Raw genomic sequence first — 72,089 nt, forward strand, 5'->3', positions numbered from 1 at the left:
GTGACTACCATTCGGAATTCACAGGGAGAACGCAGGTTCGAATCTCGTTGAAACACCCAATTAAGAAAAACATTTTTCTAATAGCGGTCGCCCCTCGGCAGGCAATGGCAAACCTCCGAGTGTATTTCTGCCATGAAAAAGCTCCTCATAAAAAAAATCTGCCGTTCGGAGTCGGCTTAAAACTGTCCCTCCATTTGTGGAACAACATCAAGACGCACACCACAAATAGGAGGAGGAGCTCGGCAAAACACCCAAAAAGGGTGTACGCGCCAATTATATATATATATACTTTCTATGTGAATACAAGTTTCAAAAATTTTTCGAAAAAATAATTTTTTCGAAACAAAAATAGTGGAAAATTCGCCCCAAAGTTCATTTTTTTTTTTTTTGAAGCATTTTATTCCGCGATTTTTTTTTTCATTTTTGGTTTTTTGTATTCAGGTCACTGACTCCGATGCTACAATGCCCGCGGATTAAGAAGTCCCGCTGTGACTTTCCTGGAAGAATTGAGTGTACATCCACCATTTGAAATGATTAAAATAAAAACAAAAAAATGTTATATTATTTTAATGTATAAATAAACTGTATGCCAATTTAGAAAAAAATATATTGACTTCTTCATTTTAAATAATTTTAATGAAAGTCAGTGAAAATATGGCCGTTTACAGGTATCTGCTCTCTTAAAAAAAAAATAGGAAATAACTTGTCCAAACTACTTTTCGGCCTTTTACTTCGATTTTGATAGCAAAATGAGTTAAAAAAGCACTCTCACTGCCACGTCTGGCCGCACCTTAAAATGGGGTTCTTTCTGCATATCAACTTACATCTTAAGAATGTTTCTTTTCTTTCATGGCATCCACTTACAACAATCAATCAGTTTCGCTATCTTAGTTTACATGTGTATATATGTACATATGTATGTATGCATGCAACTGGCGAAACTGTAAAACCCTGTTATTGATTTCGACTCTTCTTCACCACACAATCCCCGTGTATGCAGGTCATACAGTACCACCACAAGCTCAACGATGTATTTATAGAACTTTGGAAATATTTACGGACATAAAATATATATTAGATACATACATATATATTTATGTTTTATGTTTATTAGAGCGGGTCGATTTAAAAATCCATCATTGCTCTGTGAAAATCATATTATTGGGATCAAAATAAGAAACTTTGGCGAAGGAACCATACCTCTAAAACGAATTCTGATGTCCCTCAATTTGGGTCGAACGAAAAATCCCACTTTTACCCATTTAGAGTGCTCCAATCGAGTCCAAATGTATGACCGACCCCCACTAACTTTGGACGGCCGATCCCCCATGCCAGTGGCACACCCCCTGGAACTCCCCTGGGGGGTTCCCCATATAATCATTTCAAAATATCACCATTTTTGGCCTTTACATGAGAAAAGAAACTAAAAAGTTCGACCCAAATTGGGGGACATCAGAATTCGTTTTAGCGGTATGGTTCCTTCGGCAAAGTTTCTTATTTTGATCCCTATAATATGATTTTCATAGAGCAATGGGCGATTTTTTTGCCTCCCCACAAATCGACCCGGCCTAATGCTTATAGTTAAAATAGTCACTCCGAAAATACTGCTAAGACCTCAAATCACTTGAGGCTAGAGACCTGAGATCATCTTAACACTTCCTTCAATAAATCAATGGTTCAGGGAGCAGTTTGACATGAGGCATCGTCCTATTGAAATAAAAATACCAGATTATGTGAATGCACTTTTCGGAACACACATTTTTGGATAGCAATTGATATTGATAATTCAACCTAATTTCATTTTATACGAATATTGTAGAGAAACTCCAAGGTTGGGATATTGCCTCAAATTCTATACAAAACCTTTTTTTATATAAGAATGTATGTATGTATGCTTGCCTCATTTTTCAGAACAGCAGACTTACATACATACATATGTACATAAGTGTGTAAGTAATATTGTTGGAGAAGTTTGAGTGATTCTTGCATACATTTCATTTTAATCGTCGTAAACGACCAGCTTGGTTTTTGGAACGAATTCGAGTATTGGAATGTAAAAGGGCATATTTTTTGCCTACATAGAACAGAGCACAAAAAACTGCGAGTATGTTTCTAACTTTGTCTGGCATACGCATTTTCTACTATTTTTAAACAGAATTTTCTGCAAATTTCACTGAAAACGTCATGAAATATTTTTTTTTTCAATGAAATTAAAATTAAAATTTTTTAATCAGATTTTTCCGAAAATTTTATTGAAGTCTTCATAATTTAATTTTTTATATAAAATTAAATGCATTTATTTATGAAAAATCCAAAAATGTTTACCAAAATTTTAAATTTGTTTTCAGCATTTACTGAAAATTTCACAGAAGTCTTCATAAAAACAAATTGTTTTTACTTAAATGAAATGAATTTATTTACAAAAACTAAAAGACTTTGATCAAAATTATAAATTTTTTAAACAGAATTTTCGGAGAATTTCACTGAAGTCTTCATGAGTTTTTCCAATGAAATCAATAAATCATTTTTTTTCAAAATTTTTAATTTTTTTTTTAAACTTTAATTTCTTTTCACGAAATAGTAGATGAGATAGCAACAAGTGCAAAACCGCTAAGCACAATATACAACGAAATGGACGACCACATGAAAAGGCAAGTGGAAACTAGGTGGACTAACCTGACCACATGCAAAACAGCAAAAGTCATGTGTAGAACTAACGACAAAAAACTGACTCAATTCGTACTTACGCTCTCGCGAAAGGAATGCAGAACTATCATAGATATGCTAACAGGTCATAATCTATTGGCTGCACATGCGTAGAAGATAGGGATTGCTAACACGGGCAAATGCAGAAAATGCAGAGAGGATGTTGAGGAGACTTTAGAACACCTTCTGTGCGTGTGTCCGGCATTATTAGAAACGCGACTAAGATGCCTGGGAGCCCCACTGTTTGAGGGTCTGGAAGGCGTCTCAAAAGCGAAGCTCCCAGCCCTACTTAGATTCGCCAAAAGCGCTGACATCCAACATGATGTCTACTTTAGATATTCATAGAGGTCGGTCTCCATCTGGTATCGCTAGGGACCAAAAGGTCTATGCGTGGCTAATTGCCAATCATGCTAACCTAACCTAATTTCTTTTCATTAGTTTCTGAAAATTTCACTGAAATCTTCATAAATAATTATTTTGGTTTTAATAATATGAAATACATTTATTTTAAAATAATTAAAAATATTATCACATTTTTAAATAGAATTTTGTGAAAATTTCACTCAAGTCTTTAAATTATTATTTTTTAAATGATAATTTTTAATTACACTATTTATTATGAAATAGAATGCATTTATTTATAAAAAAGCAAAACATTAATAAACAAATTAATTAAAACAAATAATCCAGCACAATTTGGGCTCGGTGCGATGGCACGATATCATCATGCAAAATCCAAGAATTGTTTGCCCACTTTTCCGGCCGTTTGCGACGTACAGGCGGTACAGCATCTCTCGAACGCTTCAAACGCTTCACGTACTCATGGTGCACTACGCCTTGGCAATCTAGGAAAACAGTCAACAACAACTTCCCAGTACTTTTTGATCATAGGGTCCAAAAAGCCATTTCAGCCCTCGCTCAAGTTACTTCGCTGCCGTGTCCAAAAGAACTGATTGGATGAGTGTGTTACCGAGTCCCAAACTTGGTAGCCTATCACCCTTGCTTCAAAGTTATTATTTTTGTCGTGTTATCAACATCGCCACTGTTCGTACAACTTTAGCGAAATACTGCGCTTGTTACGGATTGCCAAAGGTTTGCGCGAATTTGCTCACTCCGTCAATCATAGCGGTATAAGTACATGTAAGTGTGTGCAAAAAATGCTCGTAAGTAGAGCAAAAACATAAAAGAAAATAAATTATTTCAACAAAGTGAAATAGTACCCTAGAGCCGATTTAAACGATGCTTGTAAATTTCCTTAAAAGATTCTAATAGAAATATTCCATATCTTAGTTTCCACGTTCTAAGGCATTCTAAAGGGCTCCTCATAGTTCGAGTTTTCTTTGCCAACATCTGCAAAATAAATGCCAAAGTAAAGAAAAAATATATTTTTGCCAAAAGTACGCAGCTGTGAATGTATTTATAAGTAGACAACTTTGCATTCTCACAATTAGAAGTTACATAAGTATTTCAATACACTTATACATATAAAATTTTAAAGAATGTGTTTGTAAAATTCCAGAGAAAAAAGTCAGCTCCTCCCAAGAGTATTCACCGGAACCGCCACCACATTCCCATACGTACATGCATATGTAGATTTGTTTGAATGCTTGTGCGTTCTACTTGTCATGGTTAAAATATATATAAAAAAGAGAGTACATGTGGTTTATAATTTCACATTAGTTGTTTTACTTTGAAAATTTAATATACTCGTAAATCACCGGATACGCCTTCAAGTCTGTGGAGAGGGTTGCTAAATGTAGAAAATATGTACGTACAGTATTTGTACAACGAATTACGAACGATAAGAAAATATTACCAACTCTAACTATGATGAGCAATAAAAGCGAAAGTATCAATTGTTTGTTGAAAAAAGTTAAATTTTATTTATTGTTTACTCAATTGACCCTCGGCAGGCAATGGCAAATCTCCGAGTGTATTTCTGCCATGAAAAAGCTCCTCATAAAAAATGTCTGCCGATCGGAGGGTGTAAGCGCCAATTATGCTAAATATGTATATAAGTATATATATACTCATATTTACATATATGAATTTAAAATATTTTTATTAGACCACTTTCGTTCCTGCCTGTTAGGCACAAATTTTGGCGTAGATTTTAACAAAGTTGTTAATAGACTCGATTTTAGAAATAGTCAGTTCAGCTAAGGTTTGAAGTTCACGCAATGGATGCATTCATAGCATAATTGAAATTGTTCCAATGCACATGAATTTTATCCGATAGACTAGACGCAGAAGTCAGATCAAGGAGAGGCCTGCCCGAAAATCAATTCTGACTTAGAAATGGGAAGTTAACGTTGCATGCAGTCTCTTCAGCAATGCAGCTCAAAACGAATGCAATCGGCGTTACCAGTTGGATAAATGGGACCAATGAGTACTGCCTGATTATCACCCTAGACGTCAGAAATGCATTTATCTCCTAAACACTCTAGAGCGAATTGGAATCTCCACTTACCTGAGTAGAATAATGCGCAATTACTTTGATGGCAGAATTCTGTGGTACAGTACATCAAAGGGGCAAAAAGAGGTCGAAATAACAGCCATTGGTTCTCGGGCCATTGCTGTGGAATATAATGTACGACGGTGTTCTCCGTGTTAGGATTCCAGAGGAACAAAGATAATTACGGCGGTGGTGACGGCTAAAAATTTAGCCGAGATCAGCAACAGCGCGATCCATGCAGTTCTGACCGTGGAATCTTAGCTAGCAATAAACAAATTAGAAATAGCGCCACAAAGGACCAAAGCCGTCCTTATATCTAGCCGAAAAAAGCTAGAGCAGGTCGAATTGGGAACTTCAATATATCAAGAGTTTCCGCAATCAAATGCCTGGGAATAATAATAGATAAAAGGCTGTTTTTCAAGGCACACCTCGAGTACGCCTACAAGATCACATCCACAACTGTCACAGCGCTATCGAGCCTGATGTTAAACGTACGAGAACCAAAACAAAATGGCAACCAGGTTCTGGCTAATGTCGTGAAAAGCCATATTTTGTATGGTGCACCTAATTGGGCGAACAATACCCAGTATGTATTATATTTTCGAGGACTACAATCTACCTCCCGGTTGTGCCCATTCATTGTGCATTCAAAATGTTGTCCGGCATGTACCCGCTAGACATACTAGCAATGGACGCTGCCCAAATAGCGAGAACACAGAGGCCTATCCGCTCGTCTTCTCGTGTAGTGTTACGAGAAAACTGCATCTATGAGTGGCAAACGCGGTGGGATGACACCAAAATAGGGGTTGGATGCATAAATGTATTCCCAACCTTGAGGTTTGGCTAACCACAGGCTGGTCACATGAAAAAGTGAACTTCTACCTGACCCAGTTATTCAGTGGTCATGGCTGCTTCAAAGCATACTTATACAAATTCACCCGCGACAATAATCTACCACAAAGCATATGAAAAATAAAAAAGTGAAATATATCAAAATGGCGCAAGTTCCTACCAGGCATGTTGGGAGGTAATTTTCTCAAGATATCAGTACAAAAGGAACGCAGAAAAAGTGTTCTTCTACTGTGTAGTAATGTTAAATTCAAAAGCTGACATCGAGAATCGTGTTAAGTTCAGTTCAAATTTTATAAATTTTTTTTTGTTAGTGGCTTTGAATGGCCGCCTGATAAAAGCGGCATATTCTAAATGGGCCCTAAAAATGATTTGTACTCTCTCTGTAAACTGTACAACTTTTAGACGGTATAAGGTTCTGAGAAATGTGTTAATTACGCCGGACAAATGCTAGCACAGCGTAAGCATTCGAAATTAAGTAGTCTATATGGTTACTGAATATCAGTTTTGAGTCGAAAAATGCCCCTAGATCTTTAGTTTAGACTCCGAAATGTTGTGTGTGTAATTTATAATATTTGATTGTTTTGAAAAAACTACTTCAAAGCATTTGTCTGTATTCAAATATAAACGATTTTTCTCACTCCAAGAATAAACTCTGCCTATATGGAATTCCAATAAAACTGAATATTCAACATTCGATATATATGTATATATATACATAATTGGCGCGTACAACCTTTTTGGGTCCTTGGCCGAGGTCCTCCTATTTGTGGCGTGCGTATTGATGTTGTTCCACAAATGGAGGAACCTACAGTTTTAAGCCGACTCCGAACGGCAGATTGGAACCTGCGTTCTCTCTGTGGATTCCGAATGGTAGTCACGCACCAATCCATTCGGCTACGGAGGCCGCGTTTCGATATGGTGGAGTAAATTTGTAGATCATCAGCGAAAGCCAGAAATTGTGAAAAGTGAAAACATGACCTCATATCATTCAGAAAACTTAGAAAGAGAAGTGTGCCGAGAAGGAACGCCAGATGATACCTGGAAAGGACGGGAAGTTGCGTTTTTCAGTGTAACTGAGCATGTCCTACCAGATAAATATGATGCTATCCAAGTTGGGAAAGTGGAATGGAATCTAAAATACGCTAATTTAAATTTATTGACAAAACTCGCGTGACCACTGTCAAACTAAATACAATTTTTTTCAGTATTCATTTCATAATGGAAAGACTTACGCCTCAATAACGTTTACAAGTCGTGCAATTATATTAGGAAAATCGACGCTCTGTGAAAAGTGTCCATCGCGTGCTCAGGCCAACTTATGATGATGACCGACGAGGCCCATTTTTAGCCTAATGGCTACATTAATAGAGCTGAAGAGCAACCCGAAGTTATTCAAGAACAACCTCTACATTCATTGAAAACAACCGTTTAGTGCGGCCTATAGGCACCTCCTCCTATGGGCTGGAGGAATCATCGGCCCATATTTCTTAAAAGACGAGGCTGGCGTCAATGTAACAGTGAATGGCGAACGCTATCGTGCCATGATAAACGACTTTTTGATGCCGGAAACTGAAGCCCGTGATCTCCACAACATTTGTTTTCAACAACAGAGTGCGCCTTCCGAATTCGTTGTGATATCAAGCTCCGAGAATTTACACACAAAGGAAGGGGACTAACTTGCTTCTGAAGAGGAAGGAAGGAAGGCGAAAGCAATAGAAAAAAACGTTCCCACGGCAGTTGGTACTACATTACCGGATCAACCCGGATTTACATCCGGACAAGGACTACCACTTCAGCAGCATTCCCCGTACATATAGAGATAATGTTTATGCAGCTACAACAACAAAAAACGAAAAATTATACGTGGACACACACTTTCTCGCCACGGCATCATCCACATAAAAACACAAAAACTGCATTTCGAGGCTTTATATTCATTTGTGCTTTCACTATTTAACACGCAGCATTTCGTTTTTATTAGTTTGTAATGATAATTTCACAGTTCTTGGAAGGTGCAGTTGCTTCGACTTGCGCTAAATTAATCACCCTTTCGGAGGATTTATAATATTTTCAAATGGCGTCGTACGTCAATTATATTTGACACTTTTGAATTAAACAGCTGCAGTATACAAACAGACAGCAATGGTGGGCGTAAAGATCCAAATAAAGATTTCCATCACTCAAAATCATTTTTTTTTTATTCCGTGAAAACAAAATTGTATTTGGTTCGAAATTTCTGCGTAAACAGCGCGGAATAAGCTGGTGCCTTGTATTGTTGAAAAACTTGTGACTAGTCGATTCACAGTTCGTCTCGTTTTTTCATTCTACATCGTAGCTTTGACTGCCATTCGGTTAGTCACGGCCCGAAGCTCACTATGAATATGAAATATCAATTGATGATAAAACAGTTTTGTTTTCAAATAAGAATCAGCGCTCGACGAGCAATGGCACATCTACGACTACATTGTTGCCTTAAAAATTTTTCTCATACAAATCATCTGCTGTTCACAGACGTCATAAAACTTTAGGTCCCTCTATTAAGTAGGACAACCCTGCAGTTGCAATACCACAAATTGGAGGAGAAGAAAAATATATAACGAAGGATGCGCGTAAAGATATCTGCAAAGTACAGGCGCAAGCAAAAGCTATTCAAAGGTTTAAATTTTTAAAGTCAAAAGTCTACTTATAAAGAGTAAATTTTATAAGTATTCGCTTCTGAAAGATTTAAATTTTAAGGCCGAAAGTCTACTTATAATAAAACAATTTATAAGAACCACTTACCGTTTATAATTCTTTAGACAGATACTGTATGTGCACATGCTAAAATATATAGACCTAAATATGAATATGTGCGTGCACATAGGGGTACGCATATATGTAAATGCTCCATTGCATTAACGGCAAGACAGCCGCGCACATGTGTGGCTGGCAATACATACGTACATATATACATATATAGATGTGATGGTACTTGTGAAGTGACAATGATAATGAAGACTCTTTAGGGGCATCAGTAGTGCCATTGAACATTTTTTTTTTTTACGGCAGTAAATAAAATTGTAAGCTGCTGAAGTTAGTAAGTTGGTGTTTCAAGTATTTATATTGAGAAATGTATTTCACACTCCATATTAAAATTGGTTGCATTCATATACTTTACTTCCCACTTACAATAAAATGGATCATAGCTGAGTAATAACATATGGGATGAAAAGTTCCGGGTCTACCACATAAATGACACTAGTTTTATTGCATTCACTACCTTTTCAGTTAGTAGTAACCTTAAAAAGGCACCTTTTAAAATTTCATGATTCTCCATTCATTAGTTCGTGAGTTATTGTGCTGAGAGTGAAGCTACTTTTGTTATTTTCAAAACAATGGATCAAGAAGAATTTCGTGTTTTAATTATATACTGCTTCTTGATGGGTGAAAATACCGTTCAACCGAAGCAATGGCTTGAAAAGTGTTAAGAGGACTCCGCTCTATCAGAAACAACAATAAAACAACCTTAAAACTTGGTCGTAGACCCACTGATGATGCACAACGCAGTGGTAGTCCAAATGACACGTCCTGCGGTAGCACTAGAAAACACTAAACCAACCCATAAAATCGTTTTGAATGATCAAAAAGTGAAAGTGCGTGAGTTCGCTGACATCGTGAAGATATCAGAAGAACCACTTGTCTTTTAATTGCATGAGCATTTGACTATGAGAAAGCTCTATTCAAAGTGGGTGCCGCGTTTGCTCACTGTTGACCAAAAACAACTGAACCACAAAACAATCAAAACAATAGCTAAACTTCATGAATTGAACTTCGAATTGTTCCCACCTCCACCGCATTCGTCAGATTTGGCTCCCAGCGACTACTGGCTGTTCGCAGCAGTGTTGCCAACGCCAATAAATCTGAGTCGCTAGGGCCAATATCAAAAGTCGCTAGAAAGTCGCTAACTCCCTCAGGGGCGGATCCTTCGTTCTGAGAGATGCACAAGAGGCCAGCTGTGGACTTAAAATTTTTAGATTAATAATAATTAAACCAATAATACCAACTCTACTGAAATTTTGAGATCAACGGAAGTTAGTTTCAATCTCCTAAAATACTGCTTTTTTGTCAGAGGTAAATCCATTATTTAAGCAACCTCGAGATATATTTAAATATTTTATTAATATATTTACTTAAAATGAATTAAAAAGCAAGTAAGATAGATAGATTGTTTCACGTACGGAAGATAATAAAATCCGTGGATTCCCCAACCGCATTGCTCTTATGTGATCTGTGGTAAAAATAATTTGGTTACTCATTACAATTGGGTGAAACAAGGTGTAATTGAATTGGAATATATTTTATTATTTCTTAATACAACGTATGATTTTTGTTAATTTCATAAACAATTTTAAGGTAAAAATAAATTTAAAATTTCAATTATAGATCGATAATTTATCAACGATAACACACCAATAGGTAGTATTTTATCTATAGTCAATAAATTGTTACTCTAGAGTATGGAAGGTAAAGGGCATTCACGGGTAACCAAGTTGACAGAAAAGTATCTATTGCCTAAAAAAAATATCTATTGCCAAAAGTCGCCAGATAAGTCGCTAAATCGTTTTTGTCGTCAAAACTTTTTTTTTTGTCGCCAAGACTCAAGCAAAAGTCGTCAGTTCTAGCGACAAAGTCGCTAAATTGGCAACACTGGTTCGTAGACCTAAAAAATGCTCGCCCGTAAGAAATTTCGCTCGAATGAAGAGGTTATCGCTGAAACTGAGGTCTATTTTGAGGTAAAAGAAAAACCTTCTACAAAAGTGGTATTAAAATGTCAGAGCGGCGCTGGAATCATTGCGTTGTCTTCATAGAAATTACATTGATGAATAAAGCTAATTTTGAACAAAGAAACAAGTATTTAAGTTGGAAAAACGTATTTTCGTTGTTAGCCCTGGGACTTTTCAGCCCACGTGTTACATACAGTGAGTCATACGAAAATTCATTCGATATTTAATTTTTTTTTTTATTTTGGAAGATGTTGATTTTCTTATACATAGCACTCGAAGTTCTTAAGGACCAGCTCATTAAGATAAAAAATTAAAATTAAAAGAAAATTGTAAAATTTTTTGTATAACGGTACAATTATAATTTAAAACAGTACAGAGATTTTTATAAATATTTACTTATGTGAAAAATATGCTTATCAAGTAAGTAATCCGTAACACAGCGTAACTACTTAGAATTTCTTTTACTAAGCTACACTTATTGTTTAATGGAAAGTTTTTATTTTAGCTCACATAATGAGAATACTATTCTTATAGTGTTTTCTTTTCTCGAAAACAGTGTCACCTCGTTATACGGCAACATTACGAAAATGTTGCCATACACGCTAGCGAAAATGTGCATATTTCATAAGCGAAAAGCATAAGAAAAATTCTACTCTTCTCAAATTACACTAGTCTACAAGGAAAAGTATCCGAAATAATTTAAACTAATATCTGCTTCTCTGTCCATGCAAAATTCGGATTGATAACTAAAATTAATTTATTAGTTTGAGTTTTCGAGATATCCTAACCTAAAAGTGCAAAAAACCCCATTTTTGCCCATATTTGAGGTTATGTAGCCTTGCAGATATTTTCTTTCACCAAAATTAAAGGATGGCATCTTTAAATACAATCCTTCTTTTTTCAAATGGCGTTTTGTTTGCTCAAATATCATTTTTTTTCGCTGAGATATCGCATTTTGAAATTTTCATGTTTCGAAATTTTCCTACACCTGAAAATCGATTAAGATAACATAGACATGATATATTCGATTACTAATTTTCTTGGGTTTGAGGGCCTGAAATATATGGATTAATAGTATGTAAATTTGGAGTTTGTGGGAAAGCCTGCTTGCGGTTATGTGGGTTAGCCTGCTCGCGGTATGATAGGGGTGGTTTCTAGGGGTTAGGGCTGTGTGTGACTCGGTACCCAAAGGTTAGATAGTGTAGGGATGTGGTGAGTCAGCACACTTATGGTGTGAGACAAAATTTTAAGAAAAATAAGACTCAATTCAAGAAAATTAGTAAGCGACTATATCATGTCTATGTTATCTTAATCGATTTTCAGGTGTAGGAAAATTTCGAAACATGAAAATTTCAAAATGCGATATCTCTGCGAAAAAAAAAAGATATTTGAGCAAACAAAACGCCATTTGAAAAAACAAGGATTGTATTTAAAGATGCCATCCTTTAATTTTGGTGAAAGAAAACATCTGCAGGGCTACATAACCTCAAATATGGGCAAAAATGGGGTTTTTTGCACTTTTAGGTTAGGATATCTCGAAAACCAGAGCTGATAGAGCAATTCTGAGGCCAGATTTGGATTCAGCGCATCATAAACCTTCGGAAATATATAGTCTGGTTTCTGGGTCTGAATGTTGGTTAAATTTTGTCGGCCTGTGTTATTTATATAATGAATATAATATTTATATACTAATAGGTCTATTTATAAGTTCGTGCGGTTTTACAACAGATGGCGTAACTTGATTATTATTCCATCGATCCACATTTCCAAACATTCATTGGAGAGCCACTGTCGTAAGGCACAAACGTCAGTATAAGTTTTTTATTTGAAGCGTAAACAACAATATTTTTACCACACTTGAAAATGTCGAATTTCGTGCCAAATAATGTGTTTTTGCGGGGAATTCTTCTTCATTATTTTAATATGAAGAAAAAAGCAGCCGAAAGTCATCGTATCTTGGTGGAAGTTTATGGTGAGCATGCTCTATCTGAGCGAACGTGCCAGAAGTGGTTTGCACGCTTTAAAAGTGGTGATTTTGGCTTGGAAGACGAAGAACGCGAGGGTGCGCCGCCAAAGTTCATGGATACCGAATTGGAGGAATTGCTCGATCAAGATCCGGCTCAAATGCAAGAAGAGGTTGCAAAAACTTTGGGAGTTGATCAATCAACCATTTCCAAACGTTTAAAAGCCATGGGAATGATCCGAAAGGTAGGCCATTGGGTGCCGTATGAATTGAAGCCAAGAGACGTTGAACGCCGTTTTATGGCATGCGAACAACTGCTTCAACGGCACAAAAGAAAGGGTTTTTTGCATCGAATTGTGACTGGCGATGAAAAGTGGGTCCATTACGACAATCCAAAACGTCGGGCAACGTATGGATACCCTGGCCATGCTTCAACATCGACGTCGGCGCAGAATATTCATGGCCTGAAGGTTATGCTGTGTATCTGGTGGGACCAGCTGGGTGTTGTGTATTATGAGCTACTGAAACCGAATGAAACGATTACGGGGGATGTCTACCGACGACAATTGATGCGTTTGAGCCGAGCACTGCGAGAAAAACGGCCGCAATACGCCGATAGACACGACAAAGTTATTTTGCAACATGACAATGCTCGGCCACATGTTGCACAAGTGGTCAAAACATACTTAGAAACGCTCAAATGGGATGTCCTACCCCACCCGCCGTATAGTCCAGACCTTGCGCCATCCGATTACTATCTCTTCCGATCGATGCAACATGGCCTGGCTGACCAGCACTTCCGTAATTACGATGAAGTCAAAAAATGGATCGATTCGTGGATTGCGGCAAAACCGACCGAATTTTTCACAAAGGGAATCCGTGAATTGCCAGAAAGATGGGAAAAAGTAGTAGTAAGCGATGGACAATATTTTGAATATTAAATTTGTAACCATTTTACGTCAATAAAGTTTCAAATTTCGAAAAAAAACCGCACGAACTTATTCATAGTCCTATTACAATTTTTTATTTTGTTTTTGTAACAATTAAAGTTTTCGCCACATTTATTTTGAGGAACTCGTGTAGACAGAAAAATGGAAATCAGCTGGACACGCTCGCCATCACACTTTTAATTAAGCGAATGAAATGCTTCACTTTTGAGTATCACATTTTGTGAAACGGACACAAAAATTTGCCAGCTTAAGGCAGCGCTAACCGAATGAAGCATTGTAACGAGAAGAGAAAACGCTATTATATTTTATGCTAAATATTTCAATACATACATACATTCAAATGAATTATAGAATACCATAGTAGACGAACATAGTTATGCTTAATCCTACGTTTTGCCTTGTGTGTCTCCTTCCATTCTCCAAACGCCAAATAAGTAGCCAAGTTTTTCCGGCGGTATTACAGAAGCGCCTGTGGTTCGGCGCAACCCCTTCAATTCAGTATCTGTTCCATTCGTAGCAGCATTCAAAATCGACGCTGTTCCAATCGGCAATCCACTGTTGGATAGGATATTTTTGCTGTCCATCGATTTCAGTAGACTAATTTCGCTTGTGGATAGAACCCGACATAGAAAGTCAATATATCTGCAAAGAGGTAAATCATAGAGAGCAATTTGAATTATAAATAAATACAAGCATACATATGTACATATATATGTACATATGTACATCGGAAAACATATGGCTTATGTCTAACAGTTAAGCCGTGAAAAGGTCGAGTTTGGGAAACAGCGCCGGCTAAACAAAGGCGAAATTTTCCCGCATTTGGGAATTTCCGTGGTCGGCGGATTTAACACATGGCAGCAATTACTCTGATGTATGTATGTATGTATGCATTTTTAGGTATAATCATAAAAGTGCATTCATATAAATATGCATTCATGTACGTACATGTATGTACGTATGAATGAACATGAACGTGAAATGAATGGTGTCAGAAAAGTCTTGGAAATTGATGAAATAAAACGAAATGTTTGTTATGCATTCAGAGATCTGCCACAGAACTTTAATTGAAATATCTTTATTTTTGCCCGAATTTTCGCGCACGCGAACAGACAGACGGAGAGACAAAACTAAAGTCGGCTCCAGAAAATGTGCTTGCAATGTGTTTTTACGATTGCCTTGATTCTTAGGTCAGGTTAATTTCGAAAGTAGCCAATTTTGTAGTCTATTCACTAGACCGGGTCGACAGCCATACGAAAAAAGCATTCCGAAAATCCACGCCTGTATTTAGAGCTTATGTTGAAAGGATTGCGGTTCTGTACAAAAAAAATTATTGAGCCTAAAAGCCCCTAAATTTCTTTTTCATACAACTTATTATGTCATTTATTGTATTTTTTGTCATCTGATTTTCAGAACCGATATGCCATTCGTCTAGTTATAACGAATTCTATATTTTATTTATATGTCCTACGAAGTCGTTTTCACTTAGTTGGATCGTTATCCAGAGTTGTACTTCTCTCAGATATCCCTTCTGCTTCATCCATCTCAAGTATATACTTTAAAATTCATAAAAAGCTTCCTTGCAAACTACTTAGCCTTGCCATAAATTCTGTGACAAATTTTACAATGCATACGGAGAGAAGGAATCGCAGAAAAAAAGTTCTGTTATTTTTGATTTTGTTCGTGTTCACTCATAAATTACACCCAGGTTCGGACCAAATTTCGTTTACAAAAATATGGTAAAAGTGCAAGTGAGATTTACGAATTGCCAAAAAAACTTAATATATTTTGGGAAAGTTTGTTTATCGTTTTTGCCAAAAGTGGTTCGAACCAGTGCAGCCATAAAGCCGTTCGAGAAAGAATTCGCAGAAAACAAAATTCCTTAGAAAACAGAAAATCATGTCCAGGGAAATGAATGTTTCGACCAGATCCATGTCAAGACTAATTAGAGATGATTTACACGTGAAAGCCTTCCGTCACTCAATTGGTCATATCTTGGGAATGCACTTGAAGAAAATTAGACTTGACAGATGCAAGCAGCTTCTACAGCAACACGCGGTCAACGGCAATAAAAAAATTATTTTCACAGATGAGAAAATTTTCACTGCGAAGAAGTTTTTAATAAGCAAAATCTATGCTAAAACTTCTAAAGACGCAAAAATGTTCTTCCAAGGGTTCAGCGAGGCCACCATCCAGCCTCCGTAATGGTTTGGGGTGAGTGTCTTGTAAAGGTGTTACATCTCTTCTCTTACTGAAGGAGTTGAGGAGTACTCTCTGTTCTAGCAAGATTCCGCTACAGCCCATAGGGCAAAAACCTCCCAGCAGTGGCTAAAAACGAATATTCCTGAATTCAGAGCCGCCGAAGATTGGTCGTGTGGAAGTCCAGATCTGAAACGATTGGACTACATTTTGTGGTCATGGAACTGAAAAACATGGATTGTGGAAGACCTCACAGAAATTTGGAGAGTCTTAAATAATCTTCGCAGAATGGCCTAATCGCACGAAAGCTTGCGTAAAATTTAAATTTTATTTTTTAATATTTACATGATTAAATAAAACTAACTTCATCAATGTCAGCCTTGAAATCCAATATAGAATCGCAGGCGATGGAACAATGAGCTGTATGAGCTTTACGACGACATAGACATAGCGCAGCGAATAATGGATATAATGGATACAAAGTCTTCGATGCGGTACCAGTTGGTTGTAGTAGAGGAAGAGGAAGGCCTCCTCTGCGTTTGGAAGATCAGGTGGAGAAGGACTTGGCTTCACTTGATGTGTCCAAGTGGCGCCGGTTTGCATGAGAAAGAAACGACTGGCGCGCTTTGTTGAACTCGGCCAAAATCGCTTAAGTGATTATCGCGCCAATTAATAAGAAGAAGATGAACTTCATCAAAAAAGGTACTAAAATTTCCTAGTCATAGCTTGTAACATAACTTATGACAGGACTAAGTATATTTCGTTCTTTCGAGCTTTGAAGTCGTTTTCACATAGTTGGATCGGTTACATAAAGTTGTACCTCCCTAAGATATAAATTTTGTTTCATCAATCGCAAGTACTTTAAAATTTGCACGACTATTTAGAAGGTGGTCTATTAGTTGAGGGCATATACGTCTTATCCTTTATGCCGATGATATCGTTCTCCTAACGGATAACCCTAAAGTCATGCAATCCATGATTAATAACCTGGAGAAATACTGCGCTGAATGGAATATGGAAGTAAACCAAAATAAATCGGAGATGATGGTGTTTAGAAGAGGTGGACGACTTTCCCAGGCTGAAAAATGGTGGTACCAAGGTAAAGAAATTAAATTGGTGGCCGAATATAAATATCTTGGTGTCATTCTCACACCCAAAATGGCATTCAGCAAGCACTTAAAAGCCAAAAATACTTCAGCATAAGCTAGTATTAATTGCACATGGAACGATTTTTTAGCGAAGCCATTCATTTCATTAAAATCAAAATGGAAGCTGTTCCAAGCGGTATGCAGAGCGATCCAAACCTACGCAGCGCAAGTTTGGGGATATGCCTTATTCGATGAGGTAAATAAACTTCAACGCTACTTTATTAAAAGAATCCTCAAACTACCCGAGTTCACTCCAAATTATGCAATAACATTAGAAACTAATATAGAAGATAGCCACATGTATTCTTTAGAATTACACATGAAGTATATCTGGAAAACTATTTACAAATATAATTGCAACAGACTCCCACACAAACTAACACAAGGCATCTTAAATAAAAATGTATTTTGGCTTAAACATCTGAACGACATGGGAATGGAGTTCGGTCTGAAGTTTGAAGAAAACATCACTTCTATAGACTGGCAAGATCGCTGTGTGCAACTTCTTACCGAAATGAGAGTAAAAGATATCAACATGGCAAGGCAAAAAGCACAGTCAAGCGAGAAGCGAATTTATAAACATTTAGACTACTCAAAAGGGGAATCATATATTAAAGAAGATATGCGGCTAGCTGATATTACGACAATTTTCAAAGCAAGATGTGGTTTACTGAAGCTAAATGCAACTACGTATGGAAATGCTCAGAAAATATGCACCCTCTGCAATTTAAACGAGGAAGAAAATATGCAGCACTTCTTAGGAAGATGTCCGGTACTGAAGGAGATCAGAATAAAATACCTAAACGCAGCGAAGCTAAATGAAGCAGAAGTAATAGATATACTTAATGGCCACAATTGGAAAATACTAACTTGCTTTATATACTCAGCCTTACGCTATAGAAATTTTCTTATTGCAGAGTTCAATTTTTGATTAATTTTTGAGTTGTGACAGACAACATTGTTATTGCCACAAATTTATTATTTCTTTCTTTATGTATTTATATGTATATTTAAACGAATTATTGTAATGTAAGATGAAATATTTATAAATAAATAAAGAAGAATTACTACTACTACTACTACTACTTTAAAATTCATTAAAAGTTTGCTTCTAAAATATTTTGCTAGGTTAGGTTAGGATTTTGTGACAATTAATATAGAATAGCCAACTCACTTAGACCTTGTAGGTCCGTGTGCACCACTGTGTAACACGAGAACTTTACTGTTTACTTTTCATGGCTCTAGTTAGAATCTTTTATGAAGCGTAGGATTCATCCCAATACCCATGATGCAAAGAATAATGAGATGGCGCCCATCGTGGTCCCGTTACTTTGCGCTCAGCGAATTTGACAACTAGTTACGTGATTTTAGCTCCAGTATGGCCAGATTACCATTTTCGTAACTTGATTTAGCATTTTTTTTTTGTTCTTTTTATTATTTTTTGTCTCGGAGTTTTAGTTCATTCCACATAACATTTTTCTAGCCTATTGTAATTAAAAGTAATGTTTATAATATAATTTTGTAAAATATACATTTTTTAATAATTATTTAAATAATTCACTCAGTTTTATTTAGCTTTACTTTTTTTTAACATCTGGTGGCATTGCCCGCGATTGATGGTGTTGTTGGTGTTCTTCTGCTTTCGGCAGTCAAATCTCTCTCTCGCTACTGCAGGGTTGCCTAGCTTTGGATATAAAAACGCACTAAATGCCCATTTAAAGAAAATAAAACACGAAATTTTTATTGTGTTACTTAAAGAACTTTGTATGCGTGACAAATTGTCTTTAGAATGTGCGTTTTTTTTAAATAAATGTGTTATGCTTATGTACAATTTAATTTATGAGTTTTTTTTGTTAAGCGAGACTCTTTTATTAAGGGAACGATTTTTTTGCTATTTTGAAGTTATGTAACTAGATAAGGTACTCTTTTTGTAAAAATGTCAGTATGGTTTCTTTAGTATTTTCTGGTATTTTGTGGCTTATTTTTACTATGAATACACCTCTTGATGCTCTATGTCTCACTAAGGATTGATGACCGGAAGAAACGATTACACCTCTATGGTTTTAATTCGCACTCAATAAATTCAAAGGCTTTTTAAAATATGTAAAAAGGATTTCAATCTTAAGAAGAGTTGAGAGCGGGGCATTTAATATTTTTGCATAGCCTTAAATGGAGCCAAAAATTAAATTTGCACTTTCAAATTATCAAATTTTATAGGAGTAAAAAAATTTTCATTAGCACTAAAATCTTCTCAGAGTGGCCTTTTTTAAACTTCTTTTGTATAATAATACAGTTTTTTTTTTAACCTAAAGTTTCGCTAGCCTTAAATTAAAAACAAAAAGAAACAAACACCAAACTTAAAAATTGTCGCATTTTCGACAAAATTAAATTTATTGCGAAGAGCAAATGGTTGGCAATACTGCACAACTCAGCAAACGTGACGTCACGTACGCTCTGATGGGCGCAATCTTGTTTCTATCATTCTTGCCCAATACCAGATAGTTCTGTAAGAGAGGCAAAAGAGTATTCTCTAGCAGCCTTGCTCTCGTCTCTACAACTTCTGCAGTATTCAGAAAGAGAAAATACTCCTAGCCTAGAAAAGTGCCTACCTAACGCCAATGACCGGTGACACAAACCACGACCTTCGTTCTCTCTTGAGCGTTCAAATTACTCTGGTTGCAACACAAGTATTTTCTTCTCTCTATGACCTATTGGCCGCCTGGAGAATAAATTTGTTATCCTTAATTTGCAATTTGCCATAGGAATTCCAATATTGCCTCTGTTTTTAACCAGTGAAAGATGAGTACTCTGGCTAGCTCATCGGCCTTGCAAATAATTTCAATATCTCTATGCTCTGGAGCCCATATTGGAGTGACCTTGAGATGTTGCTAATATCATTTAGAGCTGCCAGGCATTCCTAAGCAACCTTTTTACTACTTTGCTAAATTCATAAACAAATTCAAACCTTTGCAATCTCATGCCCGATTTTTTGGTTTTTGTTAAAAATCCTATATTTTATTTATAATAAAAAAGGCATTAACAATTTTTGGAGTATCATTAAAACAGGAAAATAGTAAGTACAGCAATGAAAAATGGCATAATAACAGTTGGTCCTAACGGAAGACTTTTGTTAATCGAGAAAAAAACCAAGAGTTCAATGCCCGATACATAACAAAGACTGTAAAACACGGTGTGGGTAACTTTAAAATTTGGGAGCCATTTTCTTGGAATAGAGCTAAACCGAAAATACGATGAAAAAACTGGCTTTCAAAAACTTAACTCCATTGAAAATCTTTGGTACGATATTAGGTTAAGTTTGAGAAAAAAAAAAATGAAAATTCCTATGAACTATGGCAAAGAGTACAGGAAGCGTGGAACTCTATTTCTTTGGAGAAATGTCAAAGTTAATAGAAAGTTTACTTCGCAGGTGTGAAGCAGTTTTAAAAAGTAATGGATACTCAACAAAATACTGAACAGGTTAGTAATTAATAAACAAATTTTATCAATTTGAAATAAATAATATCTGTTTTTCTTGCAGATCGATAAAAAATGCGGTATTTCACTGTCCAGTTCAAAATATCGTAAATTTTTCGCACTCCATATAATTGTAGATATTGAATTGTTATTTATCTTTTCCTATTTTTTGCTGTTGATAATATTGAAATAAAAGAAAGATATGTGAGAATTGTTTCACTAGGGGATCCAGTAAAAATAATCATCATTATTTGTTGTTGTGGGGAAGTGTCTTGTTTTTCAGTTCATAGCTGTATGCCTATGTTGTTCGATGATACTTGTACAAGTTTTTGGCCAGAAAATCGTTCACAATGATAGCCTTGAGGGCACAAGTAAAGGATCCATTGTTTCGCTAAAAAATCGAATTTGACTATGATTTATGCTGATTTATAAAACCATTTTGTGGAAATCAATATCGCAGTAGATATCGAAGAACAAAAGGTGCTTTTATGCATTTTCAAAACCATAATATCTCCAGAACTATTTGACCGTTGACAAAATCAAATACATCATTCAAAAGGCAATTAAAATAAAATAAAAATAAAATATAAAATTTGTATGAAAAAATACAAAAAAAAAAACGTTATTTAACAATGTAAATAAACAAAAAGAGAAAAACAGCTCGTGATAAAAACCATCAGGTGGCAAAATACTATAGGCCTCCATTTGAGACAGCACATCATTACACACACCACAAATAGGAGAAAGCGCGCGGTCAAAGCCAACAGCAAAGCGGCTAAGCGTCAATTGCATATATATAAGGTGGCGCAAAATTAATAACTTCAACGGAAGATTTGCAATTTTTGAAAGTGGCGTCGTACGTCAATTATATTTCACACTGTAGAACTCCCATTGACAGAAATATTCAAAAAACAAAAAAGCAACTCATTATTGAAGCAAAATTACTTGCATATATTTGGAATATAAAAACTAAATATAATGCAAGTGAATTTTTTTTTAAAGCGGTGCCACGCCCACTTTTGGGTACTGGGACCACTTGATATAAACACTGATCACTCATCTAAATCCCGCTCACTTTTTTATATGTCAAAACTCAATTTACGTTCGACTGTTTAATCTTACAAGCCATAACTTGAGAAAAGCTCTAAAAAAAATTAGACTTAAACTGTTTTAATGGCCTCCAAATATTTAGTTTTCGAATTTTTATTTTATTAATAATAAAACCGGTTCACTATTATAAAAATAATAATTTTTGTTTAATATTTAAAATAAGTACCTTTTTGGAACAATTTCTTTCATAGTTTGACTCATTTAATTTTGTTTTTTTTTGGCATGACCACCAATATTGCCAATATTAGAAAAACTCTCTTTTTGGTGTTTAATGCACGGAGACTCGAACATACGCACTTCCGAGTGGTAGTCACGCATCAAACTATTCGGCTACGGCGGCCGCCATTTTAATTTAAATAAATTTTCAAATATTGACCTGAAATAAGGGATGCCACTGAGAATTAACTGATCCTAGCCATACATTGAAATACGAGTAGTACTATCAGGTTCAAAGGAGGTTGGTTACAAGTGCAAGTCGAAGGTTGCGACACGATCTGTGGGGGCAAGCACCCTCGAAGCTTTCGCTTAAAAATTAAAGTTTTAATACAATTCTATGTACAAAAACACGCCTCGCTCCTCTCACTGTTTTTTTGCATTTTTTTTTTCTTTTGACAATTGCATACGATTTAAAAAACATTTTCAAAATTTATTGGAAAGTGAGATGATTCGTAAAATTTGGCCTTAGCTGAGATGACTTGAATTCAATCACAGCTCCATCATAAAATTTATTTTGATATTTTCCTACACTTTCAAGAATATATCACATACTCTCTGCATACAACAACAACGTTAAATGTCTCAACTTTGAGTTAATATGTGGAACTTGCTCACTGTAAGTCTATATATGATACTACACGGTGGAGAGAATGCAGAGCGTGACTCATCTACGAAGCCACTATCAGTGTACTTGACAGAATCAGCTGATTTGCTGACGTAATATTTAGGTATTTGTCTTCATTTTATTGTTGTATTGTTTTTAATTTGTTTTCGAATTTATTTTACTACTCCGCCGTTTTTTTTTTTTTTTTGTTTGTGATATTCGTGAGAGGTCGAAATCTTTCAATCTACCATTTTTGTGTCTATTGCATAATTCGCAAAACTCTATCCTATATTTGATATTGTAAGTTGTCGAAAAAACAATTAGGCCTCCTCTGTTGTTACGAATGGAGAAAATTAAATATTTCTAGTTGTGTTGTGATACTCGAAGTGCTTTAAGCGCAACCGCTTATTGAAAAGAGTCTTTGAAGCTGCTTTTCAATTACTTTAAAACCTCGAGCATCAGCAAAAGCGTCTTAAGGGGGTCCTCTAGTTTCTTGGGTCGAAAATATCGAATTTTTTTTTTTTTCATAAATCACATTTACAACATGTGTTAAAAGTATGTGCTGAAGGATTTTTCGATATTCGAAGTGGCTCACAAGTTACGGCCTTGAACGGAGCAGGTATACTTAGCGCGCTCAACGCTGCTCCACAAAGCCGAGCGACACTGACCATTGTATTGATATCCCTAAATCTAACTGCTCTCTGAACCTTCTGTGAATTAGGCCTGAGTAGAGTTCAGTTTTGCTGTGGCAATTGCGAAGCGTACTGTATATTTTCTCTTGCGAGTGACACGCACCTGATTTTTTTAAAATAATTTTTATTAAAGAAAGGAAGTAGAGACGCTCCGGCTCGTTACGATCGAACTAAAAAGAGAAGATTCGCAGGCAACCGACACACTTTTGAACAAGACAAGTCGTTTACATCGGCTTCAGCGAAGAAACTTGTTCAAAATAAAAATTTAGAAGTGAACGTTGAACAGACTTTGATATATTGTATTTTGAACTTCGCAAGTGTGTTTTCAACTATTTCTTCGGCAGTTATTTGTAAAGAGTGCAAAAGTACGGTGAATTTCCATCAACGTGATGTACGAGGATTGGGCTTTAAAATGTCTATGGGGTGCAAGTGTGAGAAAGAAAAAGAAATAGATTCATGTCCAAAAATTGGTAAAGCCTACGAAATAAATCGTCGCTTAATTTTAGTGATGCGTTTGTTGGGAGTCGGTTATGAAAGCTATAGAATTTTCTGTGGACTGATGGATATGGGACAAGGTTTTGCTTTGAACACGTACTATTCCATATTAGAAAATATTCACTCAGCTTCTTCGGCGGTTTTCGATACATTGTTGTCGATTGCGGTTGATCAAGAAAAGGAAGTCCTTCGAGAACAAGGAAAAGCAGAAAATGAATTCACCTTATCTGGAGACGGCACATGGAAAAAAAGAGGATTTTCATCTTTATTCGGAGTTTCAACTTTAATTACAAAGTACACCGGTAAAGTTGTTGATGCGTGTGTAATGAGTAGTTTTTGTGCTGGATGCAATTTGTGGAAAAATAAAAAAAATAGTGATCCAGTTGAATATGCAGGATGGCTCGCTGATCATGAAGAAAAGTGTACTCTAAATCATACTGGAAGTTCTGGGAAGATGGAAACAGATGCAGTTGTGAAAATGTTTTCTCGTTCAGTAAATAAACATCATGTTCGATATACGACATACATAGGAGATGGTGACAGCAAGACATTCAACGGTATTTTGAAGGCAGAACCATATGGAAAAGATATTGTTGTTGTAAAAAAAGAGTGTGTTGGACACGTTGAGAAGAGAATGGGCACTAGGCTCCGAAACGCAAAAAAATCTAATAAAGGCATTGGTGGAAAAGGTGCAGGAAAACTCACTGAGAAATTGATTGGTGAGATGACAAAGTATTATGGATTAGCTATTCGGAGGCATCCATATTCTACTGAGGAAATGAGAAAGGCAATTTGGGGAACATTCTATCGCAAGATTTCCACAGACAGCAATCCACAGCATCAAAATTGCCCTGCAGGCGAATCTAGTTGGTGCAAATGGAGGAGAGCTGAGTTTCTCGGAGAGGCTGAGCAATTCAAGCACGATAAACCGCCTCTTTCTGAATCAGTTCAAAAAATTATAAAACCAATTTATGAGGATTTATCCAGAAAAGAATTGTTAAGCAGATGCCTGGGAGCAGAAACTCAAAATAATAATGAGTCGATCAATTCGTTAATCTGGACTTTTGCTCCAAAGCACCTTCATTCTGGGCCAAAAGTCGTTGAAATTGCCACGTTTCTCGCTGTCATGATCTTCAACGAAGGATTCGAATCTATCCTGAAGACTTTAGAAACCATGGGAGTGAAAATCGGCCCACAAGCTAAAACATACGTGCAACAGCGTGATAGCTCTCGGATCGACCGTTCAGAAAGGCGCACGAGTGATGTTGTAAAACAGGCCCGAATCGCCAAAAGGGAAGAAGGAGCAGCTCTGCGTGACTTCCAAGAAGAAGAGGAAGGCCTATTGTATGGTCCAGGCATAGCAGATTGACGGTAAGATGAAATTTTTACTATAAATCACATGCGCGAACTTTGAAACGCGTTTTTCTCGAAACACTATTTTTCAAAATAGTGACCACGATATTTCAAAAACTACTGAACCGATCTTGTTCAAATATATACCTCATCTTTAATATATTATAAGCCAGCGATTGAACTAGGATTATCATGATTGCTTCGATAGTTTTTTTCCTATGAGCGAAAAAATTAAGAAAAAATAAGTAAAAAATAGAATTTAATTTTCAAAAGTGTATACAAAAATTAATTTTTGTAATTAAGAATTCATTCTAGTTCAATCGCTAGTCTTAAATATGAAGATTAAAATGTCGTTTGGTTTTTCGATTTCAGATAAGCCAAACAGCCGCAATCTTGGTCACCGTCAAGCACCTCTTTTACTTTATGTCTTCTTGTCGGCCACTATAACTTTTATTCTATTATATATTTTGTCTTCAAAAAATTTGTAAAGCTCATTTACTAAAGATTATGTGAACACAATGAGATTTATTATTTTGATCGTTTGCCCGTTAAAAATTATTGAAAAACCCGAAAAAAAACAGACGAGAAACTAGAGGACCCCCTTAACTAAAAATAATTCAATAAGAAGTGCGTGAATGTTTTACCAAAAGAGTTATAATTCAAAAATCGGTCTCTCGAAAAAATGATTTTCATAATATTTTCTCATATGAGTTTTAAACACTTTTTCTTCCTAATAAACAACCTTTAGTTTTCCTAAAATATTTCATAAACTTTAAAACGCTTTTGCGCTTTCTGAAAAATTAAAAATTTTGGGTTGGGCATCTTTTGTGGCAGATGTGCGATATTGCTTTAATTAACTTCCTTCTTTTAATATTTTTTCTAATGTTCAAGTTATTTCTGGCAACACTATGCGTGTCATCTGTTATTGCTCATCATCTGTTTCTTATTCACCATCTGTTTCTAATTCTTATTCTTCTTGTTACTGTGACCGCATTAATATCGACTTGTAAATTTCTAAATAAACTTAATCAAATATATCAACTGCAATCTCAATAGGTTATGGGCCCAGTTACCCAAAATAATTCTGCTGACATAATTTCATTTGCGCGTACTGAGTAAAACCGACGAAAAGGCGATTTCAAAAGAAGATTCCAAAAGAAGAAATTATCCAACAGACACGTGGATCGACTCTTGATACTGCATCTAAGATGGCTGTGAATTTAGTATCTAGCTCATCCAGAATTGAGCTTTTGTCCAAGGAGAATTTTGACACTTGGAGTATGCAGGTGGAGGCGTTGCTGATTAAAAATGACTTATGGGAGTATGTCAATGGTACGTGTGCTATGCCAACAGAGTGTGATGCTGCTGCTAAAGCCTTGTGGTTGAAAAACGATAAAAAGGCTAAGGCAGATTTAGTTCTTTCAATTCAACCATCAGAATTGAAGCAAGTTCGTGGCTGCGACACTTCGCGGGACGTGTGGCTCAAATTAGAGTCAATTTATGCATCAAAAGGACCGGCGCGCAAAGCAACTCTTTTGAAACAGCTAATGCTACACAAATTAGATGAGGGCGGTAATGTTAAAGAGCATATTGCTACATTCTTCGATGCAGTTGACAAGTTGGAAAGCATGTGTGTACCAATAAATGGCGATTTATTGTCAATAATGCTGCTGTATAGTTTGCCATCGTCGTACGAAAACTTTCGTTGTGCTATTGAGTCCAGAGACGAACTACCCAAGGCTGATATATTGAAGGTAAAAATTATTGAAGAGAGCGAGGCACGTAAACAAGCTTCGGGAAGTGCGGTTATTGCAATGGCCGCTGGGGAGCGTATGCATGCTCATAAGAAATTTACAAAGTGTAAAGATAAGTTCACTCCTAAGCACAACTTTAAATGTTTTAAGTGTGGTGCATTTGGGCACAAGGCAAGTGCTTGTAAAGCACGAAAAGGTGATAGTGCGAATCGCGGAAAACAACAAGATCAAGAAGTAAACGAATCGTATGCAGCTTGTTATACTGCTGCTGAGCACACTTGGAGAAGTGAGCATAGTTTCAGGTCGAAACATGATTGGATTCTTGACAGTGGATGTACGGCGCATTTATGTGGCGATATTTCAAATTTTTCGTCTATTGACAAATCAACAAAGGTAAAACTGAATCTCGCTAGTCAAGCTTGTGCAGAAGTCAAAGGCAAGGGTAAAGTTAAGCTGGCAGTTGCTGGTTGTGGTGGCGAACAACTCATTGAGTTCAACAATACATTATTTGTGCCGGACTTGCGCACAAACTTGATATCTGTTGCAAAGATCACCAACAAAGGGCATACAGTAACATTTGTCAAGAATGGAGCATATGTTAGTGATGAGAATGGCAAAACAATTTTAGTCGCTGATCGTAAAGGTGATTTGTTCTTTGTACGTGAGGGCAACGAATGCGCGATTGCTGAAGTCAGATGCTCTGAGTTATTTAAATGGCATTGTCGTCTAGGTCATCTTAACTCCAAAGACTTAGTAAGATTAGTTAGTCAGGGGGCACTTCCTAAAATGGATGTTAGCGAGAGTAGAGAACTTGCAAACTGTGAAACTTGTTTGAAGAGCAAAATGACGGCTTTATCGTTTGATAAAAGCCGTGAGCATTGCAAAGAATTGCTAAAGATCGTGCACTCCGACGTCGTTGGCCCTTTCAGGGAAGAATCAATTGGCCGTGCCAGGTACTTCGTCACGTTTATAGATGACAGTTCACGTTGGTGTGAAGTTTATTTCTTACGGCAAAAATCAGACGTTTTCACCGCTTTCAAACTTTATCAAACTTGTATCGAGAGGCAGACAGGACAGAAAATAAAGTGTCTACAATCAGACAATGGTCGTGAGTACTGCAATAACATTTTTGATCAGTATCTTTCAGATAACGGTATTTTGAGGAGACTAAGTATTCCCAATACTCCTGAGCAGAATGGGCTCGCCGAAAGAATGAATCGGACATTATTGGACATGTCTAGGTGTCTTTTATCACAATCTGGCTTAGGGAAGTCATTTTGGGCGGAAGCTGTTGCAACCTCTGCATACATTCGCAACAGATGCCCATCGAGTAGTATAAATTGGAAAACACCCTACGAAAAGTTAAATGGCGACCAACCAATGCTCAATCACATGAAAGTATTTGGATCAAAAGTAATGGTGCTCGATAAGAATCCAGGTAAAAATAAACTTGCTCCTAGAGCCATAGAAGGTATATTTGTAGGATACCCACGAGACAGAAAGGGTTATCGTATATGGGTCCCTAATACTCATCAAATAGTCTATGCTCGAGATGTTAAATTTTTAGAGATGAATCTACCACGGTCACCACATACGGTGGTTGTTGATGAGTTGTTGTTGTCTGACAAAGAAGAAAACGTCGATAATGATGAGCGAGGGATCGTTGAATTTTCTCCTCCGAAGATGCAGGGAGATAATTCAGCAAATATTGAAGGTGATTCTGTGAAAAATGTTGCCCCTGTGAATGATATTAAACAGGTTGAAAATAGGGCACCTGGAAGACCACGACTCCTCCGCGGGCGTAGAGGGCGTCCGCGAAAGTTATTCCATTCTCGAAATTTAGAAGAAGCCTCACAAGATTCCGATCCTCCAGATGTTCAGGCTGACGAACTTAGTGATGACGTATTTACTGGAATAGCCGAAATTGAAACTCGAAGTGCTTTGAAAGGTCCGGATCGTGATGAATGGAAAGATGCTATTGAAAGTGAAGTTATTAGTATTCTTAAAAATGACACCTTTAAGATCGTGAAGACCGGCGATAACAAAAACATTATTGGCTGTCGATTTGTGCTTACTAACAAGTATGGAAACGAAGGAAAAATTGAGCGGCGTAAAGCACGACTTGTAGCGAAGGGTTATAGTCAAAAATACCGTGTGAATTACAATGAGACGTTTGCTCCTGTTGCGAGGTTGGAGACAGTCCGACTGATGTTGGCATTGGCCATTCATTTTAACTTTAAAATTTGGCAATTTGATGTCGTTACAGCTTATCTCAACGGCCCTTTAGATGAAGACGTATTCATGAAGGTTCCAGACATGCTACCTGAGATACTGAAGCGTATTGTGTCAAAACGGAGCGATAATTGTCCTATTAATATATGTGCTGGAAATATGCTCACAAATTTACATAATGGTGGTAACGCGTGTAAGCTTAGTAAGGCTTTATATGGCCTCAAGCAATCTGGTCGCCAGTGGTATATTAAACTTCGAACAAAGCTATCTGAAATGGGATTGGAGCCATTGAAAAATGAACCCTGTTTGTTTTCTGGTATAATCTGTGATGAGTTTTGCTTGTTATTGGTGTACGTCGACGATTTATTAGTTTCAGCGAAAAGTTTGAAATGCATTGAATACGTAAAGAAGCAGCTCTTGCAAGAATTTGAGATCAAAGATATGGGTCAAGCGAAATATTGTTTGGGACTTGAAATAAGTCAATCTGCAGATTATATCACTTTGCGACAAACAGGTTATGTAATGAATTTGTTGAAGCAATACGGTATGGAAGATTGCAATCCTGTAATGACGCCATCCGAAGTGAATGTTAAGTTTCCAGATTCGAAAAAGCTGTCTGAAGTAAATCATTATAGAGAATTAATTGGAAGTTTGATGTATTTGTCAGTGGCAACGAGACCTGACATAGCTAATACTGTATCGCGTTTAGCACAGTATGTAACTAACCCATCTATGTGCCATTGGTTGGCTGCGAAGAGAGTTCTGAGATATCTTGCTGGCTCGCCACATAGGGGATTAGTGTTTCGTAAGACGAATGACCCACTGATTGGCTACACGGATGCTGATTGGGGAGGTTGTACCGTAGATCGTCGTTCATATACCGGCTACGTATTTTTAATTAGCGGCGCTGCGATTACCTGGAAGTCGCAAAAGCAGCGCACGGTCGCACTATCATCAACGGAAGCGGAGTATATTAGCTTGGCAGAAGCAACGAAAGAAGCAATCTATTTACGAAGTTTGTTAACTGAGCTTGGTCTACGAGAGTTTATCGACATAACAATTTTTGTTGATAATAAAGGAGCTCAATGTTTGGCTGGTGATCCTGTTTTTCATGCTCGCACGAAGCACATCGACATTAAACATCATTTCATTCGCGAAACAGTCGCCGCTGGCCATTTGAAGCTACAACACATATCAACGCAAAATATGGTTGCAGATGTTATGACGAAATCACTCTCAAAAGTTAATCACGAAAGATGTCGTACTGGACTAGGTTTAACTACTTAGATGATCCGCATATTGAGAGGGCGTGTTCAAGTTATTTCTGGCAACACTATGCGTGTCATCTGTTATTGCTCATCATCTGTTTCTTATTCACCATCTGTTTCTAATTCTTATTCTTCTTGTTACTGTGACCGCATTAATATCGACTTGTAAATTTCTAAATAAACTTAATCAAATATATCAACTGCAATCTCAATATCTAAGTTAATAAAAAAATCGCAAATTTTTTGGGAACTATTTTTTTTAATTATTAATTAAATATAAAACTAAAATAAAAAAAATTAATTTTACTTTATGTACTTTTTTTTTTAATTTTTTAGAAACCAATTTTTTTTTTTTAATTTCTTAAAAAAAATTTATTTTAATAAAAAAAATTTCGATGATAGATAGTTTAAAAAAAAAAATTATTAATTTTTTGTTGCATTTTTTTTGTAAAAAATTTTTATTTTAAATTTTTTTTTCAACTTTCGGCGTGGCGAAAGAGGCATTCAGGTGCAAAATGCTGTCATACAATTTTTCGCTCCATGAAAAGTTAGGTACATATCATTTTAAAGAAAAATGTCCAAGCAATCCAAACAATCAAAACATATCGAAATTAGAGAAAACTAAAATTACTTTTTAATTTGTTTATCGGAAAATTGTTCCAATATTTAAAAAAAATGTTACCGAAAAGTTCGAATAAAGTTATAAATAAAGCAATTATTTTAGTTTTTCAAAGGCCAACAATTATTTAAAAGAAAAAACAAAACAGAAAATTAAAAAAGGGCGAAAAATGCATTCGATAATTGCAGCTTTTAAGAAGAATAATTTTATAATTTTTTTAATTTATAATTTATATTATTTTTACTGATAATAAATAAATATTTATACATACATACATATGTATGTACTCGTAGATGTAAATTATTGCTGTTGCTGTTGAATTGCTAAACTTGACCGATTGCCACCTGTTTGGAATATTGTATTCAATAAAATCACCCAAGTGTCGCAATATGGGTGTCAAACACAAGCGAGTTTAGATTTTTTTTGGTTTTTCTATGGCCAACTTTGTATATCTATGTAACTCCAAAACTTGGTACTCCGGATAAATTATTCAGCTTAGGCGAAAAGGGGAAGGCCGAAAATATTGTGTATCCACTTACAACGGAGAAAAATTTAATAAAATTAATTTCGTTTAATATTTTTCTAATAAATTGTTTCTACTTTATTGAGTGAGGTTTAGCAATGCGGTCCGGGTATCAGCTAGCAAATAAATACAAATTTTGAACACCTATAGTCAGGGCCGTAGAGAGCATATCCGGGCCCCGGGGGAAAATTGCAAATGCGGGCCCTTTCCAATGATGTATAATTCATATAAATACGTATAATCTCGAGTCCGGGCCCCTCTGAAAACTCCGGGCCCGGGGGAAAAAGGACCCGATCCCCTCCCCCTCTCGTCGGGCCTGCCTATAGAATAGGGTAACTGCGGGTATTGTGGTATAGGCGGGTAATGTGGTATAGCAGCTTTATTCGAAAACTAAAGTCGTGGGAATAACGGGATCAAGTTAGATATTTCGGCATTCTCAGAATCTTAAGAACGCGTGATTTGATTTGTGTTTTGCAAGGCATACAATGAGTCAGTTGTAAAAAAATCGCGTGGTCGTGTGGTTGACATTTTTTTGTGCTCAGTGGAAAATTTCTGGCAAGTTAAAATCCTGTGCTTTAAACTGCATTTATCCATCGGGAAGTAATAAGTGAGTTTAATACTAGTGAAGCATATAAGCAATATTTTTGTATATTTGGTCGATATTTAATTATTTAAAATTAATTTATTCAAACTCTAATGCGGCTATTGTGGGATAGGTGAAGGCGGCTAAAGTGGTACAGTGTACCATATTACCCTCTCGATCAAAAAAATGCCGAAGAAAGGTGAAATACGAAAATGGAAAGCAGAGGATATGAAAAAAGCTATCCAAGCGGTTAGAAAAGGTGAAATGGGTATTCTCTTGGCTTCCAAGACATTTAGTGTCCCCCATACCACTCTGCAGCGCATGGCAAGAAGCGAGAAATCCATCGAGGAGCTGTTGACAACTAAACTTGGCCGGGCTCCGATTTTAACAGCGGAAATTGAAAATGACTTAGTTAAATATTTACTAGAAATGGAGTCAAGGTACTGGGGACTAACACGCGCAGACGTGCGGTCATTGTGTTATCAAATTGCCACAAAAAACAACATTCCCAATAAGTTCTCCGTTATTAAAGAGTGCGCTGGCAAGGATTGGCTAAAAGGCTTCTGTAACCGACACCAAAATGTTCTGAGTTTTCGAAAGGCAACTGGAACAAGCGTCGACCGTGCACGTGGTTTTTCTCGAGAAAATGTTGATATATTTTTCAAATTGCTGGAAGAAGAAAACGCAAAACATAATTTTCCGCCTTCTCGTATCTGGAACGTTGACGAAACCGGAATATCAGTAGTTCCTTCGCAACAGGCACAAATAATCGCTCGGAAAGGAAAAAAACAGATTGGAACAATGACTTCAGCTGAGCGAGGATCGCTTGTTACAGTCATCACTTGCATGAGCGCAGGAGGTGGTTTCGTACCACCATTTTTCATCTTTCCACGAAAAAACCATAACCCTCTTCTAATGAAAGACGCTCCCCCTGGCTCAAACTCGGCGTGCCATTTGTCTGGATGGGTTCAGATTCCCATCTTCACGAAATGGTTCAGGCATTTTTTAAGCGTAACGAAACCATCTCCGTCTGAACCTCTGCTTCTAATATTAGATGGGCATTATAGCCACACACGCAATATAGAAGTTATTGATCTAGCTCGCGAACACAATGTGACTATACTTTCTTTGCCACCCCATTCAACACACAAACTTCAACCGTTGGATAAGGCTTTTATGGGACCTTTTAAGAAGTACTATAATGACGAAATAAGACGATTTATGCGTGAACAAGGCAGAAAAAGTACACATTTTGATATCGCAGGACTATTTACTAAGGCTTATTTGAGGGTTCAAACTGGACAAATTGCAATAAATGGTTTTAAAGCCACGGGAATTTATCCGTTTGTTAAACATATTTTCACAGAGGCAGATTTTATAGCTGGGAACTCATCATCAGGTACAATTCAGTTTTAAATATAAAAAATCTTGCTAGATATATTGTCTTCTCAGAGGATCCTGTTGAAACTATAAATTCAACGACAGAAGAAACCCCAAGCGCATCAGCCATGGAAATTGAGCCTGAAATTCGTAAGTTTCGAAATAAAATCTATGGAAATTTTAGGAACGCTATTTAATTTGTTTATAGAAGCAAGCACAAGCCGAGGACTCGTTACTCTCTGGGAAATATCTCCACCACCAAAGCTACGAGATCCACCACCTAATCGGAAAGGCCGGAAAACAAAGGCAACTGTTTTAGCAACTTCGCCTTATAAGTGTAATTTGTTACAGAGCATTGAAAGCATTAACAGGAAACGCTATGCTCCGGTTAATCCATCCCCAAAACCCTCTAATAAAAAAAAATATTTCTACCAAATCGTTTGTTGACTCGCATTCAAGTGACAGTGAAGAGGAGTTTCCAGATGTTCCACCAACAAAAGAATCGTCTTGCAACTACTGTGGCAAAATTTATGGGCAGGATATAATAATGAAGCCTTGGACCTCTTGTCTGCAATGCGAACAAATTTGGGCCCACGAAAAGTGTATTCCCAATCGAAGTGCTATTTTTCTTTGCGATTCTTCTAAGTAATATTGTAAGTAATACTCTTACAAGTGCTATGAATTTTATTGTTGCGTTTTTTGTCAATTGAAGCTTAAAATATTTTTGTTCAATATGTTTTAATTCAGTTCATATTCCTTTTTTAAATGGTTCGCAATAAAATTTTAGTTATCAATCAAAAGTAACTGACTTATTATTAAAGGCATCATATGCGGGTAATGTGGTATACTATGTGGTACCACATTACCAGAATAAGGTATACCACATTACCCGCCAATTTCTTCAAGGGCTTGTTTCCGTCTTTTGCAGTACTTTCTTAAATATTTCTGAAACTCGCGGCTCTAAGGCTTTTGACTCTAGGTTGATTTGAACTTAATAACAGTAGCATATTATTGATAAATTTTCATTCAAATCAAATAAAATTTAACTATTTTATAGACGAAAATAAAATGGGTATACCACAATACCCGCAGTTACTCTATCTCGGCAACTAATGAATATTCTTCCTCGCCTTATTTCTTCAAAACCGATAACGTTTTTAGTTGGGTACATTTCACGTGTTTTGTTCCGATTGCCCTATTGTTTTTATCAAATTTAAAAATTTCGACCTTTTTAGGCTTTACACTTTTTCTGCCTGCTATTTTTAAAATTTCGAATTTTTCTTCCACCACGAATTTATCAGAAAATATTTGAATTAATTATAAAGGAAGCAAAAAATCCAGTGTACAACTCTGAGTTATTGATATTTGTTACGGATATGAAACTGAAATAAATATGGATCGTCGAAATGATAAAATTTTCCCGGTCTTGACCTACAAAATCTCAATCAATGTAATAAATAAAATTTTTTAAGGTTGTAATAAATGGAATTTTCTCTCTCCTAAGGGAATTTTTTGGAAAAACTATTTTTGAAAACTAATTTTATTTACAGAAAAAGCTCTGAGGTGATTTTTTGAATAAACTATTTTTAAAAACTAATGTTATTTATAAAAACTCGATTGTATATTTGGAAGAATTTTCAAATCGATATTTTAGAAAAATATTATTGTAAGATTTACGTAATCGATTTGAAAATTAATGTAAATCTTCACATTTTTCCAAAATATTTTTGCGAGTCCTAAAATTAAGTTTCTGTGGAAAAACTGGTAATCGCTTTTTTGGCAAATCTTTTTTTTTTAACCTAGTTTTATTTATAAAGAACTCGATTTTTGGAAAAATTTTTAAATCGATCCAGCTCACGTAAATCTTAATTATTTTCCAAAAAAATTTTGCCGTAGACCTAAAATATAATAATTATAATTCCTGTGGAAAAACTGCATATTTCTTTGGTGAGGCACCCAAATATACACAGGGTGACAAAAGCAGGAATAAAAAAATTGGCATGTGTTTTGTTTTTGCAATTTAGTAGTTTCAATGCCAAAATTTCAATCAGATTGTAAACAAATTTACAAAACAACAATAACAAAAAACAGTTCACTTTAAGATTCAAACCATCAAACCACAAGAAAAAAGCAAATCAGCTCTCTACTGATATCACCTTGTCTTGTAACCGACTATAGAGATATACCTACGCAATTCAAAAATATTTACCACCGTTGTACCTATGTAAGCACATATGTATGTATGTATGAGTAAACATTCATATATATGTACAAGGTGGCGCAAAATTAATCACCCCATCTGAAATATAATTTCTGCAAATGGCGCTGTACGTCAATTATATTTGGCACGCGTAAAGGTCGAAATAAATATTTCCATCACTCAAAATCATTCTTTTTATGTAGTAAAAATAGGAATTCAAAACCAAAATTGGATGATTAATTTTGCGCCACCTTGTATTTTCCCAAAACAAGAACACTCATGCACTCAGAGTAAAAAAAATGGTTCAAAACCAAAATTTGATGATTCATTTTGCGCCACCTTGTGCATACAATTTCAAAACCTAATTCTTGTGTGATCAAACAATTCGCTTTCACTCACCTAGTGGCTAGCTTTAACGTTTGAATTTTGCTGAGCTTATCGCTGGGCAATGTCGGGATGATCTGTTGGAGTGCTTTGAAGGCATCATTCAAACTTTGGGTGCGTTGTCGCTCGCGTACATTAGCCATTACCCGTTGGTTATGGAATTCTTCGGTATCTTCACTTCTGCTCGATTTCCGTCTTGTACGCCGTCTTGGCTTTCGGAACTGTTTTGAAGCATCCTGATTGTCGGAAAGGGAATCTGCACGATTATCGATCAGCTCGTCATTGTTTGCATAATCGTAACTGGCTTCGCTAGTTTCATGGCTATTGCCATTCATACGGATAAAATCCATATCATCACGATCGAGAGTAGAGCAAGTATTGCTCTTTAAAGAATTCACAAACTCATACTGATCTAAACTTTTCGCATTTGCTTGCGCCTGCAGATTGTGATGTGACAAGCCCTTACTACTGTTTGCCGCGTTTGCATTGAAAATATTGTTAGCTGGCTGGCACAGTTGACGCTGTTGATTTGGCTGATAATGGTACTTGAAATTATTTTCATTACGTTCGCACATTTCGAGGCTGCCAAATTCGAATTGTGACGAATGAGTGCTGCTGTTGCTGTCCGAGTGGAGGGTTAAATTTACTTCCGCCACCGATTCTGGCAAAAATTCCTCAACATATCTTTGCTGGTCCTGTTGATGCATAAAATGATGTTGTTGTTGTTGTTGTTCATTTGGCAATTCCAAATGCTGCTTCTTACTGTCTGGCATCATTTTATGTTCCGTACTTTCGAATTCGCGATTTCTCTTGTTAATTGGTATATAATCCGTCGGCGCCGACTCAGCACTGGCGTACACAAAATTTGCTGACTCCGTTATGCTGGGATGCGCGTGTATTGTGGGCTGCGCTATCATCGATCGCGGTTGATCCGCATTCGCGCTGGTTGGTTGAGGACTTTGATAAAACGTCGTTGGAAGTGATTGTTGCTGTTGTGGGATGTTTGGTTGCAATTGCATGGAATACAAATAATCGTAGGGCCGTGGCTCCATTTTCATCAGTTTAATTACATTGTCTTTTATATCCAATGCAGGAGCCATTGGTTTGTAACTTATGTCGAGTAAAATTTTTGGTGAGCTCGGCTGGGTTGACATACTAATTCACTATTCCGATTTATCACGTAAAAAAATGTGAACACGATTCGCAATTATTTGACCTTGTTTTACGGCTGTAAACTTTTAGTTCTTCTCACATGTTAACCGGCACAAGAACGAACGTAAACTAATGCTTCCGTCTATGTAATGAATCTCAAAACGGCACTTTGTGTTTTCACCAATGAATTTGTAGTTGTTCCACATCGTTTTGGGAAAGAGACAACTGTAGTATATATCTACAAGAATGACGTCATCAAACGGAGTTGCTTTTTGACGCTACCCTTTGCATTGACTGCATTTCGTAGTAGTTGTGTACTTGTAATTCAAATTGCCAACCCTCGCTGCCAGATGATCAACATGTCTTCATGAGAGTTCGCATTTGGATATGGCGATCGGCAAACAATGAGGTAGCGATCGTCTCTAGCTGCACATATATACGAAAATATAACACTTAACGAATTCGTTTGCAAAATCCATGCGTTTTTTTATGTTTATTTCGGATATGTACGGCTTCCTACGTGCTACACGTCCGCGATACTCATCTTTTTTAAGTATTTTACGTACAGTATCGTCGTGCACATGTTTGCCAAAGGAATTTGAAATGTGATTACATATTTGAGAAGCCGTAATTCGAGGATTATATTTCACTGATTACAAATTGGTTCGTTTTTCACGTGCTAGGTCGCCCAGAATGTGGCTTTGACACAATTGAACCAGTTGTATTGTATGTTTGCACGCCATATTGCATAGAAGTGTGACTTCATCCCATGATTTGCCCAATTTCGCGGAAATATTTGCTTTTTTTTCTAAGTTTCCGGATAATTTTTCTCTCGCCAATTCTAATTTTCTTAGTTTTAAGGGCCATCGCTATTTCTTGTACGTAAAATCAATTACAAACTAAAATAAACCGTTATTGGGTATGAATATGCCACTGTATACTGCGGAGAATCCCTGTTTTTATGTGTACGGAAACTCTTTCTGCTTCGTTGAAGTGCAGTTTTGAAAAATTACTGACTAAACATTTCTCATAAAAGTTTAAAATGTTTTACTTTTTTACAATGAATTTCTTAATATGTTTCATTTCTTTGTGTACGGATACTTTGTGTGGCAAGTGTATATGTAACACACCGTGGTTGCCACCTTCCGATTTATTTATTTATGCAATTAATAATCTAAAAAAATGCAGTATTTCTTACAGACTATCAAAAACAGATTAATGCTAAATAATTTAGTCCAAAATAAATTAAAATATAAAAATAAAATTGTATATTATTTTAATGTATAAATAAACTGTATGCCAATTTTGAAAAAAATTTATTGACTTCTTCATTTTAAATAATTTTAATGAAAATCTGGGAAAATATGACCGTTTACAGGTATCTGTCCCCTTAAGGTTAACGAACTCGTCATGTGATATTCCTGGTGTACTCTCCTCTAGCTGTATTATCATCTGTAAATCTGTATCAGAGTAAAAAAATAATAATAATTACAAATAACTATACAGAAATTTCCATGAGTAATTGGTATTACCAAGAATAAATTAATTTGGTTTAATTAAAAACTTTTTATAAGAAATTTTGTTTACCCTGTAGGCACACGTGTTTTTATTTCTCATATTAATTAGCAAGCTGTACTTTCACAACAACTAGCAGTATAATCCGCTCAACCGAATTGTCATTATTAATCATTCAGTTCAAAATCCTTCATTATTGTTAAAAGTAATTTTTTATAATTTTTAGATGTCATTTTGATATAAACTATTTACATATTTTAAAATGTTGTAGTATAATTGATTCACTCCTTACAGACAGAATGACAATTGCACTGACCAAGAAAAGAACAAAATGAAAATGACTCTGAAATATTGTTATATTCTATGCTTACCTTCTATTCTGCTTCATAACGAATAATAATATAATTAAGGGGGGCATCTTCTCCAGGCAACAAATGTTTCAATAATTTTTTGCGAAAAACTAAAAGTAATAATATTAATATTCATGCTTAAATACAAACGTTGTTTTGAGATAAAAAAGCAATGGCGGCCCTACTGCTGCTCAAATGTGACTCCTTTAATTTGCGCCGTGGAATGTAGAACCTCTTGTAATCAACTGAAACCAATCAGACAAAAAATTTTCATTAAAATAAGTTATTTCACTTTGATTTTACCTCTCCTTAACTAAAAAGAAAATTAAATTTGTAGTGAAAAAAAAATTACACTTTTCTTTAAACAAATTGATCAAAATATTATATTTAGTGATAATTAATATAAAATTTGAGATACATGCAAAGGCCAAAGTGGATATCTTGATTACTTTTTGAGTTATGAGACAGTGCGGAAAAAACCGTACTTCGAGAAAAACGCGATTACATGGGCTTTTTAGACTTTCTATTAAGCTTGAAACATTGCAAAGATAATCTTTAGATTGTAAATGAATTTTGTAATAAAAAAAAACAAAAAAGGAATATTTGAAAGTGCCGGAGGAGCTGTCCCCTTTAAAAATCTATCTATGTACAATCTCGGGTTTGCTCAGAAACAATGCCAAAAGGAGTACTTTTTTATTGCCCGCTTTTGAAGATCTTCACATTCTTCACTGTTATTCAAATATTTTTATGGTAATGTAATATAATAAAGTATTGTAGAGTTAAAAACCGTTTCTTTTTTGTTAAGTTAAATAATCAACTAGTCGGAATTGCTTAAGTACTACTATTTTTGTGCTCACTGCTGTACCAAACATGCCCAAAGTCACAAAAATTAATACTCATTAAAGGGGGCGTGTTGAAAATATACGAATGCATATGAGAGGGCCATTGTATGCGGTATATGTGTATAGATATATTTGCATATGCAGGTGTGTGTGTACGAATGTGGAGACCGCAGCCAATCAGATCGTTGACGGCAAGAAATCTAAGGTGAAGCATGATTCAATTATTAAAGGTTTGCTCAATTGTGACATTCGATTTTTGACACTCCCTTACAAAAGGTTGTATTTAAGAAGGTGAATAAAGGGGAGCAAATTATATCCTTTTTGGTAAAAATGGTAGCAAAAACTATTTTCTTACTTAAATGGAAACAAGCTGCGAAGGGTTTAAAAAATATATTTTAATTAATATTTGAATGTAAAAAAATGGTACAAATAGAAGTTATTAGTGGAAATTGCCAAGTCTAATATTAAAACAAGAAATTATTTCACCTAATCCAAGATTTTATTTTGTGAATTAATTGTTAAATTTAAAACCGATCGCGAAGTTGCGAACCTTCGCCAATATGAAACTATTTTGTTAAAAAAAAAAAAATAATTGGCACGTATTGTACATATCTGCTAGGGGTCTGGCCGAGGTCCTCCTCCTATTTGTAGCGCGCGTCTTGTTGTTGTTCCACAAATGGAAGGACCTACAGTTTTGAGCCGATTCCGGCAGATGGTTTTTTATGAGGAGCTTTTTCATGCTGATACTGTGTTTTGCTAAGTCTTCTCTGGACACTTCGTCTGTCCAGGGGAAGGTGGGCGCATTATAAACAAGTTCCGTCAATGGCAACTTTTTTATAATGAAGTATGCAATGTTACCGATCGCGTCGGGACTATCCAATTATTCTCCCTGTTGTAATTCTTTGGGAAATGCTAGTCTTTGCAAAATATGAATTCCGTCTAAATCATCACATCCGATCTCGGATTGCGTCAATTACTCTATTATGCTCTAATTTAAACGGTATGTATTTCATATCATACTACCCTAGTCCTGAACATACCGATGAAAACTCTTTAGCGAGTTGTTGCTCGTAAGCAGACCATTTAGAAAATGAAATGTTTTTTCTACAAAATTTACTTTTCCTCCACTTTTACTCAACATTTCTAGACCTAGCAACCCAGTGTCTTGCTAAGGGAGCCGATTTGTCAAGAGAGAATGAGAAAGCTGCTTACTGAGCAAACCTTTTATCATTGAATCATGAGAGCGAAGTAAAACAGTTCTGTACAAACACACTTTATGGTATGTAGCTTTGTAAATTATAAGGGAGATGTAGCAGGTACAGCTACCTCTAATAAAAATATATGTAAACCATCAAAACTTGTACACAATTGTTAACATAGACCCTTATTTTCGCATAGCGTTAAATGGTCTAAACAACAATTTCCGCTGTTAAAACATATCGGTCTTACGAATTTCTTATCGTCGTTGCCTTAACCTCAACTGTCACAATTGACAACTAAAATTTCATTTTATAGCGTGGGAATACAGCAATTCTGAAAATGAGAAAGCTGGACAGAGTCAAATTCGATGGGTATTAAGCCATATTCAGCAAAAGTCAAGTGTAGAACAAAGTGCAAAAAGCTGGTCATAATTTGTTGGCCGCACATTGTCACCAAATAGGGATTGCTAGTACGGACAAATGCAGCAAATGTAGCGAGGATGTTGAGAAAACTTTAGAACAGCTTCTAGCAGCTGACAACATTACCACTTCTTTTTATTAAGTATGCATTGGCACTTGTTAGTCAATTTAAAACAAGTTTATAAATATATTTTAATTTCATCAGCAACGACTCGCTGTGGAGACCACTGAATGAGGCGCCCATCCTATGGCAAATCAAAACCAAACCAAAAACCAAATTTAGAAAACCATCAGAGAGCATCACCAGAATGGCACTGGACTAGAACCCGCAAGGGAGCAGAGGTTGCGGTCGGCCAAAGATCTCTTGACGAAGGTCGATGTTGCGCGAACTAGCAGATGCCGACATCACATGGGACGGCGCAAAAACAACAGCCCAGAACAGTGTACGATGGAAGAGTCTTGTCGAGGCCCTATGCCCCCGAACGGAGTGAACAAGGATATAAAAAAGTATGTAAATAGATATTACCTTCTCCTCTTAGTCATATAATAAACTTTCGGTTTATTTAAGAAAAAAAAAAAAAAACAGATTAATACATATTTCGTTGCGCATTCTTGTGGGTCATTAACTAAATTCATTTTTCGCATACGTCCTATGGGAAGACTTGACATTCTTGTCATCGGCTCAGCAAAATATCGAGTTTTAGGCGTTTTTACCTTTATTCAATACAATTACCGTCATTAATCAATACAATCTCAGAGATTATGAGTTCAGCTCAGGAGGGTCATGAAAAAATGAATTCAAGTCCTGCAATGCTCCTACTGAGCAACTGAATTTGATTTTGGACAAGGAATGAACCACCCAGATCTTCAAGAACACATGATTTCCAGGCGAGGAAGCATCTTCAGCACAAGCAACTGTTTGACCATACATATGTAAATACGTACAGTCACTGACACCTTATTTGATACAGATACAATTTTTTGTAAAGTGTTCTATATTTCATAATATTTTGCGAAAATGGAAAACACAGTATGCAGATATTTTATTGAAATATAAAATTCAAAAAAAGGTCCAAAAAAGTATTGTAAAAAAAACACACAGGAAATTCACGCCACAGCTTAAATGATGCAGTTAAAAAAGAGCAACTATTTATTTCTAATTTTTTAAATTTTAAGGTTTTTAGTACTTTTTTGGGTATCCTTTATTATCAATTAAAGCTTCAAATCTGCGTGGCATGGAGTCAACCAATTTTTTTGTGTATTCCGGACTAATTTAGTTCCACTCTTCAAGTATCGCCTTTTTACGATCAGATTTGTTATGGTTGTCATATTTTCTTACCTACAAGAAAGTGGGGTTTATACCCAAAATGGGGAAAAGAATTCAAACCAGTGATCCAGTAATAATAACCAGTCGACCAACAGAGGCACTCCTGTGAACACAAAATGACTATAACTCAACGAAGGAGGAATACAAATTTTTAGTCGGATATGCTAATGACGTAGTGGTGGCAGTATACGCCCTTCCCCTCTACAATTAGTAAAATCTTTGAGGGAGCCCTGTTTAAAATACCCTTTTGTACATCGAAAAGCTGGCACATCGTTAATGCAAGTAAATTGGAGCTAACTAATAAAGCAAAAAAAAAAAAACACAGCTCCTACTTCCTTCCCTCAACGGAACAGCTTCAAAAGTATCTTGTGAGGTGATGTACTTGGGTTTTTTTAATATACGAGGTGTGTTCAACAAATAAGGTGAATTTTGAAATTTCGCGGGCTACGTACATTCGACTCTCGACTATTATTATTTTTTATTTTGTGTTGGTACACTCGACGCGGCCGCCGTAGCCGAATGGGTTGGTGCGTGACTACCATTCGGATTTCAGAGAGAGAACCTTGGTTCGAATCTCAGTGAAAGACTAAACTAAATAAAAAAGTTTTTTTCTAATAGCGGTCGCCCCTCGGCAGACAATAGCAAATCTCGGAGTGTATTTCTGCCATGAAAAAGCTCCTCATAAAAAATAACTGCCGCTCGGAGTCGGCTTGAAACTGTACGTCCCTCCATTTGTTGAACAACATCAAGACGAACGCCACAAATAGGAGGAGGAGCTCGGCCAAACACCCAAAAAGGGAGTACGCGCCAATTATATATATATACACTCGTCTCGAAAATATGTTCACAGTTTTAGCAATACAGCAATACAAGAGTTTTGCGGTTTCGGCGAATTTCTGCTATCGAAAAAAATTAATAAAAGAAGTTGCATAAAATTTTGTGTACAAAAAGGGAATTCAGTGCTCAAAAACACTTGAAAGGTTGACAACGGCATACGGCGAGAGTACTCTGAGTCAAAAAAATGTTTACGAGTGGTACAAGCTTTTCACAGAAGGTCAAGAAAATATGACTAACGACGCTCGACCCGGACGACCCAGCACATCAACAACGGATGAAAATGTTGAGAAAGTGAAGAAAATGGTTATGGAGAATCGTCGAAACACAATTAGAGAAAATTCTGAGAATATCGGCATATCGGTTGGCTCATGTCACGCAATTTTTTCGGAAATTTAGGGACATGAGGCGTGTGACAGCGAGTTCATTCTAAAATTCCCGAATTTTTACCAAAACAACGTCGCATGAGCATCGCTCAGGAACTGTTTAATGACGTCAAGGATGATCCAGATTTGCTTAAAAGGATCATAACTGGTGACGAGTCATCGGTATATGGTTATGACATCGAAACCAAAGCAAAATCGTCCCAATGGAAGAGTCCAGGAGAGCCAAGATCAAAAAAAAGCACGCCAAGTTCGATCAAATGTCAAGGTTTTTGTCTCACTGTTTTCTTCGATCACCATGGCTTAGTACATCGGGAGTTCTTACCACGAGGTCGTACGGTAAATAAGGAGTTCTACCTTGAAGTTATGCGCCATTTGCGTGAAGTAACGCCCGGAATTGTTTGAAAAAAATGTATGGCTTTTGCATCATGATAATGCACCTGCACAACCTTTGCTTGTGAGGGATTATTTGGCCAAAAACAACACCGTTATCTTGCCTCATCCACCGTATTCATCAGATTTGGCCCCCTGCTACTTTTTCCTGTTTGCAAGGTTGAAGAGACTCATGAAAGGACGGCGTTTTGCGTCGATTGAGGAGATAAAATCTGAATCGCTTAGAGAGCTCAAGGACATACCACGAACATATCCGAACTGCTTCTAGGATTGGAAAAAATGCTGGCATAAGTGTATTTTATCTGAGGGGGACTACTTTGAAGGAGATAAAATAAAAATTGATGAATAAATATTTTTGGAGAAAAATAAAAATTCACCTTATTTTTTGAACACACCTCGTACAGTCTGTCTAATGGAAGCGTAACCAACAAAATGCAAACTTAGAGTCAGGTTTTAAAAAAAGGCGAATGCTGCTAAATAGGCGAATCTTAGTTATTAGATCTTATTAGTAAGCGTACGTTGTTTTTACAAAATAAGTTCCACGTATGAAAAAAAAAACGATTTGACGCGGTGTTCCTCTGTACACACCCTAAAGGTCCAACAATTGTTATGAGCATCTGCAGCAAAACATTTGAAGAAGCCAAAGGCGTTCATAAATGAATGGGCCCAATAGTGCATCGAAGTATAAAACGTTGACGACTTTCCCGGACGAGGCCCAAAATAATACCTCTCCTGATGGCCTCTGCAGCCAAACATACTTTTAGTACTGGTATTCATACCAGTCACTAAATAATAATAATAATAATAATAATACCTCTCCAAAGCAAGATGAAAAGCTCACTGATTTGTTTGTGACAAAACCAAACTTCTCGCTGCGTGAAACTGGAGCAATTTTAGGGAGAAAGATACAATTCGAGGACGTTGACGTGCAAAAGACCGCAAATTCCAGAGCACATTTAAATAACTGTTGTTCTCATAAACACAAATTGAAAAAACGGCTTGCACTGGCTAAGGCAAATTCAAAAGGGAATTGGGCAAACGTAATGTTCAGGGATGAATCTTCCTTTTAGGCGAATAGTTGTTTGCATAGGTTGATCCTGGTGTACTACTAATAATCGAAAACTTCAGCGAACTGTTAAACTGGCATTTTTTATTTGTTTTTTAAACCTTGTTGTGAATTTTCTTCCAGGTAAAGCACGCTTTCGTCAGTCTATTATATGGAAGAAAACGGTCAGAACCTCAGCGAAAAAAAGTGTTAAAAGTCAACAAGAATTTGGATCCACTTGAACTTGCTGTTATATTACAATAATTTTGAATAGGCTACAAAGTTTCATATCCAACATTTTTCTAAAGCCCTTGAATAAAAAGTCGGAAATTCTGGCGTATGTCTCCACCTGAAATTTCTAGTTTAACAGAGTGCTTTTAAACATAAGGTCCCTTCTTTTCGCCAAGAGTTAGCACGTGGCGAATAGCGAAGCAACTGGTATAATTGAACATATATTGGCAACGCGGGAATAGAGCTGCCTTAAATTGCATGTGTTGGTAAGGCAGTGTGGTATACAGTCTAATGAGCTATAGGCATACTCGCTAGCGGCGAATCTTGCTCAATAACTTTGTTGTTGCTGTCGCATGCAAATTTTCCGTCAAGTTAATCGAGCATAAAGCCTAGCGCGCCGGGAAATAGCGAATAAAAAAGGCCTACAATCTCTAAAAGGTGTAGAAGTCGGGTAAAACATAGGAATTTGGAATCGATACGTTGCTAATTAGTTCGCCGTAACTGTAGATCTGTGAGTGCACAAATTTGTTTGTACGTGCAACCAACAGCCTAAGTGTATGCAACGGTTTAAACTGAATTAGGGAGCAAAATTTTATGAAAAAATTAGGGCTGAATTCCTACACTAGTGGCTCTCAAACTGAAGCCGACCACCAATCATTAGTTTGGAACTCACTGTATTTTATGGGTTGCGTATATGGCGTCTTGGCGCAACTGGAGCAGAATAGTTTGTGTATATGATTACAACAAATACACTCATAATACAATTCTTTTCAAAATTTAGTTGGAACTGTGAAATGGAAAATTCACAATTTATAATAGATAATACGGTACTTTATAATTTGAAAGGTTTGCTGGTGTACTACTGATAAATTTAATTTGGAAAATTACTATTATTTAATTCAAAGTAAAAAATATGTGAAAATAATACAAAATAAAGAATCAATTTACTTTTGATCGATATGACCATGTTTTGCCTTGACTATAGCCTTGAGACGGTTCAGAAACAAATAGCAAGCTGCGCGAATGTGACGATGACTTTTTTCAGCGTCTCGAGACTGGTGCATCTTTTAGTTTACACCTTACTCACCAAAATGGCCCAAAGAGAATACTCCATCGGATTCGCGTCTGGTGAATTTGAGAGCCATTGTGTAGACGTTATGAATTTCGGAACGTTTTTTTTTTAGCCATTCTTGGTTCAATCGAGCTTGGCCTGCCACCGAAATCATTGTCTGTCCACGGCTTCAAAGCAACCTCCAGAATACTTTCCCGATAATATTTCGCATTTACCTTGACGCCAGACTCGATGAAAGGGATTAGAGAGCGCCCATCTGCGGACTGTCTGGACCGTCATTTAGCCAACTTAGAGACAGCTGATGCCCGTGCATCAACTGAGCGATCAGTCTGAAGTTGGTTGCATTTCAAGTGCCGGATCCTGTATTTGTCACTAAGAACAATCTTTATACTAATTAATAAATAAAATAAAATAAAACAGATTAAAAAAACCAACGCAAGACTGAGTCTTGTCGAGGCCCTATGCTCTCGAGAGGAGTGCATAAGGAGAAAAAAACATACTCGTATAGATTGTTTGATATTTGAAGCTGCAGCATTATAAGTGGATGATGAAGGTTCAACATTTTCGCTAATGGAAGTGACTCCACAGTTTCTACAGAAACTTACTCAACCACACGATAATGAAGACAAACGTTGTGCAAAGCTGCCGCATCTGGATAAGTAGGAGTTTAACCTACTACAGTATCCAGAACGTAGTTGTGCCAAGGTTACGCGGCACTCTCGGTGAAGTTGGAGCTCTGCGTCTGCAATGGGTGGTGGTTGGACTCTATTAGCGGCATTCGGGGGTCGGGAGCTAAGGAGGTGGAAAGGGTCTCACGATGAATGTCGTTGATTGTCTGTCTGCACACTGCCCGATCCAGTAGCTGTCGGTCTGTTGTGTGCTGGATCTCGTCCGCGTAATTGGTAATTGAGGAAGTGCCTCCTGACATGCGTGGGAGGTGGCTCAGGCAGGTGTCTGCATGGGGGGGGACCTGCAGTAACACCCTAGCAGGAAGTGCTTGTTGAGCAGTTTGTTATGCTCCCTCACAGGTAGCACATGGGCCTCGTCGTGAAGATGTTGTATTGGGGACATCATTAGACATCCTGTCGCGGCCCTTAGGGCAGTGTTTTGGCAGGTCTGTAGCTTCGTCCACTGCGAATCACTGGTTCCAGGCGACTAGACAGGTAGAAAGAACGCGATCGATGGTCGAATGGCAAAGAAGATGGGATGAGTCAACCAAAGGCCGGTGGACTTACAAACTCATACCGAACCTTGAAGGGTGGATGAATAGGAAGCATGGCGATATTGACTACTACCTAACTCAGATACTCACCGGACTCGGCTGCTTTCTTCAATATCTACACCGTTTCCAGCTGGCCGACAGCCCTTTTTGCCCGAGTTGCTCGAATACAGTCGAGAGCGCAGAACATGTGGCCTTTCACTGCAGACGTTTCCGTGAAGAACGAGCAATACTGGCGAAGGCATTCGAACACCCGCCATCCCACGCAAGATTCGTCCAGGATATGTGCTCGACCATCACTAAATGGGACGCTGCAAAAACGTTCGCGGGTATAGTCGTGACGAGGCTCAACCGCATTGACTGGGAAAGGGAAGTCCAGAAACGACAGCAACAGTTGCTATTGCAGCAACAACAGCGTCAGCAGCAGTAGACGCAGAAAGATAGACTAAGTATTCAATACTATTAAGATACTAAATTAATTAGGTAGCAAGACCAGCTAGATTATTTTTTATGCAATGTGCTTAATCCAGCCAAGCCATAACTCGACAGTTCTTAGGAGAAAACGAAGGGGGGAAAAACAACCAAACAACGTTATAAATATAAAGCCTATTCGTTGATTACAAAGTTTTTGGTAGCTTTGCTAGCAGGTGGACAGTGGAGATGAACTGACAAACCGACGACAGACACAAATGCTTGTGTCCAAACACTCAAAAACAGTACCGAACTGAAGACAAGACAATAGTTTGTGAGTATCGGACTATTGCATTTTCTCAGATGTTTAACTCCCCCCACAACCGCTTTCGAAGCCAGTGGGAGAAGTGAATACTATCGATGGCGTAAAATCTCCATACGCCCACAGGAGCGGAACCTGGACGCCTGTTGTGTCAATAGACATAAGCACGGCTCCACCTTGAAGAAATGCTAACGCGGTTCCAGGGTGGAAATCAGCCGAGGAGGACGAATATTATAGTGCTAGTGGGAGCGTGCCCCACATACCATTGGTGTGACGGTACCTTTGATGATGTTTCAGACATTTTGATTTACACCTCCTGACTAAAAAAAAAAAACAAAAAAACAGAAAAAGCCTGGTTGGCAATAAGCCACGCATAGACCTTTTGGTACCTAGCGATACTAGATGGGGACCAACCACTATGAATACCGAAAGTAGACATCATGTAGGATGCCACCGCTTTTGGCGAATATAAGCAGAGCTGGGAGATCCGCGTTTGAGACGTCCTTCAGACCCTCAAACAGGAAGCCCCCAGACATTATAAACGCGTTTTTGATAATGCGGACAGACGCACAGAAGGTGTTCTAAAGTTTTTCTCAACATCCTCTCTGCATTTCCTGCATTTGTCCGTGTTAGCAATCCCTATCTTGCACGCATGTGCAGCCAATAGAATATGACTTGTCAGCATACCTATGATAGTTCTGCAGTATTTTCGCGAGAGCGTAAGTACACATAACTTTTGCTGTTTTGCATGTGGCCAGATTAATCTACCTAGCTTCCACTAGTTTTTTCATGTCGTCGTTCATTTCGATGTATGTTGTATTTTGCGGTTTTGTATGCCGTTCTCTTGTTCAAATGGTAGTCTCATCTACTATTTCGTTCCCCATAATGCCTTTGTGACCAGGTACCCAATAGATATGAAGCCGACTGTTTGGTATTGCCTTTCTATGGCCTCCCTGCTCCGTTGAACATTTTTGGATTTAATACAATATGAGCTTATTGCTGCTTGACTGTCCACGTATATATTAATTGTTGAGTTCTTTTTGTTCTTGTGTAGGCTTGCTCCGCAGCTTTCCCCACAGCAAAAACTTCCGCTTGGAAAATACTGCTGTGGTCTGGCAGTTTGATAGGCTGCCTTATCCCTAGTTTTGAACAGTAAATAGCCGCTCCCACTCCGTCTAAGGTTTTAGAGCCGTTTGTATAGATGTGAAAAGTTCTATGGCCAGGTTTCATGCCTTAGTGCGATCCCTCCTCAATTGTAGTACCAAACCTTCTCTCCCAATTAAAGTACGGAGTCATATAGTCTGTGCAACCTGAGCTCCACTTTCCTATTGAGCTGTGTCCGAAGGTTCTACAGGTGAATCCCCAGCAGCCACCTCCTCGCGGATTTCGCAGCCAGGTTTTCCGCCATACGATCAATAGGTGGCATGCTGAGTATCATTTCCAGCGCCGCCGTTAGAGTGGTTTTCATCGCTCCTGTTATGCACAGAGCAGCGAGTCGTTGAATCCTTTCCAGCGGCATTAAGTATTTCAGTTTTCTCGTCGCATTCCACCATACTAAGACCTCATACAGCTATATCGGTCTAACTACAGCCGTGTAACACCAATGCATCATAGACCCCAAGTAACGCCCAGCATTCTTTTACATGCATACAACGCTTTACTGGCCTTTTTCACCCTTTCCTCAACATTGTGCTTCCACAGCAATTTACTGTCTAGTATTAATAGTTCGTTGTTGTCTAGCTTCGGGAGGTTCCACGTTGGGACGTTGTACTTCTTGGTAAAAAGTACCATGTCCGTTTTTCCGGCGTTTATCCCTAGCCCTGCGCGAGATGTCCATTGGTGTACCGTTATTATTCATCACATTACTGATGGTGTCCAGGTACTTTCCCGTAACTACTATAGCCATGTCTTCTGCATATGCCACTAGTCTTGGTGCCCCTCCTACAAGTAACCATAATAGCAGCGCTAGAACCCCACCTTGCGGAGTGCCTCTGCATGCATATTTGGTGACGCTCGTATCGTTCCATTCCGCTCTTATCTTCCTGCTAGCTAATAGCTGCCTTATCCATAGATAAATCGCGGGCTACACATTAAGTGACTCTATGCTGTTTAAAATAGCATCTTTCGTCATGTTGTTAAAGGCCCCTGATATATCTAAAAATACTCCTAGAGCATACTCCTTATATTCTAACGCCTTTTCTATGTTTAGTACAAGTGAGTGAAGTGCAAATTCAGTAGATCTGCCTTTAGTGTAAGCGTGCTGCGCCTTGGATAATACGTCCGGCGCAACATTTTCAGGAGAAATGAGGTCAGACTAATGGGCTTGTATTCCTTCGAGTAGAGAGGGTTGCTTTTTCCAGCTTTTGGAATAAACACAACTCTCGCTTTTCTCCACAATACAGGAACATAGCTGAACCTCAAGCATCCCTTGAATATCGCTCTTAACCATGGCACCACAAGATGGCTTACCTTTTGGAGCATGGCTGGGAAGATGCCATCCAGTCCTAGCGATTTATATGGGTCGGAATGTCGTGGAGTCGAGGAGAAAGGCAAAGAAGAGGAAAGTCGAGAGACGGAATTCGGAAATGTCTGCATCCTCGACCCAATCCAAGGCAGATAAACCTTTACCTGACAAGGCAAAGGCTAAGGGACCTCAAATGTCGAATATCCGTCAACGTCTGGCGAATCATTCGCGAGAATGGCAGCAAAGGCAATGACGGTGGATATACATACCGACAAACAAGACGGTGTACTGTCCAAAGGGCAACAAGACTATCTTGACAGCTATCTTTGGAAGGCTATCGGTGAGTTGAAAGATGCGCCGACTTTCGAGGGTAAAAGCATGGTGGACGGCATCGTAAAGGTGCACTGTTCCAATGCTTTTTCCCGAGAATGGCTGGAAAAAGTTATAGCAAAAATTCCAGCCTGCGAAAACAGCAAGTTCATTCTTGTTGAGAGTAGCAAAGAAAGGTTCGTACGAGCGAGTTTCTGGATTCCGGGTCCTTCCTGCAGTTCAGCAGAACTCCTCACACGCATCCGTGTTCAGAACAAAGATCTTGACACGACTCTCTGGGGAGTATACTCGTGCACCAGGGAGAAATCGGCCACCAATTCGGAAGCGGGTTCTCACTTGGTGCTGGGTATCGATCTTGGGTCCCTCAAAGTTCTTAAGTCGAAGTACGGGTGCCGTCCTCACCTACATCTGGGGCGAATCCACTTCGGTGTCCAGGATAAGGTGGAGGACAAAGCGTAAATATACTCAGTCTCATGACTGAAGTAATATTATATTTACACAGACAAATCTGCAGCATAGCAAAGCGTCTACGGCTCTTCTGCCGTAGGCATGCAAAACTGCGAACAAACCCACACGTAATACTAATACAAGAACCATGGGTATGTCACAAGCGTATCTGTGGTCTAGGCGCTATGTCGTGGGGACAAATACCTCATGGTGAAGGGAATGTGAGACCGCGAGCATGTATTATCATGCCGAGGTTGATCGAACACACGATGTCAAAAGAGCTATATATCATTGTTGCAAAAATAAAGTACTTGAAGAGTGGGAACAGTGTCCAAGCTATCATAGTTTCGGCCTACCTACCCTACGACTCTTTACAGCCACCTCCTTCGAGGGAGCTAAGAGAAGTGGTCAAGTACGCAGAATCCAATAATCTGGGGCTAATAGTGGGCTGTGATGCAAATTCACAGAACATTGTGTGGGGAAGCAGCAAATGCAACCCCAGAGGTCTCAAGTTACTGGATTTTATCCTGTCATCCGATTTGGTCATTCAAAACACTGATAATAAACCAACTTTTGTGACCAGAAGGAGACAAGAGGTAATTGATTTAACACTTACCAATAGGTCAGTTGGAAATCAAATCAACCGATGGCGAGTTTTGGAAGAGGACTTTCTTTCTGATTATCGTCTTATCGAATTCCGACTGGGAATTGATACAATATCAATACCTTCCGGTAGGAATCCTCGAAACGTGGACTGGGACGGGTATGGTGAGCTTGTAACAGAGCGATTACCAAACCTGAAAAAACTCAAATCAGTAGAAATGATTGAAGATGCTACTAAGAAATTAGAAGGTACTTTAATCAATTGCTTTGAGCCACTGTGTCCACTCAGGCAAAGTAGACAGGGGAAAGCGGTTCCTTGGTGGAACCCTGAACTGTCGAAGCTTCGTGTGCGGTCCAGAAAACTTTTTAATAAGCCCTTAAAGACCCGAACAGAAGAGGACTGGGCTAATCATCCACTTATACAGAGAGAATAAAAGAAAAAGTACAGAAAGTCAAACTTGAATCCTAGAGAAATTTATTTTTAACGTTGAAATGAGGGAAATAGCGAGACTTTGTAAGGTCCTTCATCTAGACCGCTCAGTAAGGCTGGCATGTAAGGCATTCGAAAATCTGATGGTTCATACACCATTTCCAAATCGGAAACGTTTAATGCTCTACTCGAAACCCATTTTCCGGGTAGTAGAACTCTCTCTGAAGAAGAGAGTGGCATGAACAATAACGGTAGCAACGGGGAACCTCTAGGTACAGCTGGTATATTGCTAGTCGGATAGTGACAAAAGAATCGATAAGGTTTTCCTTGTCTTCCTTTGAGAACTTTAAGTCCCCTGGACCTGACGGAATATATCCAGCAATGCTTAAAAAAGGAGGAATCAGGCTGATTGAGGCCCTGAAAAGGATCTTCACAGCCTCTCTTGCATTTGGTTATTTACCATCCCAATTGCGACGCGTAAGAGTAGTATTTATTCCGAAACCAGGAAAAGATGACTATTCCCTAAAAGTTTTAGACCAATCAGTTTGCCATCGTTCGTGTTGAAAAATCTAGAAACATATTCGAGTGGGGGTATTGCCGAGAAGTCCACTTAGTAGAAATGAACACGCTTACCAGAGTGGAAAATCATGTGAATCAGCCTTACACGATCTTGTTAGCAAGATTGAAGCCGGGCTGGAAGCTGACGACTACACAATGAGCGTGTTCGTGGACATTAAGGAGGCTTTTGATAATACCACTTTCGGCTCGATATGTTCTTCTGCCGAACGACACGGAGTTAATCAAACCATTGTAAAATGGATATATTCCATGCTCTCTGAGAGGCTGTTAATCGCTGGTGGGAGCAGTGACGAACTAATCACAGTCAGGGCCAAGCAAGGATGTCCCGAAGGGGCTGTTCTTTCTCCGCTGCTGTGGTGCTTCGTCGAAGACTCTCTACTAGCGTAGATGTAGAAGCTCGGTTTTCATGTCCAAGCATATGCGGACGATGTCTGTACGCTAACATCGGACAAATCCTTAAGGAGGCTTTGCACGAAAGTGAAGAGAAAAATCGATGACTGATGCATGAGTCTTTCCAAAACAACCATAGTCTGTACCCATAGCAGTTTCCTAAGTCTAGCCACTTCATAAGTGTCCTCCATGCTGCTACAGAATTCTTTCCAAGATTTTCTCTTGGCTCTACGTATTTCTTTCTTGTATACTTTTAGTAGACCCTTATACTCCTTCCAACAGAACTCATGGTCAGCAACTTTGACTAACCTCTAGTATTCATGTACCCTACGCCTTTGTGCTCCTAATTCCTTGTTCCACCAAGGAGGCTTCACCTTGTGTCTATTACGTGTTGGGTGCAAAATCTTTTGAAGGCTTTAACGAGAGTATTTGTGAACAATTCCACCCCTTTCTCAAGTGCGACGTGTGACCTATATTTCCGGGGTATCATTGGTGTTTTTAATAGTATATCCCTATACAAGCCCCAGTTCGTTTTCTTAGGATTTCTAAAGGATATAAGTTTGTTTTTTGAGTGGAATATAACCTGATAGCTTCTCTGTGATCAGAGAATGATCAACTCTTCCCATTCCTGTACCAAAACATGCTTGCTTGTGTAGAGTGTTAAATCAAGTACATTCTTCGAGATTGGTCCAACATATGTTGGTTCTTCACCTCTATTAGCTATTTCTAGGCTACTCTAAAGAATATAGTTAAATAGTGACTCACCTCGGTCGTTTATGTATGCACTACCCGAGACCGTGTGCGTTTGCGTCCGTTCCTACCACCAGAGCGTGTTTCTTTCTGGCGGCTGTTTCTACTAGCTCTGTACTAGGTCTGTCTGTGGTGCTTCTTCATCATGTGGCATATAGCAAAACCCAAAGAGTAACGTCTCATCCTTGCAGCCCTCCCGCGCCACCACTGTCAGATCGTCTGAAGAGAAATTATGATCAATATAAGATCAATACATTTTTTAACCATTATCGCTGTTCTAACCTTATTTTTTGCAATCGGGATGTAGGTGTTGTAGTTATGTGATTTTAGACCCGAGACTATGTTGCCCGATGCTATCCATGATTCCTGGACTAGAGCCACATCGTAGCCGACTCCCTCTATGTTGAGCAGGAGCTCGGGTGAGGCGTTCTTGCTTTTGTGGAGGTTTATCTGAAGGATCTTCAGCATCTGGCCTCAGTACCTTCCCGGGGTTGCATACTTCCTCCAGCTTACCCTTCTCCACATCCTGTATATTGAGGGAGGCTTCCATCATCTCTTTTATACCAAGATCCTTTTCCACTTCCCCCGCAGCGAACGTGTTGTAGTTGTCATCTGCCGGGTTTCGCTTTTTGAGGCGAAGGTGTACGCTACCAACTCCCCAAGCCATCCTCCCGAATCATGCGTAAAGCAAGTCCTCTGCCGGCTTGTTGATCTGGATAATGTAGTCTTGGCCTCCATTAGCAGCTGCTGGTTTAGCCACGCTCAACACTTTCCAGTCGTCTGTTCGCACGTCCGTGTATTGTCTCTGTAGTAGTCGCAATGTATTTTCCGGTTTTACCACTAGCGGAATGAATACCATTGCCTTCGGTATTGAGGGAATGCAGCTGCGATCAACAATTTCAAGGTATGCCCCTCCCACAGGTCTTGAAGCGTTTTTACTGCTTCCTTTAGTTATGTGAGCGTGGGGTCATCCTTACATTTTATAATTTTGACGCCGCTGAACCATCCTGTTCGGTCAAATGATGGCATGGGTGCGTTCGGCTCTGCGTCCATTTTCGTGATTAGAGTTTCCAATAGCTTCATTTCCACTACCTTCCACCGTTCCCGCGACATTCGCCCCAGCTGGTCACTACGGTCAGTGAGAGCCACTATAAGATGTTTCTTGGCGATTTCACTGGGCGCTGCCGCTGCTTTCGATGTCGCAGAGCTTTCGTAGTCTCCGTTTTTCGGTTTAGCCATATCGGCACTGAGGCATCGTTATCCACAGAACGCTGCCTCTTGATGACTAGTTCTTTTTCTATTTTGTTCGCATACTTTGGATTGGAGACTGCAAACATTGGTTTTACTGCGTAGAATGCCTGGCCATTTTTTATCTCCTCTGGTCCAAGCCAACCGTTCCTCCTCTTGCTTCGTCAGTTTGGACTTGCTGCCAAATCGGTCACAAACTTTGACCGCGGCTTGATCCTTGGCCTGTTCTTGCTATCCGAAGCAGCACCATTGGACCCAGCCGGAGAACGCTTATTTGTTTGCGCTCTTGCGCTAAAAGATCTATAGGGATAGTTCTGCTGATAACTAAAACCGCTGTTTCTGATACAGTTGTGTATGAAGAAGCCACTCTGAGAACGCAGGTTGCTAAGTTTTTCGTCGGCTTTTCACTCTCAGCGAAGCTGCCCATAATTCGCATCCGTAGAGGAGAATCGAATTCGTCGTGTCCATTAAAAGCTTTCACTTCCTCTGAGCTGGACCCCCAGTGTTTGCCATGAGCTTACTTAACATGCCGCCTACTTTGGCAGCTCTTGTGGCAAATTCTGTACTCAATAAATATGTTTAATTTTGGCTTGTCTTCTTCTTCTCAGAAAAAGAGAACTGCAAGTGGACATACATGGCGGTCATTAGACCTAAGCTTCGCTAGTATGGTGGACGGCGTGCGATAGAGTGGCTTACATTAAAAGATTCGAAAGCGTGCAAGGGACACAACTCGAACAGCGGCAATAGAAAGATTTCTTAACTGGCATTCAATCAAGCTGATAGTAAGAAACTCAGCCAAAAAATCTGCCTTAAGACTGACGAAGTCGCATAATTCTCACAGAGGCTTTCTGATCACAACAACATTCTGGCTTCAAATAGAAGTCAGACTACGTAATCCCATAAGTTATATTTGGCAAAAATTCTAGCGTAATTATAGAGTCAAATGGGTGGCAGAAAGAACTAGAATCCAAATACCATTCATACAATTTCTTTACAGACGGGCCCAAAATGGCGGAAGGAGAGAAGCGGCTGTCTTTTGTCCGCAATTTGATTTCCGAAAATCTGTCAGACTCTCAAATTACTGTAGTATATTTCAAGCTGAAATCTATGCAGCAACAAAATACTCGTAGATGAACTCTGCGAAAATGGGCAGGTCACTATTTACTGTCCCGGACACAAAGAAATAGAAGGAAACGAGAGAGCTGATGAGCTCGCTAAGATAGGTATTCGCTTGTCGAGATTGAGCACGTCAGACATACATATTCCCATCAATTCAACCGCGTGTAACACTGCTAAAATTATGCTAAGGACTTGGAATACCAAAACCTCAAACTTTATTTTACCACGGACTAGGAAAGGCGGTAAAATATTGGTTTGAGTACTGACGGGTACTGTCGTCACCGCATTGCAGCTCTCTTCTCGTAAACTCCTGTAAGGAGGAACTTAAACGCCTCGAACGGGCAGGAAACATCTCCCTCATTTGGGTTCCTGGGCACAGGAATATAGAGGGAAATGAAATTGCCGATGAGCTTGCCAGGAAGGGGGCGGCAGAACCGAGTCCAGCTGCCCTCTTCTCAGACATCGGTATCCCCTTGGCCGTCGTTAAAGGGAAACTACACAACTTCTTTCTAAGAAAAGCGCAAGACAGATGGAGGTCTGTCTCATCGTGTGCCATTTCAAAAGCACTATGGCCTCAATACGACATAAACAGAACGCTTAAGGTGATGGGAACCCCCGCCATTCTATTTCCAAACTCATCGCGGTGATCACTGGCCACTGGGTGATCGGCACTCACGCGGAGAAGCTTGGAATTCCGTACAACCCCCATTGCAGAAGCTGTGGGGATCCTACAGAGAAAGAGACTGTGGTACACTTTCTCTGCAGATGTCCGGCTTTGGCGGCTAGGCGCTTGAGATTCCTCAGCGTTCCCTTTGGGGATGACTTGACGAAATTCTCCAGCCTAGATCCCTTTTATCTCCTCCGCTACATCAGCAGCACTGGATGGCTGTAGACGGTCTTATCTCCTCCCTTAATCCTTTCACAGGTAGTGGTCCACTCTATGGTATCAAAACGGCACGTAAGTGCTACTTGTAGCGTACCTGGGGTACTCTTGCCATCTTACCTACCTACCTACTGACGGGACGCTGTTTAACCCCACATCACGCAACCAAAATGGGATTAGTTCAGAGCGATGCGTGTAGCACATGCTACGTAGCGCATGCTAGGGGAACTTTGGAACTCCTACTCTGCCACTGCCCTGCTCTCTATGGGTCCCGACAAATGTGCCTGGGATCAACATATTGAAGACGAAGACGTGCATTACAAATTTGAAAAATTACATAAAATCATATCTTCAACTCCATATGCATAGCACTGGTAACACAATGGACCCTAGCGGTCTAGGTGAGATCTTTTTTTTTACAGATCAGCCAGTTCTACCTATCCTAACCTATGGCACACTAAATACAAAGAGTCAGAACTTAAAACCGAAAATATTCAGAAAAGTTTGAAGTAAAAATGATGTGAAAATATGTTTGTATTATGAACGGATTGAGATCATCAATAAAGACAGTCCACCTTGCGTGAAATATAATCTTGAAGCAAATTTGTATAATGACTAATCGAAGCAATCGGTTGAAACTCATTTCGCCACACTCGAGTGAATTTGTTGACGACTTTAGTTTCAAGCTGTTCGCGGCTGAGTAAACATGGAATGCGGGGTAAAAATGATTGCCACATCGTGTATTTATTTGTGCGTGAAAAGAAAGGAGTAGAGGAAGAGGAAGAAAAGTCGTCCTATTTCAGTTTTCGCATATAAATTTATTTATTATTTTTTCACATTTCCTATATTAGCGTTTTTGTCTAAAATAAAAAAAAAAATAAATAAATAATTGGCGGGTACATTTCTGTTAGGTGTTTGGCCGAGCTCCTCCTCCTATTTGTGGTGTACGTTTTGATGTTGTTCCACAAATGGTCCCTCCATTCATACAGTTTCAAGCCGACTCCGAACGGCAGATATTTTTATGAGGAGCTTTTTCATGGCAGAAATACACTCGGAGGTTTGCCATTGCCTGCCGAGGGGCGACCGCTATTAGAATAATGTTTTATTAATTTTGCTTTCACCGAGATTCGATCCAACGACCTCTCTATGAATTCCGAATGGTAATCACGCACCAACCCATTCGGCTACGGCGGCCGCCGTTTTTGTCTACTTCTTTGAATTTTTCTTATAAAATTTGGACCGATTTTAATTCCACATTTCCGTTTTTATATTTATCGCTCTTATTTTCCTAGTTTCTAAACAAATCTATAAGTTCCGCAATAAATGTTTTGATTAATGTTGCCATTCGTACGCCCATGTGCACACTTCAAAATTCCATAAGAAATGCCAAAAATCGTCAGCTTCGCCATGCACGTACAACCGAATGCAAAACCCGAAGAGGGAATCGTCATCTACGCCAACACATACGCAAACTTTCTATCGGCTTGCCAACTGCCCCTCTCACGTACCAATCTCTTGAAATTTCTAACTATTGTTTCGATTTGCTTCCCAAACAAAAGAATCGTATGATGAAGCAAAGAGAAAATCAGTACAACAAATATTTATAACACGCTACACATACTCGTACATACTTATGTATGTATGTTGTTATATGTACAACATAGAAAGAGTAGAAAGGTTATATAATTTTTACATGAATTATAAGCTGCTTTAGAATAATCGATTTGAGAATTATTTGACGGGAGAATAAAGTTTATTTCAATACATATGTACATATGTATGTATAATATAAAGTGCACTTTAAATTAAGTAAAGTTCATAATTTGAAAAATAATTGCAGGGTATCAACAAGCCAGATTCGCTTCACCGAAAACTGTTTCGTAATATCGCAACCGATTAATAAAACAGGTGATTCTGATAAAACTTGGTCATAGGGTTTTCGAGCGTATGTTAATCGTAATAACTATTTTAAACATTTAAAGGGCCACCTTTCAAAAATTAATAAGTAGAATAAATTAAAATAAATGCATTAAATTTCAATAGTGATGATGTATATAAGTTATAAAAATATAAGTGAAACTTCAAGTACACCAAATTCGTTGATAAATAAAAAATGGTTGGTGTCGAAAAGAATCTCTTTAGTAAGCAATTTTTCAAAATTATGGAGACGATGCGTTTAAAAAATACAAAAGAACAGCACTTTATTTGTTATACTTTAGCTAAGGGTATATTATTTTTGAAATAAATTATGTAACGCATTAAAGGAAAATCATCCCCGACTATATGAAGCGTATGCATACATACATACATATGTATGTACATTCAACATAAACAGCCGTTTTGAATGAGCTATCACAGCCCGTCTCTCTTTCCTTTGCATCGCAGAGTAGTGTCTGTGTTTTTACGTTATTTCAAAATGACTTGGTGCACATACATACATACACATGTACTTCGGCAGAGAATGCCTTAGAAAAGGCACAGCTGATCATTCTCGCTGAACAAAGTTATAGTCAAGGCGAATTTATTACAGGTGACAGCAAACACATATAAGTAAAACCCTACATGTATTTGTTGTTGCGTTTGGTGCAAGCATCATGTCAAAATCAGCAAGCAAATGTAAACATACGAATGTAAACATACCAATACATACAAACAAAGCATATCATTTTGACGTAAGCCATACCTACGGCGAAAAATTCAGCTGGGTGAATGCTGTCACCTTATTAAATCCACCTTGGTTATAGTCTAGCACGTCTGAGTTTAGTTTTATTCGCACTCAAAAGTTGACGCGTCTTTGTACTGCGACTAAAAAATTTTAGGGATTCAGAACTTTGATATTGGAGGGAAACTTGTTTATTTTAAAAAATCTAATACATATTTTCATACAGCATTTTGACGCACCACCGTGCATTATTCTCTCTCATGCGATTTATTTAATGTGATATATAGTATTACATTTACAATTCGCCGGAGCGCTCTACTTTTCCCCTGCACAAGCACGACGTCTACGGAAGTTTTGTTGTTCCCTTACTATTTCGGCCAGGAATATTTTCCATATTTCTAATACTTCCAAGATGTATCTCTTCGAGATTTCGTGCTTGCAGCATAGAAACTGGTATGACCTCCTAATAATTTATTGAATCTAGTGGTTGGGCATTGATTTGTAACTACCAGTAACTACGAATATTTTCAGTATAGAGTAAATATTTTACTGATAATGCAAGTATTTTTACTATTGTACAATTTAAAGAAATAAATATTTTTACTACAATTTTTTTCAGTACTCAGTGAAGAAATATTTTTACTCCATATTTTTCAGTAATCAGTAAAAAAAATATTTTTACTGCAATTTTTCCAGTAAGCAGTAAAAAAATATTTTTATTATAATTTTTTCAGTAATCAGTAAAATAATATTTTTACTAACATTTTTTCAGTAATCAGTAAAAGAATATTTCTACCGGAATTTCTTTCAGTAATCAGTAAAAGTTAACTGGCACAATTAAATTTAATTATCAGTAAAATTTTACCGATTAATGATATTTGTAATGTAGTAAATATATAATGCAGTGTGCCCATCTATGATTTTTTTGACATAGTGAAAATTACACAATTATTTCTAACCAGTTCGAAATTAACAGAAATAGCCTTCCTTCGAATCTAGAAAATTCGGTCCTTAGTTTAGGTTTTTCCTACAGGGTAAATGCAATATATGAATCGGTTGTATACCTACCCGAAGCCTAATTTTATGTATGTAAGTATGTATATGTGTACATATACCAATAAAACGAGCTACTTGCGTTTGTCGCGTCAACTGCGGGCTTATCGCTTTCGAGAATAACGCAGTGCCCGCAGTATTGTGGAAAGCGTCGTTGAACATGGAGTTATTTATAAACGAAGTACGCAAGAGAGAGCTCTTGTGGAATAAGAAGAAGGTACTTCTTCGTCATGTGGAACGACAAATAGCAGCGGACAAACTTTGGGAAGAAGTGGCTGATGCGTGTGGTATCTCAAGTGAGTACATTTTTTTTAATATATCTTCATATGTGTAGACAGTACAGGCGTGAAATATAGGAAGCCAATTGTCGCATTTTGCTGCCAGTAAGATTAGTAAGTAGTCAAAGAACTGGTTTTTGAAGCTGTATATGTATATGTATGTAGGCACCTAAAAGTTTAACATTTATTTCACATTTCTCTTGTTCGTTAGTCGTTAGTATACGACGGCGCAGTAATTATACTTATATATGTGCATATGCATGTACATATGTATACAAGTAGCTGGAAAATATTTACGCTCTCTGGTTCGGTAAGGCCTCTTATACAAATGCATGTACATACATACGATTGCGTGCATGAACTCGTATGTATGTGTTTATTGCATTTGTGAAACATTGGAGACACAACAACGTGTTTGGTCTATTTCAGGCTGTCAGTGGTTTTATTGTTGGTGTGTGGATGCGATTTGTTAGCATTTTGAAGTTTAAGTGCTGCGATCCTACAACAAATATGCCTTTGTATGTATGCATGTATATAGTTGTATACTCTATACTCATGCGCACTAAGGGTTCAGCGAAATTGAGATAGAGATAGACGCATTAAATACATACATATGTATTTGGAATGAAGAGCAGCAAAACCTCTCAGTACAAGTTGTGTTGCTAGTAAAAAAAGGAAAATGTGATATTTCAGTAGGTAATGAACAAAATTTGCTCAAAATCAGTATAAGGACAATCTTAAAATTCTTAGGCTTAGTAATTTTTTTTTCAAGAACGAGCGTGAAATTAAGTAGAGTTGAAGTCAAAAATACTAAATTTAGTAAACTAAAGAAGTGGATGCTCTCAATTCAACAGTCCATGCTTAGCAACAGTTATTCTAGTTGCAAATTGGAATCGCCAGTTATTTCACCATTTCATTCATTTAATAAAGACCAGCAGAATTGGGAATCGTACTTGGAGCAGCTTTAGCAGTATTTCGAGGCACATTCGGCAAGCCATCCAGATAAACAGAAGCCGTTTTTTCCATCGTGGATTTGTACAGCATTGTTTGAGTTATTAAAGAATTTGTTTGGCGTTGCAAAACTGAAATCGCAGGCATACCTACAACTGACTTCAGAACATTTCCAGTCAAAACGGCACATAGTCGCTGCTCGTTATGATTTTTTTAAGCGCGAAATGAAGCGTAGGCAAACACACAGAGAGTGGAACGCAGTCAATTTCATAGACGAAATGATACGTAACCAAATCATAGTTCGTACACCATTCGATCAAGTGCGTGCCCCGGAAAATTGTTTGCTGAAACTTTTGAAGCAACAACAAAAACTGTAGCAACGATCAAAGAGAATACAAGTTCATCTCCAGCACAAATAAACGCCATGAACACACAGAAAAGTTGGTAGAAAAGAAGTGAGCAGCAAAGTAAGAATTCCTATAATTTAAAAGTTGAACACAAAAAAAACAAATGAAACTTCAGTCATGCCAGGTTGTGGTCCCCTTCTCATTCAAGGGAGCAATGCAAATTCCAAAACGTAATCTGCGATAAATGCGCTAAAAAGGGTCAATTATGTTAGCTGCTTTTTGTATGCCAAGGCAAAGCGAAGGTAAAGTAATGAACACAAAACGAAATTTCAACAAATGAATGAACGGCGAATTGACACAATTGAAGCGGTGAATATTGTAGCCGGCATGGTAAAGGCAGAATCAAACAAAAAAATTATAGATTTAATCAATAGAAGACCAGCCGAAACTCTATATATCTCTGCATGGAGTTTAGGGGAATCGCTCACCCAAACAAGGTGTGGAAGTAAGCAAAATAGCAAAAATCTCTTTGGTCTTGAACTGTTCGGAGAATTCGGTTTTCAGATTACACAAATAGCAAACGTTTATGAGAGAGATAATTATGATATACAAATTCAAGAACTTTGCAAGAAATATGAAGACGTTTCTGGGACTACGAATGCAAGTGCAATTAAAACTTTAAAGCAAGTCTTTGCATGAAGTCTACGGCTGTACCAATGTGGGACTCAACATCAATGTCTCTAAAACCAAGGCCATGCGCATAAATGCAAACAACACGCGCCCATTCCTACTAAACTCAACACCTTTAGAGGAAGTTCATAGTTTCTGCTACCTAGGATGCATTATCTCAACCTCTGGCGGCTGTGCGGAAGACATCGAAAACAGAATAAATAAGTCGCTGCAAGCATTCGGTCAATTGAAAAACATCTGGAGCTCCTCATTCTTGTCGCGTGGCACCAAACTAAAAATATTTAATTCCAACGTCATATCCGTTTTACTATACGGATGTGAAACATGGAATGCTGCGCCACGGCTAATACAACGCATACAATCTTTTACAAATCGCTGCCTTAGGCGTATACTAAAGATAAGGTGGCCAGAAACTATACCCAACGACAGACTGTGGGAGCTGACGAACTATACGCTCATCAAAACAAATATTCTGAAAAGAAAGTGGAACTGGATCGGCCATACGCTCAGAAAACCCGCACAAGATATCACGAGGCAAGCCATTGAATGGAACCCACAGGGATCACGCAAAAGGGGACGCCCAGCGCATACTTGGAGAAGACAGCTAGAGAAGGAGATAACACTAAGTGAAATGAACTGGAATGAAATTAAAAGAATGTCATTGGACAGGGACAGATTTAAGAGTTTTGTTGTAGCCCTATGCTTCACTATGGAGTAAAAGGAATAAATATATAATGCGAAAAGGCAAGACAAACATCATTTGCACCAGTACCAAAGTTTCATGAAAAAGCGGATAGGCTGGTCAGTTTAGATATTTGTCCAAATTTACCTACTTTCCCTGTATCTTATAAAAAGAAAAAAAATCTCATTCCTCAAACCCAAAAACTTATCCTTTCCATCCTTACTCCCGCACAATAGTCAGCGGATTATTTGCACTGTGGCTGCTAAAACAACCAAAAACAAATAGTTTTAGAAAATGCATCATCATCGCTGAAAGCAGGGTGATTGGTCCCACTACTGAAACCAGGGAAACTCACCAACCAAGGGGAATCTTATCATCCGATAACTCGCCTTTCCCCAGTAGTGAAGACACTTCAAGCCCTCCTACTCCCACTATTCACGAAACACCTGGCTCCAGCCCCACATCAGCACGGTTTCCGACGAGTGGTAGCACCACCACTGTACTCACCGAAATAAACGCCCAGATAAACCGCCTTTGCGAGACTGTACTAGTAGCGTTGGACGTGAAGTAAGCCTTCGATATCGTCAGCCATTCCAAGCTACTAGATGATATTTATTAGTCAAGGCTGAAAAAAGAGGTGGTCCGCAAATTACCTGAGCGGTCGTCACTCGTCAGTGATTTTTCGAGACCAAATATCAAAGCAGAGGAAGATTAAGCAAGGTGTACCGCAGGGTGGTGTCCTTTCACCCTTGCTGTTCAACTTCTACATCTAGAAACTCCCCCAACCACCAGAGGGAGTCTCCCTGGTCTCATACGCTGACGACTTCACGATAATGGCGTCGGGCAATGACATCGATGATCTGTGCTCCAAAGTGAACGGCTACCTCACCGACCTTCCTCGCTTTTTCACTGCGAGGAATATCCAACAGGACCAAAGTGAACAGCTACCTCACCGACCTTCCTCGCTTTTTCACTGCGAGGAATCTCCAACTTTCCCCCGCTAAATACACGGCAACCCTCCTTATCACTTGGACAACAGAGGTCATACTGTCCCTCAGGGTAAAAGTCGATGACACACCAATTTCGACGGTAAACAATCCCAACATTTTGGGTGTGACCTTTGACAGTTTGCTCTCCCTTCTAGCGCACACAACCGCACAAGAAGTTCCTCAAATCGCTTCCCGGCAGCACTTGGGGCAAAGACAAAGAACTGTTGCTATCGACATTTAAGGCAATTGGTCGGCTTGTTCTAAACTATGCTGCGCATATCTGGTCGCCTGGAACTAGTGATACGCAGGGGATAAAGCTACAGACATGCTAAAATACTGCCATTCGGACTGCGACCAGTTGCCTCCTGATGCCCCCTATTCAACACCTTCACATTGAGGCACAAATGCTCCCTGTAATGGAGCACAATAAACTGTTCTGAAAGCAGATTCTGCTGGGGTGCTACCGTAGGTTTCACATTTGCAGACACCTGCTTGAGCCAGAGCCGCCTCCAAGGCCCCTCTGGAGACACCTCTTAAACTATGCCGACGAGATCCAGGGCACACCTGACAGAAATCTTCTGGACCAGACAGTCAATAAACGACATTCACCGGGAGACCGTAACCACCTTCTTAAGCTCTTGCCATGTGAATGCCGTAATCGGAGACCAACCACTACCTATTGTAAGTAAAGAGCTCCCGCTTGCCCGGGAGACACGCGTAACACTGGAACAACTACATTCTGGATACTGTAGCAGGTTAAACTCCTACTTATACAGAATTGACCCCGCTTCACCAAACATATGTCCGGCATGTGAAGATACTCCGCACGTCACTAACCACCTTTTCACATGCCCTCTAAAACCTAATCCTCTAACACCCCTCTCCCTCTGGACCCAACCCGTCGAAACAGCATGTTTCGTCGGCCTACCTTTAGATGAGCCAGACGAAGACGACCAGTGATATACCCTACACTGACGGGGCTTCTATTACTGTTAAAACAACAACAAGAAAATTCATTATTCTCGTGGGGCAATGAACAAGTAAGCACTAATTTACAGTCCTCAAGTCGCACAATTAGAACACTTCGATGAAGAGCTACCAGCTGATGCATCATCTTTCGAAACCGGTGTAGTTTTATCTCAATGCAAGCATGAAGGGAGCAAGCACCCAATTGCTTTTGCATTGAAAACATCACACAAACAGCAACTTAAAACTAGGCAGATTGAGAAAAAAGCTTCGCAAACGTGTTTGGAGCTCCAAAGATTCAATAATACTTATATGGATATTACGCGCATCGCCGCATTAATAGAAATAATTGCGAATCTAGAAAATTCTGTACTTATATATATATGTATAACTGGCGCATACACCCTTATGGTTTGGCCGAGCTCCTCCTACTATTTGTGGTGTGCGTTTTGATGTTGTTCCACAAATGGAGGGACCTACAGTTTCAAACCGACTCCGAACGGCAAATATTTTTATGAGGAGCTTTTTCATGGCAGAAATACACTCGGAGTTTCGCCATTGCCTGCCGAGGGGCGACCGCTATTAGAAAAATGTTTTTCTTAATTTTGGTGTTTCACCGAGATTCGAACCAACGTTCTCTCTGTGAATTCCGAATGGGAATCACGCACCAACCCATTCGGCTACGGCGGCCGAATTCTGTACTTAGTCAAAGTTTTTCCAATAGGGTATGCACTCATTTCCGAACAAATTCAAGAATCGTTTGTAGACGTAGATGTGTAGACGCCAAGAATGATAGAAAGAAGATTGCGCCCATCAGAGCGTACGTGACGTCACGTTTGCAGAGTTGTGAAGTATTGCCAACCATTTGCTCTTCGCAATAAATTTAGTGCTTTTTTATACCGAAAATGCGACAATTTTTAAGTTTGGTGTTTGTGTCTTTTTGTTTTTAATTTAAGGCTACCGAGACTTTAGGTTGAAAAAAACGGTATTATTATAAAAAAGAAGTTTAAAAAAGGCCACTCTGAGAAGATTTTAGTGCTAATGAAAATTTTTTTACTCTTATAAAATTTGATAATTTGAAAGTGCAGATTTAATTTTTGGCTCCATTTAAGGTTATGCAAAAATATTAAATGCCCCTCTCTCAACTCTTCTTAAGATTGAAAACCTTTTTACACATTTTAAAAAGCCTTTGAATTTATTGAATGCGAATTGAAACCATAGAGGTGTAATCGTTTCTTCCGGTCATCAATCCTTAGTGAGACATAGAGCATCAAGAGGTGTATTCATAGTAAAAATAAGCAACAAAATACCAGAAAATACTAAAGAAACCATAACGATATTTTTACAAAAAGAGTACCTTATCTAGTTACATAACTTCAAATATAGCAAAAAAGTCGTTCCCTTAACAAAAGAATTTCGATTAACAAAAAAAACTCATAAATTAAATTGTACATAAGCATAACACATTTATTTAAAAAAAACGCACATTCTACAGACAATTTGTCACGCATACAAAGTTCTTACTTAACACAATAAAATTTCGTGTTTTATTTTCTTTAAATGGGCATTTAGTGCGTTTTTATATCCAAAGCTAGGCAACTCTGCAGTAGCCAGAGAGAGATTTGACTGCCGAAAGCAGAAGAACACAAACAATACCGGCAATCGCGGGCAATGCCACCAGATGTTAAAAAAAAGTAAAGCTAAATAAAACTGAGTGAATTATTTAAATAATTATTAAAAAATGTATATTTTACAAAATTATAAACATGACATTTTAATTAGAACAGCTAGAAAAATGTCATGAAGAAAGAACTAAAACTCCGAGACAAAAAATAATAAAAATAACAAAAAAAAAATGCTAAATCAAGTTACGAAAATGGTAATCTGGCCATACTGGAGCTAAAATCAAGTAACTAGTTGTCAAATTCGCTGAGCGCAAAGTAACGGGACCACGATGGGCGCCATCTCATTATTCTTTGCATCATGTGTAGACGCATATGTGTGCATTCATGTGTCAACAAAACGAGCTACTTGCGTTTGTCACGTCAACTGCGGGCTTATCGTCTTCGAGAATAACGCAGTGCTCGCAGTATTGTTAGAAACACCGTTGAACATGGAGTTATTTATAAACGAAGTACGCAAGAGAGAGCTCTTGTGGAATAAGAAGAAGGTACTTCTTCGTCATGTGGAACGACAAATAGCAGCGGAGAAACTTTGGGAAGAAGTGGCTGATGCGTGTGGTATCTCAAGTGAGTACATTTTTTTTTAATATATATGTATATCTTCATATGTGTAGACAGTACAGGCGTGAAATAAAGGAAGCCAGTTGTCGCATATTGCTGCCAGTAAGATTAGTAAGTAGTCGAAGAACTAGTTTTTAAAGTTGTATATATGTATGTAGGCACCTAAAAGTTTAACATTTATTTCTCATTTCTCTTGTTCGTTAGTCGTTAGTATTCGACGGCGCAGTAATTATACTTATATATGTGCATATGCATGTATGTATACAAGTAGCTCGAAAATATTTACGCTCTCTAGTTCGGTAAGGCCTCTTATACAAATGCTTGTACATACATACGAATGCGTGCATGAACTCGTATGTATGTGTTTATTGCATTTGTGAAACATTGGAGACACAACCGAGAAAACGTGTTTGGTCTTTTTCCGGCTGTCAGTGTTTTGGTGTAGGTGTGTGGATGCGATTTGTTAGCATTTTGCAGTTTGAGAGCTGCGATCCTACAACAAAAATGCTTTTATGTGTACAGTCGTTAATACTCTATACTCATGCGTGCTAGGGACTACAATAAAACTTTTATCACACAGTAATTGCCTGCAACGGCCCAGTGGAGTTGAGACAGATATAGACATACCTATACGAAAATGTTCAGAATACTTTTGCTTATACCAGATGAGCAGAGTATGTTGAGGTATCGCAACAAAACTTGAAGTGCGTGAAGCCTTCGGTACAAGTTGTGTTGCTAGTTAAAAAAAGGAAAATACTATATTGTACGATTTGTATTCAAATAAGTAATGAAGAAAATTTGCTCAAAATCAGTATAAGGACAATCTCAAAGATAGAGATTAGTTTATTAAATTTGTGTTATTTGGAAAACGATCGTGACAGCGTCCACTATTGCTACATACTTATGTTAAGGCTTCATATCACTAGAGTCGATGTCAAAAATATTAAATTTAGGAAACTAAAATTTTAATGCTCTCTGAGTTTTCTTAAAGAAATATCTGCATAATTCAGATGTAAGGAACCAGAGTGTCTTAAATATTTGCTCATAACTTAGGAGCCACTGGCATAATTATATGTTGCACAGCTTAGGAAACCACCAGATAGCATCACGAGAATGGCACTGGGCTGGAACCCGCAAGATCAGTTGGCGAAAGCTAGCAGATGGGGACATTACGTGGGACGGCGTAAAAACAACAGCCCAGAACCGTGTACGATGGAAGAATCTTGCTGAGAACCTATGTTCCCGAGCGGTGTAAATAAGGAAACAAATAAATTGTGCACAGCCGACTTGAAGTTGGAGCTAGAAGCATACGACGATGGTGCGAGTGGAACGGCTTTTCATTTTATTCTGACATCCGGAAGGGGGCATGACGAAAGAAATAAAGTAGATCAGCTGGTCTACTAATACCATCTTTAATAGATTCGCCTGGGCACACCGAGATGTTGGGGTTTTTCAATAAGGGCGGGTAGATGTTGAAATCGTCAATCGTGGCGTTTGCTGTGTGGCACGTAGCGCCGTCCTGCTGGAACCACATGTCGTCTAGGTCCATATGGTTCAATATGGGTCATAAGAAATTGGTTATCATCGTTGTGTAGCGCTCGCTGTTGACGATGACCGCCTCACCAACGTCGTTTTCAAAAAAGTACGGACCAATGTCGCCGTTGGCCCAAAATCCACACCAAAGTGTAACTTTTTGAGGATGCACTATCACCTGGTGAACCTCGTGTGGATTGGTGTCGTACCATATACGGCAATTTTGTTTGTTAACACAGCCATTCATCCAAAAATGCGCCTCTTCACTAAAGATGATTTTTCGCCCAAAACTGGGGTTCTCTTCCAAAGGATTCGAAGCCCAGTCAGCGAACAAACGGCGTTGTCTATGGTCATCAACTTTGAGCTCCTGGGTCAGTTGGATCTTGTACGGGTGTAGGCTCAAGCCCCGACGCAAAATTCGCCAAGTTGAAGTCTGCGAAAGGCCAAGTTCTTGTGCACGGCGAGGAATAGACTGCCTCGGATTCTGCTGTACACTTTCACGGACCGCGACAATGTTCTCGGCCGATCTTGCGTTCCTTGAACGTACAGGTGTTGGCTGATTGTTTACTGACCCGGTCGTCTAAAATTTGGCCACCAAACGTTGAAGAGTCGACTTTGAAGGGCCACCACGTCTACCGAAAAATGGGCGCAATGTGCGCAACGTTTGCGTTAATGAAGACTCATTTTGATAATAAAGTTTTATCATTTGAACGTGCTGTTCAATCGTGTAACTTGCCATGATGATTTGGCATAAACAATTGAATAATAATCAAAAGATTTGACAGATGTCACCAAAACAAAATGGCTCCCACAGGGCGCCAATTGAAAAACCCTTTATATGAGTGATAGTTTAGCCCTTACAAGTCGGCAGTCAAAACGGATATATTTCTAACCGTCGAACTTGATCGATAATACATACATTAATATATGTATAGCATTAGGCATTACTGTAGCACGTAAATAATTTTGATTAAGTTTTGTTGTTATTGAAGTAAATATTTGTTCGAACCAATCCAACAAACATATTTCTCAAAGCGAAATCGCAAAAAACTTTGAAATTAATTATACTCCGGAATGGTTGACTGGTTGAAGTGTTGTTTCACCAAGAATCCAATTAGTGTTTCCGCACCATTTTGTTGCCACATCCTCGCTACCATCCAGTTATACGGTTATTCCTTTATTACTATATCCAGTCTGTGCGATTGAGAAACTTTATATGATTGTTTATGTCTATACCGACCATCTCTTCGAGGTTTTCAAAATGCGATTTGCCAAGGGTTAACATTTTCGCTTCCCACAAGGCAGGACACTCACAGAGGAAGTGGTAGATAGTTTCCTTTTTCTTCGGTTATATTACCGTATACATTGTACGGTACACCTATTTTGGCTGCCTGCTCTCCTATGGACCAAACCCAGTTATCACCGCCGTGAGTGTTTAGGTATCGCTTCGTTTCAAATTAGTATGGACGTTTGTTTGTGATTGTAGGTGAGCTATAATGTTCTGCTAACTTTACATGTTCGCTGATCTCCGCCATTCGGAGGTATTTTAGGGAGTTCGTCCGCTTTCCGTTTTCTTCAATGTTCCGGTGTCCCGGAAGCTATTCTTGTTTTGTTCCACCAGTTTAGAGGTTGTTGTCGCCGAATCCAGCGACTGGATTGCAGCGTGGTAATCCGAAAGAATAGCGATATTGCACTTACCATAAAAGAGACGTCTGCGATTAGTGGCCTACTAGCTTCCCCTGTTGCTAATACTTCCGCCTGGAAGACACTGCAGGCATTAGGAAGACTTACAGATTTTTTAATTCTAAATCCAT

The 72,089-nt window shown here is 38.2% G+C and overlaps 3 protein-coding genes across 3 annotated transcripts in view; 2 read left to right on the top strand and 1 right to left on the bottom strand.

Moving 5' to 3' along the window:
* Positions 1-13,722: 13,722 nt before the first annotated feature.
* LOC128866031 (protein twist) lies at positions 13,723-37,218 on the bottom strand. The gene is made up of 2 exons (XM_054106495.1): positions 35,939-37,218; positions 13,723-14,331 (listed from the first exon to the last, which is right to left on the bottom strand). The coding sequence occupies exons 1-2, from the start codon at positions 37,075-37,077 to the stop codon at positions 14,076-14,078; spliced, it is 1,395 nt and encodes a 464-aa protein (XP_053962470.1). The 5' UTR covers positions 37,078-37,218; the 3' UTR covers positions 13,723-14,075.
* LOC128866032 (uncharacterized) lies at positions 23,981-25,470 on the top strand. Its single transcript, XM_054106497.1, has 2 exons — positions 23,981-24,998; positions 25,353-25,470. The coding sequence occupies exon 1, from the start codon at positions 24,082-24,084 to the stop codon at positions 24,994-24,996; it is 915 nt and encodes a 304-aa protein (XP_053962472.1). The 5' UTR covers positions 23,981-24,081; the 3' UTR covers positions 24,997-24,998; positions 25,353-25,470.
* A 31,374-nt stretch (positions 37,219-68,592) lies between the features above and the next one.
* LOC128868025 (uncharacterized) overlaps positions 68,593-72,089 on the top strand; it is a 7,447-nt gene continuing 3,950 nt past the window's right edge. The window contains exon 1 of the mRNA XM_054109741.1: positions 68,593-68,748. Within this exon, the coding sequence (XP_053965716.1) occupies positions 68,613-68,748 (136 nt within the window). The 5' untranslated portion in view covers positions 68,593-68,612. The remainder of the gene's footprint in view (positions 68,749-72,089) is intronic.

Source organism: Anastrepha ludens, chromosome 6 (assembly GCF_028408465.1).
Source record: "Anastrepha ludens isolate Willacy chromosome 6, idAnaLude1.1, whole genome shotgun sequence".
NCBI lineage: Eukaryota > Metazoa > Arthropoda > Insecta > Diptera > Tephritidae > Anastrepha > Anastrepha ludens.

Excerpts from the sequence above, each read along its gene's own strand:
- LOC128866032 (XM_054106497.1), top strand. The coding sequence starts at position 24,082 with ATGGAAACAGATGCAGTTGTGAAAATGTTTTCTCGTTCAGTAAATAAA.
- LOC128866031 (XM_054106495.1), bottom strand. The coding sequence starts at position 37,077 with ATGTCAACCCAGCCGAGCTCACCAAAAATTTTACTCGACATAAGTTAC. Across the intron at positions 14,332-35,938 it reads ACGTTAAAGCTAGCCACTAG|ATATATTGACTTTCTATGTC; the intron begins GTGAGTGAAAGC and ends ACCTCTTTGCAG.